The sequence below is a fragment of the Triticum urartu genome, chromosome 2A, assembly GCF_056163025.1.
Source record: "Triticum urartu cultivar PI428250 chromosome 2A, HENAU_Tu73, whole genome shotgun sequence".
NCBI classification, from domain to species: Eukaryota; Viridiplantae; Streptophyta; class Magnoliopsida; order Poales; family Poaceae; genus Triticum; species Triticum urartu.
Genome location: NC_141874.1, coordinates 672646435 through 672708106, shown reverse-complemented (window position 1 = coordinate 672708106; position 61672 = coordinate 672646435). Strand labels below are relative to the sequence as shown.

At 46.0% G+C, this 61672-nt stretch overlaps 2 protein-coding genes across 2 annotated transcripts; both read right to left on the bottom strand.

The window, feature by feature from the left end:
• Positions 1 to 1155: 1155 nt before the first annotated feature.
• Positions 1156 to 4936, bottom strand: LOC125529226 (uncharacterized). Its single transcript, XM_048693632.2, has 7 exons — positions 4501 to 4936; positions 3963 to 4037; positions 3301 to 3847; positions 2607 to 2992; positions 2138 to 2337; positions 1848 to 2010; positions 1156 to 1700 (listed from the first exon to the last, which is right to left on the bottom strand). Exons 1-7 carry the CDS (start codon positions 4801 to 4803, stop codon positions 1566 to 1568), a joined length of 1809 nt encoding a protein of 602 aa, XP_048549589.1. The 5' UTR covers positions 4804 to 4936; the 3' UTR covers positions 1156 to 1565.
• Positions 4937 to 5857: 921 nt separating this feature from the next.
• On the bottom strand, positions 5858 to 7835 carry LOC147986619 (myb-related protein Zm1-like). Its single transcript, XM_087544836.1, has 3 exons — positions 7600 to 7835; positions 7371 to 7500; positions 5858 to 7282 (listed from the first exon to the last, which is right to left on the bottom strand). Exons 1-3 carry the CDS (start codon positions 7736 to 7738, stop codon positions 6448 to 6450), a joined length of 1104 nt encoding a protein of 367 aa, XP_087400962.1. The 5' UTR covers positions 7739 to 7835; the 3' UTR covers positions 5858 to 6447.
• Positions 7836 to 61672: the final 53837 nt, after the last annotated feature.

The window sequence follows — 61672 nt, the reverse complement described above, 5'->3', positions numbered from 1 at the left end:
GAGTCGGACGAAGATGCGCCACGTGGGTCGGGTGAGCCGACGTTGCTCAATTCGAGTCAGGGCAGTCCGCGGCTTCTCACGCCGGGTTACCTAAGCCACAACCCATGAACTCGTAAATAGCCGCCGCCTGCACTATTGCACTCATCCCGGGTAGTTGCGACGGAGCATATCGGAATGACAAGAGCGGGTGACCATAAAGTTCACATTTTCCAAATTCGCTAACATTTTCTAACACAGGAATATTTTCCAGTTCAAGAACATTTTTAAAATTCAGGAATCTATTTTTCAAATTTGTAAGATTTTAAAATTTTGTGATTATTTTCTTGAATTCATGAGCATTTTGAAATTCTGTGAACACTTTTTTTAATTCATGAGCATTTTTTAAAATTTGTGAACTTTATTAAATTCATGGACATTCCTTCAAATTCGTGAACATGTTTAAAACCCATGAATATTTTCCGGTTTCATGAATATTTTTCTCAATTTGTGAACTTATTAAAATTCGGGATCATTTTAAATATTTGCAAACATTTTATCATTTTCGTGAAAATTCTCCTAATTCATGAACATTTTTTCAAATTTTTGAACATTTCCAAATTCACAAACATTCTTTCAAATTCAGGAACATTTTCCTAATTCTTGAACATTAGTAAAATTCAGGAATAGTCCCTCCATCCCATAATATAAGACGGTTTTGCAAGCTATCTTAGCTTCCAAAAATGTCTTACATTATGGGATGGAGGGAGTAGTTTTTATTTTTGCGAACATTTTATTAAGTCACAATTTTTTTACAAATTTGTGAAGTTTTTAAAATTCATGATTTGTTTATTAATTCATGAACATTTAAAAAATATCTCATGGAAAAAAATCAAGAACAAATTTCAAATTTGTGAACACTTTTTAAAATTCATGAGCATGCAAAATGGTCGTTAAAATGCGTGAGGTTTATCACAGTACGCTTTCTCACACGACCCAGGAGACTCCAATAGTGCCGGTTCTATTGAAAACAATGCCTCTTTGAGGCATTATTATTGAAAATATGTTTTTTTTTCATCAAACTGAATGGCAGAGCGCCTGCCTTTTCTTCAAAAGAATCATGTATTATGAAAGATTCCTTATGACGAAGTTTATTTAGAGAAGCATTAGTAATGTAGTACTTGGTTGTACTATATTATACTACTTGCTTGTGTTTATGTCCAACAAACTGAATTTACAAGTCGAGTTGAACGACAGAATCAGGACAGAACATAGCAATTCTGCATGCCGAGCCGTAACTTTACAGAATTATTGCATATATACTGTACGTTAACTGTGTGCACAAAAGGCCCTGGGCACGCTGAGATACACGAGCTTTTGTTGAGAAAAGTAGAAACACCGATCGGCAATTTCTCATTCTGGTTTCTCCAACCCAGTTACCCTAGCTTGTCAGGTATGGTCATTTATCCATACGCGTAACGTCGTATTCAGCTACACATAACGTCAGATCCAGCGTTTGACGCCAACGGCAAAATCCTGCGAAACTGTGACAACGGTAGCACAGGAACAACTCTACAAACTTTTCAGCTTCATGCATCCCCCTGATCATCCTTGATGGCCCCTTTGCCTCGCATCCTCGACCTGCTGCTGCCCTGCCCGTGCTGCTTGGACCGTGTGGAATAGCTAGCTCGGCACGTCCAGCAGTAAATGTATTTATCATCATCCTGGATGCATATGGTCATTGGTTAGATCATGCATAGAGAGATAAACTGACGATGTTTAAATTAGTCATCAGTAACCACCCTTGCGAAACTGACCAGAATGGATGCCACTTCTGTCATATTCCAGATTCGAAAGACAGGTTTAGTTACCTTGAGTACTTCTTGACGGCATTTTGGACACTTCACGGTATCGCTTCCAGCTACCTGGCGCCTCTGAGCTCGCATGACTCTTTCATTTTTCAGCACTTCCATTCGCCTCTGCCACACCGTCGTGTCATTGTCAACAGGCGCAAAGAGCTGACAGCCTTTACTCCTACAGTGGATGGATTTACGCTATAGTTTATCAAATCACACATGGATAAAGATACTTAAGCCCATGATCCTGACTGGATTCCCTTGCTTTTAAAGAACCTAGTAACTTTGAATTTTGAACAGTCTACCTGAAATGATCATATCCAGTTATGGCCTTGCCACAGCGGAAGCACAAGAACTGACCACAGTTGCCGCACTCTATTTTGTTGCACCCTTCAGTTCTGCTGATGGGCATCTTGCATTTTGGACATAATATAGCATCTCTGTACAGCTTTTTTATACTCAGCAGTTCTTTTACCATCTCCCACTCAGTCATCCTGCCTGACGCCTGCAAACATAAAATTGCAGACAACGGATAGAAAATGTTTAGTAACATGTCAACAGTTGATAAGTAACTCCGCAGCAAAGAGGTCCAAAGGTGTATGGTACTGTCCAAAGATCTTAATTGTATCATTGAAGGATTTAAACCACAAGACTTTTATTGAGCTACACTCTACCAAGATGCATATGAACTGCACAGTTAAATATGAATGCAAGTTTGAAACAAAATACCCTAGATTCTAACTTTCTAAGTTTCCACCAATGCTGATATTTTACCTGTTTGCGCTGGAGCTTTTGTTCTGCAGTTAGACACTGTTTCCCTGGATGGCGTGGGTCCTTGCAAAACGAGCAGAAGATAAAGGAACATTTTGGACATTGTGCATTGTTATCCTCATCTTCCAAGCAACCGATCGCACACTTGGGACAGTAAACCACATCTGACATCGAGTCCAATGCTTTCTCAAGAGCAAGCCTATCCCAACGTTCGAACTCTTCTTCCCTCAGAAGCCTCTTCAACAGATATGGTGGAATAGAAGCATTGCATTTCGTCTCAGGGCACACCAAATGAAACACGGTACCTTCCTTCACATGCATCCTGCATAAGGTCTCCATGCATTTCACACAAAATAAGTGCTGGCATGGAAGCCTGACGAAGTTTGAACCTGGTTGTTTCAGAATGGAAGTTAGTTTACTAAGGAAATGAATTTAATGAGCCTCATTCAGTTTCTTAAGAAACTCGACTAGAAATAAATAACAGGTTCATTGGTTCTTAATCACCACTATGAAGCATCAACATATCAGCCAGGTATTGGTTACCACAAGGGCACAGTTAAACAAGATTACAAAGTACAGTGTGGACTGATCGCCATAGAATAAGTGGTATTCTTCAAAAGAAAGCCCAGGCCAATCCATTAAAACGGAATAATCATTGGTATGGCTGCACGAACAAGCAAAAAGAGAAAAGGCCTACCTTTGCTCTGGTTAAGGCATATCCTGCATGTATGGAGATTCTCGAGAAAAGCTTCGTACTGCTTCTTACTGCTGTAATTAAGCATTGAAGGGATCACAGACTCCAGTGAGAGATTTCTTGAGATTGCACGGTTATCTCCTTTGTGGGTTGGACAATCTGAACCCAATGTGATTTTACCATCAAACAGGAGATATGACAAAGAAGAGTTACGTATCCACTCAACCCACTGGTATACCACTTCTTGCCCTGGTAGCTCTGCCCAAATGGTGTCAAGCATCTCACAGAGTTGAGAAACATTATGCCCATCCATCCATTTAGCAGTGACATTAAAATATGGGGGGTCTTTGCTTGGGTAGGACTTCGGAAGCAAGCATGTCAGTATCAAAGGAGGCAGGTGCTCAAAGTTGCACGTGTAAGAGAATTCATCTGGTTCATCATCATGTTCCTCTGTACAATCATTAGGACATCCATCTTTTCGATTTCCACTAGCTGAAGACAATTTAGCACACACTTCAGCGCCATCATGCAGATCATAATGTATGTAAATCTGTAATTAAATAAAAAGAAGAAAAACCATTAAACCCATATTTTCACTTCCTGGGAAGAAGAGGAAATATCACTGATGGCAATTTGAAAAACCACATATGGCCAGCACAGGAAACCTGGAAATAATGGAGCCCTTCTTTGCTCTCAAATTCAACCAGGTCATCCCCATATATCGCTTCCAATGCCATCAACTGCAGTAAATGATGAGATCAAGTGAGCAAACAAATGACCTGTTATACGATAGTGCAAAGTAACAATGCTGGATGAAGCGGAGACACTCATAAATTCAGAATCAACACAGCCTAAATTCAGTACACGCGTAAAACAAAGCTTCTTTCCCTTGTATGCAATTTACCAGGATCCAGAAGTAATTCAAAATCAATTTGCGGGACAGGAGTAACTCAAATTAAAATGCTACAAGCGCCAAATTGAAATAGTGCAAAGGACCAGCAACATATTTCTTAATAGAATTTCGTAGTTCTCATAGTTATTCTCTGGCAAAACCCTCGCCCAAATCCTGGTAATTCCAAATACTCCCAACGCTGCAGGTCAGCACCATAGTCGTACGAACAGAGAAATTGCATTGCAATTCTCACACCACAGACCAATGCTACGAGATTAGCGAAGTTTCCCCAATTTGATTAGTTACCAGACCTCGTCCTCCTGTCGCTGCCGGTTGTCTCGTATCTCATCCTCGTCCCCCTCCTCCTCGGCGCGGAGGTGAAGTCCCGCCGCCGCGGCCGCCTCCAACCTCGATTCCGCCTCGCCCTCCGCCACCCACGGGGAGTCCAGGTCGAGCACGTCATCCTCGCCGCCGCCGCCACACGACACCGGCCTCGCTTCGACGGGGCGCGACCAGGACGAGGAGAATGCCTCGGCCGAGAAGCTATGGGCGGGGACGTCGCGGTGAGATCCCAGCGCCCTCGAAGAGGAGGAGACGGCGGACGCAACCGCCATGGCCGGAGCTCGATCGGAGTTGTCGCCGGTGGCGGAATCGTGGAGCGGGGTGGAGCTCGCTTCGCTTTTGCTCCTCCGGGGGTTGGGGGTCGGGGGTTTGTTGCTGTTGTAGGGGGGAGAAGAGCTGCCAAATTTTATTTTATTTTAGTGACAAAATTGCGAAATATATTGCCTTGCAGGAAAAAAAACAATTGACCTTGGTGGACCTAAAGTCGGAATACAATTCTGTTGTTCATACTTGTCCGTTGGCCCAGTGGTTAGACGAGTTAAATCCTTCCAGCCCATCAAGGAAATAAGATTAGCCCAGTGTAGATGACTTTATTTTCTTGATAAATCCAGTGTAGATGAATTTTATTGTACTTGCCAGTCTCTTGTTCCGGGAAAAATAAGAAACCACGTCACATAAAATATATATTTTCGGAACACATAAAATATATATTATCATGGACCTAAATTAGACAGGCCTTCTACAATGCAAGGTGCTTAGAGAAATAAGTTAAACTTTCTCTAAGCATCGGTACTTATTTTTACAGGATAGTTGCTTAGTTAGGCGTCTTTTTTATATAAATAGTCACTGATGCTTCAAAAAAATCCGATTTATTTTTTAAAACATCTTTCTAAGCATCTAGCATTGTAAAAGGCCTAAGCCCATTTTCTTGCTCCGGTACCAGTGGATGACGAAACAAGGGTTGCTGTTGCGCTATGCTTGATGATGATGTACTTGAGCTTAGGTGAAGGACGCGGAATATTCAACGAGGCGTACCATTCATCTCCACCACGTGAGATTTGGAGCCATGGTCCATCGACAACGAAGCAGCTTACATAGGTTTTATCATATAGATAGACAAGTAGGCAGTGGTGGTACTCTAGTTTCTTCCCAGAGCACTTCGAGTCCAAGAGTCACCTTTTTTATCCTACACTACAAATAAAACTTTACTCGCCCAATACGACCCGGCCGTAGCTTGTCCGGATCCCGTGTTAGGTAACCTACCTCCATGTCATGATCCGCGACGACGCCCTACTGACAAATGAATCAATCATGCAGCCTGCTCACTCAAGGACACGACAGCAAATGTAAACTAGAGCCAAAGTGGTTACAGGAAGTAGAAAACATGAGCAGCGAATGGGAAAGGTGGAAGGAGACAGGCTTCACCAAGATCATTTTTTGTCAAAAAAGCACAAAGGTGTCGGAGCCGATTGGCCCGGCCAAAACCGTAGCAGGAATTTCTTGGATGATAAAGCGCTGGCGTCACCGTGACGGCACGCGCATCCGTACTTGGTCGCTGTTGTGTGCGGCATTTGACAGTTGAAGTTGAGTTACATCCCGGGTTCATTAGCACCGGAAACCTTGACCCGTTTCTGACTTGTTTGCGTCGCACCACTTTGCTGCTTCGGCGCAACGTGGTCGCATGTGTGGAAAAGTTATTTTAAGCATCTCCTCGAGCTTGTGTGTGCTTCCTAGCCTAACTATATCCCTTTTTTTCGTATAGTCTTCGTGCTGGGTACGTACGTACTCCTGTTGCAGGCGTACAGTTGTACAGTTTGTACATGTATATGTTGTGTACTAGCATCAGTCGTGGCCGTCCGATCGCGGTGCTTGTTTCTATACTAAGAGATCGGACGGTTTATATATACCGAGTGATCTCATAGACCCATGGGGATGTCTGTGAGAACCGCAGAGGCTTCGGGCCCATGGATGGTTGACGTGGCGCTGGCGGGGCCGGCTTGGAAGTAGGACGACACGGGGTCGTCCACGCTGGCGGAGAGCGGGTCCGCGCGACCCGACAGGCCTTGCGGGTCCGGTTGTTGGTACTGGTAGTCGTCGATGGGCCCCCACAGGCCCAGCTCCTTTTCCAAATCTTCCAACCACCACTCCTTTCCGTCCTCGTCGTCGGCCGTTGCGGCGCTCGCCTCTGGTCCCTTGCCGTCGCACGGCGCCGCATTGCTCCACGGGACCTGCGCCGTTTCGGCGCAGGCGCCGGCGCCGCCTTCGCCGTCCATGATGCTCCACAGCTCCGGCACGATGTCGATCTCCGGCAGGTCGAGCAGCGCGCCGTCGTCCACCACGCACGTCGGGGACGCGGACGAGCAGCGCGAGGTCGGCGCCGAAGAGATGGCCGGGCAGTGCGTGTTGGTGACGGTGTCCAGCAGCATGTCGAGGTCGAAGCCGAGGTCCAGCATGGGGATCTCGATCTTCTCCAGCTCCAATTCTAGTTCTAGTTCCTTGCTGGTGTTGCTCTGCTCGCCGGACTCGCCGCTGGAGCAGTTGGTCGTGGTGGTGGTCGTGGTGGTTGTGGAAGAGGATGGAGACGGAGACGGCGCCGGCACGTCGGCGCAGGTGGTTTTCTTCTTGCCCTTGGCCCCGCCCTTCTTCTGCTCCCCGGCGCTGGCCGCCACCCGCTTCTTGAGGTGCGTGTTCCAGACGTTCTTGATCTCGTTGTCGGTCCTCCCCGGCAGGCACGCCGCGATCTTGGACCACCTGGACAGCAATTGTTAGCCCACTGCAGTTGATTACACATGTATGGAGCTTTCTTCAGGGTGCTGCAAAAGGAAAGCGATGAACGCACTTGTTGCCGAGCATGTTGTGCAGCTTGATGAGGGTCTCCTCCTCCTCGACGGTGAAGTTGCCGCGCTTGAGGTCGGGCCGGAGGTAGTTGATCCACCGGAGGCGGCAGCTCTTGCCGCACCGGAGCAAACCTGTCGAACCAAAACACATCACATGCATCAGTCGAGTTCTCCCTTAAGCAAAAATTGGCATGAACTCATGCTACTGTTCGATCGACGGCGAGGCATTACCTGCTTGCTTGGGCAGGGCGCGCCAGTTGGCGTGGCCGAACTTCTGAATGTAGGCGATGAGGCGCATGTCCTCCTCCGGCGTCCAGGAGCCCCTGTTGAGCCCCACCTTGGCGCAGCACGGTGCCCGGCCTTTCCCCATCGGCCCCTCCTTCCCTCCCACCGCTTCAAACAGCTAGCTAGCCCGAATAATCCGCGCTAGCTGTTGCTGTTGCGCTCTCTTGTGCCGGAGGTGTGCGAGATGCAACCGGGACACTGGCCGGGCCGCCGGTATATATACACGCGCGGGGGGTGAAACTTTGGCTGCTGCGCGTCCCGTCCCCTGACCCTGCGACAGCTGACACCCAGCCAGCCACGGCCTGGTCCGTGTGCTCATGTGTCTGCCGCTGCCCCCGTCCCCACCGCTCACCAAACCCGGCCCCACCTGTCACCACTACACTTGGGCTGCGCTACACTATACACCTGAGCCCGTCCGTCCCGATCGATCCATCCGTCCCCGACGAGAAGGTGGCGGATCGCCTTGCGTGTGTCTGTGATTCTGTCGGGCTAGTTCATTTCCCGGTCGCCTGATTTCCTCGGCCGCGGGCGGGCCTGCCGACGTTGCGCCGCCGCGGTCTTGGTGGGGTTCTCTTCTCTCCTTTCGTGCCTCGTACGATGTCCGGCTGGGACCGGCGGGATCGCGTGGTCGCCCCCACGACCGGACGTGTGCCCCCGCCCCGGCGATCCGCGTCACGGCGACACGGCGGCACCCAGACAGTCCATGGCTCATGATCTGGCAATGGCGAAAACACACACACACACAAGAAAAAGTAGGTTAACCGGGACAGGGACGGGCCGCGGAACGGAACGGATCTCTCCTCCTTTGCATGATTCGTCCAGATCAGTTCTTAATGGCGGGGAACAGTTAGCAAATAAAGCGGCTTTGCTTGGAACCAAATTTATCGCAGTACGCGCAGCACTGTTGGGAGGCTCCGATAGGCGAATCAGCGCAGCGTTAGCCTGCACCCTACGATTCATTAGACTCGCTGCCTAATTCGTCCCGTTTTTATTTTTCTTCCCCAATTATAACCCGCGGGGGAACTGCAGCTGCAGGACGGTGGCGGATCGCAACCCCGCAACAAACAGTCGAGCTCGCGATCAAAAGCGAATGAATAATCATAATTGGACCGCATGTTTTTGCTGCTCCTTTTTAATAATTCGTTTCAAAGGGAAAAACGTCGTCCCCGATCGAGTACGGGTATGGTATGATTTGATTAAACGGCCTCAGCGCCGAAGTTTTCAATGTCCACAGTTAAGTACGGATATGGGATAATATATATGTGGTGGTAACTAGTAGCCGTTCAAATGGTAAATTTGTTATGTGTTCTCAAAGCATGCATATATAGAACTACTTGTAAAATTGCTGCGATTTGGGGAGTGCTGCTTGAGCTGATCCACGTAATTAAGCACACGTGATGTTTACTGTTGGCTGATTTAGGTTTCTACCAGGCCCAGGAATGGGATGTTTACTGGAGGCTGGAGCTGGAGGCCGGGTTGCATTTGAACTTCACTTTCCTGCATGCATTATCCATCCACCCAAATTTGACCGGAGACGTGGCCGTGTGTCCGGCAAATAACGCTTGTTGCATTGCATCCAGGAAGAAATTGTCACCTCAGGGCTCCGAGCCGCTACCTCAAATCGCAGACAGTTTCGTGATGGAAGCAATTTGGCTGTAGACTAATTGGGGCGCCCAATTTGGCAAGAGAGTGCCTTGACCATCTAACCGCATGCCTTCCATGCACATAGACGACCGGAGTGGGCGCACATGCATGATCGGTGCCGCGTCGCATTTCTTATTTGGTTCCATGAGGGAATCAGGGCAGCAGGAACGCTATCTCTCGCTAATCATTTCGACGCAATATACTACGAGTGCTCCTGTAAAATATCCATATAATAGTAGCCGGCGAGGCTCACATTCTGAATTGGAAATTATCTGCATGCTTCCTTGGTTTAAATAACAAAACAAATCGTGCATGCACGCTGCGCATCTAAAATAGTGTCTGCGAGAACAGGACGGATCATGTTTCGGTTGGAAGCTTTTGATCCTTGCAGCTAGTCCGACAATGGCGGCATTAGACAATTCGGTTTTGTAGGACTGTCAGCAGTTGAGCAGGATCTCTACAATAATAACTCCATTGTAAAGTAATCTTGGCAGCTGAGAGCTAGCTGCGACGTCAAACATAATTATTTCGAGCTCCGCAAGCTGCAGGCTGCTAGCACTACCTAGTAGTCCTGCTCCCATGCATGTACCAGCTACCTAGCTAGCTACCCTGGTCTGCTGATGATTGCAGAAGATTGTATACAGGAAATCAGGAGCCAAGGTGCGTTCTTGGCGATGACTAAGGGGCTGTTTGGTTGGCGGCCTTACCTTGCCACGCCAAAGGTGCGGCACGCCACGGCTCCGTAGGCAGCTGTTTGGTTGCTGATGAAGGTTTGGCATGCCACACATGCAAAGAGCTTTTTCCAGCAGAATTTCTCGCCACAAGTGTGGCGCTGATTTTGTCCGCCACAATCCTTGGCGTGCCACAAGTGTGGCCAAACAAGTGTGGCATTTTGAGTAACCAACCAAACAGCCCCTAAGCCGGTGCCTGCCCTTGAACAACCGGTCGCTTTCCTACCGGCGACCGCAGCAGATTCTTTGCTGCGTGCGTGTGTGTGTGCCCCAGCGGCTCGGGTCTTTGGGTTAGGGTAACCAACATCAACATGCGCTGCCGCTCTACCTTCCCCTGCACCTAACCCTTGACAAGGTGCCTCCCTTCTCTCCGGTGTTGAAAAAAGACGCATTGCGGACTCGTATTGTGTCGCCGCGTGGTTCCATTGGTCAGGCCCTGGAGAGAGAAGCATAGAAAAGAAAACAATGGACTCGCGCCCCGCCATAGTCTTTTTGTTAAAGCTTTCTTGACCTGCAGGCAGGCTGCAGCCACTGTGTGATCCCCTACCTAGATCTGAATGACATTTTAGCTAACCTCATCGGTGACATGTTGCACGGACAGACAGGATGGATAATAATAAGCCAATCGCATGAGGAGGACGAGGGGGGGGAGACATCACATCCGACTCCGAGCATGAGTGCTGTGTGGGCAAGGCTAGGATGCCTGCCTATCCTGGGGCTGCTACTCTCTTTTTCCCGCCTTTTGAGCTCCGATTTCACAGAAGTGAAACTAGATGTGCCAGAAAACTAAATAATTTTACTTCTGTCTATGCTGGCGGTGCCTTTGGTCCTAAGTTTGTAAACCAGCCAAACTCGACTTTCAGTTAGCCCCTTGTCTCACTCAAATCTTTTTTTAATCTGATTGAGCAATAGGCTCTGACAAATCATTATAAATAATATGCAGATTTTAAAAAAATATGCCGCTTAATAAGTGAAATAATTATTTAATTTGAAAACCTACTTTTGTGAAGAGATATAGAAATCTAATTAAAAATATCCTAAAACCCGAGAATCAACAAAATAAAACCAAAACCAATTTTTTTTTGGCGTGCTTTTGGTCCCTAAACTCCTAAATCAGCCAAACTTGACTTTTAGTTAGTCCCTTAGGCTGGTCACAATGGAAGTATCAGAGTATCATGCATTTTAACTAGACATTTTTGCTGAGGTGACACACAATTAAATGGGAAAATAGATGGTTGAGTGTCATGATATGATACCATATCATATTAAATGATGTACTAGTATGCAGTGGCGGACCAAGGAATGGACCAGGCCCCAGGCAGGCTATGTTTACTATAGCACTCTGGCTACAGTAAATGCTACAATCAACAAACGAATTGGGCCTCATGCCCCAGGCCACCACCCGGGCTGCCTGGGGCTGAATCCTCCACTGCTAGTATGTGTCATGCATAACAATAAATAATGTCACTATGATACCAAGTTATGATACTATGCACCGTGGAGATAGTATCATGCATGATTATGTACAACCACAAAACCGATAAACCCAATACAACATGAAAAGTCATAATAAATCAATGGAAGAATATGCATATTTTACAAAATTAATGATCACTTAATAAGTGAAATAATTGTTTATTATAAAATTCTATTTTCCCAAAAAAACTAATTAAAAATAACATAAAAGAAGAACATAAATTTGAACAATTATTCCAAATATTTTTTTAATATGGAGATGTTACAATTGGAAAATATTTAGAAAATTAGAAAAAAATAAGGGGAATATGTATTCTGGGAAAAACCAAAGAGTTAGAGAAAGTTCATAAATAATTCACGAACATTCAATAAAGTCTTAAACGTGCCCCTCTAAAGTTTGAGGCAAATGGACCATCTCCTTTAGAAAAGTAGTGGAATCCTGCAAGTTATTAGTTATTACTGGGTTTATGAGCATTCATGGAAGATTATTTTATACCCACTCTGCACGGATATATTGAACTTCTTTTGTTACCCTGCCCCATTGCCAAAATTCAATGATTCCTCATTTTTTTAATCCAGATTCAAATATTTGCATTTCTAAGTTTTTTTTTCATTCCTCCGAATGCTCCTTTTTTGGGGTTCATTCCTTTTGTGCCGAATTGACCGTCGGGTCATTTGCCGAACATAAAATCGGTTCGGGTGAGGAGCCAACTCAGTCATGTTTGCCTAGATTTAGATTTTTTTTAGGAACCAAGGTTAGATCAACTTAATTATTTGGGGGACCAAATTTTATTGTTGTCATGTTGCAGGTACTCACAGAGAAAGACTGCTTTGAGCCAAAAGGCTAGATGCACTAGCGCACGCGCTTTGCTTTTGCAAACACAAAAAAACATAATAAACAAAAAACAGATAAACCCAATACAACCCGAAAACTCAAAATAAACAAAAACCGATAAACCTAATACAACCTAGAAACTCATAATAAACAAAGAATATGAAGATTTATAAAAAATAATTATCAATTAATAAGTGAATTAAATTGTTTATTTTCAAAACCTAATTTCATTGAAAATATATTAAAATCTAACTAATAATCAAGTATAAAAGGGAATTATTTTTGGAAAACCCAGAGCACTAGAGAAAGTTTGCAAATATAATTTACGGATTATGAGCATTCATGGAAGATCATTGTATAGCCCTTTTGCATGAATGTATTGAACTTCTTTTGTTACCCTATGTTCCCCGTCACAAAATTAAGGTTTTTTCTATGAATGTTTCCGTATATTTCGATATAATTTTGAATATTCTCATATCTTAAAGTAATACTTTCCCCATTTCCCTTGAGTGTCCCTATTTTATTTTCGTCCATTCCTTTTATGCTGAATAGACTGTCGGGTCATTTGTTGAACATCATAGTGGTTCGGGTGAGAAGCCATATCAATCATGTGTGCCTAATTTTAGGCTTTTGGTACCAATATTAGATTCAACTAGTTTTGGGGAGACTAGCTATTTTCCTGTCATGAACAGAGGATTTGGTTTTTCATGTACCCTCGGAGGAAGGGTTAGAAAGAAAAGACTAGACACACTAGCACATGCACTTCGCTTTTGAAAATACGCACACGCAAAAGCCAAAACGTGACCAAAGAGACCAAATATGTGTTGTCATGTTGCACATATGCACGGAGAAAGACTTGGAAAGAAAAGGCTAGGAACACTAGCACACGATGTATGCCTTTGCGAACACGAAAACTCAAAATAAACAAAAACTAGTAAACCCAATACAATCCGAAAACTCATAATAACAAAAAGCTGATAAGCCCAATACAACCCCAAAACTCATTATAAACAAAGAATATGCAGATTTATAAAAAAAATGCCTTAATAATAAATTTTTATTTTCAAAACCTAATTTTATTGAAAATGTACTAAAATTTTATAAATAATCAAGTAAACTGGGGAATTAAGAAAATAAAAAAATTGAAATATTATTCCACATAAGTTTTCAAAATATGGGGATGTTGTAGATGGAAAATATTCAGAAAAATAAAAAAATATTGGGAATAGGTATTCTGGGAAAACCAGAGGATTAGAGAACGCTCCTAAAAATAATCTCCGGATTATGAGCATTCATGGAACATCATTGTATACCCCTTTTGCGTGAATGTATTGAACTTCTTCTGTTACCCTATGTTCCCCGTTTCTAAATTAAGGGTTTTGATATAGTTTCGAATGTTCTCACATCTTAAAGTAATAATTTTTCCCATTTCCCCTGAGTGTTCCTGTTTTATTTTTACCCATTCCTTTTATGCCGAATAGACTGTCGGGTCATTTGCCGAACACCATAGCGGTTCGGGTGAGGAGCCGTATCAGTCATGTGCGCCTAGTTTTAGGCTTTTAGGTGTACCAATATCGGATTCAACTATTTGTTGTGAGACCAACTATTTTGCTGTCATGAACAGGGGGTTTGGTATTGCACGTACGCCCGGAGAAAGGCTCGGGAGGAAAAGACTAGGCACACTAGCACACGCGCTTCGCTTTTGCAAAAAATACAAAAGGCCAAAAACGTGACCCCCTCATTTTCTAAAAGCAACACATTTTGCTTTATTAGTGGTGTGGTGTACTTGATGGACTGTTTGATATGCTGTGTAGACCGGAGAAGGACAAACAAGGACCAAAATTAGTAGTACCACCACCACACAACATGGTGACGCACGTTCGGTTTCCTTCCCTTGTACTATAACAAATGACCGGGTGGCAACTTGCGAATGCGGCCGTACAGCAGGACGCTGCTCCGTGCGGCTTTTTTGAAGGGAAAATTTGGAACGGGGCGGAAAGGAAACGAGATAGAGAATCTACAGAGATCAGCAGCGGCTGCGGCTCAGTGCCGGTAGGTGACGACTGCTCCGGACAAAGGGTTGGACGCGCGATCACACTGTTAATGAGTAACACGCGGACGCGGCGAGTGATCACACTGGTTTAAAGCGGTGCAACAAACCCACAAGGCTCGATCGGTAATAAACGAAACGAGACGTGCGTGCGCCGGGCCTTTTGGCTTGCAGCAAGCCGTGTCCGTGTGCATGCGCCGCACCACGACGGGTTTCGCCCCGCCCCGCATGGCACCAAAAGAGGCTTCAACCAGCGGCGCTCGCTCTCTTTTCCGCGAGACCTTTTGCGCGGCAGCAATGACGATGATGATACCGCCGCCCGTTTTCAACATGCGAGGACTTGGGATCGGCTGCGTGATGGCGACGACGGACGGAGCATCGATCTCTGATCTGACGCCGGTCGACCCAATTGATGAAGCACGCAGCGTCGCCGGCCCTTGGCCCGGGACCCCGCCACGCGCGCAAGAACCTCGACCCCCGGCGCGCTGTGTGTGAACCACGGGCGCGCGCGCCGCACTTGTTGCCCGGGGCCGGCCGGGCCGGGGTCTCCGCGTCCTTTGACCGGCGGGCGCGGGTGGCAGCAGCCTAGGACGGGAATGTGGTGCGTGCGAGCGAGCGGAGCGGATCAGGTGTGCCCTCAGACACGTGTGCCCAGACCTGTGGGTGGGTTGGAAGCGAGCGCGCGCTGGGCCGTGGGAGTTTAATGCTCCGGCAGGCTCTCCTCTCCCTAGGCCATGTGTCCTGGAGGGCACGGCAACGAGATAGCCGATGGATGCTTCCGATCACGGCAAGGTCTCGCAGGCGGCGCCGTCGCCCGTTGGCTCCCTGACGCGCACCCGTCGCGTCGCGGTCCCGTCTTCCTGCCGGCCTACGACCTGGCCTGGGTGCATTCCTTCACCACCGGAATACTAGGCTGGGGCACATGCTGGTCTACTCTACGAGCCTTGTTGCACCATACAGATGAGATCATTATCATCGGTGGTGTGTCGGGATGCCAAAGTTGACGCACGTACGGCCGCCCGGCCGGACGAGTGTCACCGTCGGCACCACACATTCGCTCGCTCTGTCTGTCTGACCCAGGTTTACCGGGCGACCCCACATGAACACGAGTCGCAACAGCGCCTCTCCTTTTGCGTCCTTGTGTTGTACTCTAGCCGTGAAACGAAAAGGGAAATCAATCAAAGAAAATGGTCCTTCTTTTGTTTCCTTTGGCGTTGCACACCGCCATGTTGGACTCATTTTTCGATCGCATTGTACGATGGCTTTTGTACGCTTGTGCGGTCAAGTATACAGATCGTCGGTCGACGCCGACGTCGTAATGCTAGGACACGAGTCCGTTTCGAAAAAGTAATGCTAGGACACGAGGTTGTTATATATGCCGTCCTTTCTTATAAAAAAGTTTTGCTGTATGTCAGTCGTAAAGAATAGTGTACTCTACTTAGTCGATGTTATAGGTCGGCAATTGATTGCTAAAAGATTGACGCGGATGGCCTGGGAGATTATCGAACAAGTGTTTGGCTGGGCTCCCAGAACATGGAGTTTGCATGTTGCTTGATGCTCATTTCTTAAAAAGTATTCCATGGCGACGTATCATGCCTTTCTTCAGCTCTCGTTAGCGGTTGTTAATTTTTGCAATCTCGATAACAATCACTTGACCTATGACCTAAGTTTCGTAATTGAGTAGTATGCAGTCGTTGTATCTTGCGATCTATCCCACGTGTTGTTCTGGAGTAGGTTGAAGTCCGGATGGTATCTATTTTTTTTTAAATAGAGTACAACACGTGGGGTACTCTATGAACGCACATATGCACAACCTACTCTTATAATCTCCCACAAGAGACGGAGTCAGCAATCTTTGAGATTGATGAAGTGACCACGAGTGCCCTGTAGTCGAGGGGAATGCGAGCGCCTCTAAAACTTAAACCTGAGTGGATTAGTTTCATCACAACAAACTTAACCATGTGAGCTACGCTCAATTTGCTATGCATGTTATCTATTGTGAAACTCTAATTACAGTAATAAAACAGAGGGCACAAGAGGACCCAAGCCAACAAAAGTTCAAACACCTATCCATGGTCAATAAGTCAAAGAGAAGAAGAGATTACAAAATCAACATGAAAGCCTAAATGAAAGAATCCCAAGATGGATGACTGATAGATGCGGTAGTCCACCATGGACTAGCACCACGCTCTCATACTTGGTTCATCATGGACTAGTGGACACAAAGATTACCAAACTTGCCCTTCCTACTACCGCATCAAGGTGGCATCGATCATATGTAAAAGGCTATAACAATGTCCTAACCACAAAAGTTGAGATACCCCTTAATCTCTTGTTGTCTTGACAGCGACAATAAAAACAACATGCTTTTTATAATTATTAGGTATGTCACGACGTAATGATGTGTCTTATAACATTGAAATCAAAATCGAGATGTATATCAAAGGTAATGAGATAAAAATGGCTATGTGCATCGCTTGATGCAGAGGCCGGGGGTTATCTTCCTTTTCAAAAGAAAACGTCATGAGATGACACAAATTCCAGCGAAAAAGGTCTTCCTTTTTCAGATTTCTTTTTAGCTTTAGTTGTCAATGTAGATCAATTATGGTTTGAAGTTTATGCCATGGTAATTCAATAATATGTTCTAGAAAACGCTTGACTTTCACGATAATTTATGTATACCACTTTTTTTAACGTCGATATCACTTATCACATGCTCAAACAGTGGCGGAGCTTGAAACAAAAAGCAGGGCGGGCTGGGCAGGCTAAGCTGAAGCAAGTTATCTCTCGGCTGGTGTTTCACATCCTGATATAGGTGAGCAGTAGAAGGAAATGCTCCTAAGTTGGGCGGGCCATGGCCTCGTTTTGCCCTAAGGTAGCTCCGCCAGTGTCCTCAAGGAGTGCTGTATTTTGTATCTAGCCAGAGAAATCATATATGGTGCTCCCAACTTTTCTGGTGTATACAAGCATATTAAAAAATCTAGTATATATGTTAGATGTGTATTTAATATAAAAACATTATATGCATATGGTGTTGATGATATCAATCTTTTACAGATTCCATAGTGACTTTCTGGTAGTACTTCAATCTGGCATTATTTATGGAAATGGTAGGTGCACAAAGAAATATCCTTTGCCTACAAATGAGATAGATAGGTGCACAAGGGGCTAGATAATACAGGTGGGTCCTGGGTAGTTACGGAAATGATTATATGTGCCAAAGCAAAGCTAGGGCCTAGCTTGTGAATCATTTAGCACGTCAGGGGTTACATAACTTGTTTGGAGCATTGGAGGTCAAATGTTCACGACAAAACTGCATCTACAAGTCTATGGCCAAGTCCACAAAATTCATGACAGCCAAGTCTGCTTTGAAAATCTTAGGTTTTGGGGCTCGACCATTTCCATGGGAACGCGACGTTCGAATGTCTACGGACGGAAGCGACGATATAGCTCATAGGTCACCCAGCCGGCCGTAAGCAAAGCATGGCGTCGCTACATTTTCTCGCCAACTAGAGCTTCAGTTTTTCTAATCATCTTCAGCAAGTGGGAGTTGGTACCGATGAACCAATGATGGTAAGTCGCACCCCAGTTTACTTTCCAAAATCTGGTCTCTGGCCAAGTCCACAAATTTCATGACAGCCAAGTCTGTACTTTGAATTCATAGATTTCGGAGACACCGTTTCCATGTGAACGAGACGTTTGAATGTCTACTACTTATGGAAGCTTGTAGGTCACCCCATATAAGGAAGCATGTCGTTGCTGAATGAATTTTCTGCACAACATGGAAACTTTCTTCAGTTTTCTAATCACGTGCTGTGCGCCATCTTCAAAACAAGTTGGAGTTGTCTTGTATTCTTGCAGTCAAGATGCACGTTATAGCGGACTTTATATTTCAGGGAATTCAACAAGTGCGTACAATTAAACATTGTCGGTGTTAAAGAAGGGGGGAAAGGTCAGTGTAGACCGAGCAAAGAAAAGGACGAGATTTCTTCAAAAACCAATTTTAATTCTCTATAAGTACCAGGAATCTTGTAAAATGGTACAAATAATAGTCTGCACGATTGGAATAATTAAAACTGTACAAATCTAAAATTTCCTAATTGACAAAATCGGGCAACTTGTTTTGACATCGCTAATCTATTATTGGAAGAAATACTAATCTATTACAGCAATCGGCATGCCACTCTCTAGCTGTTATAATTTTTTATTTTATTTTTGAAACAGAGGCACAATTTTGTCTACCCTGCTTCTCCAACCTATCGACGGTCCAAATCCGATCTTGCAAAACTAACAATGTGAAAATTTTGATATTTGAGGGTGCCCAAACCCTCCAAACCTTGAAATCCATGGCGGGAGAGTTAACCCAAAGAACTGAGCCTTGTAAGCAGTGGTTACTGAGTAGATCCCATCAATAGAGTACTTCCAAACAATGTCATCCTCGGTATGTGCCTTCAGACAGAAGTCATGAACGAGCATCTAGAGAGTGAATCGTAAACCATGAAGGAAGGTCACGTCGGGCATAGACAAAGTGGTTTACTTATGTAGCAGTGCCATTTCCCCACAAGCATCATCTTAGAAAACATTTTTCCTACAAGCATTTCCAAGGATTCATCTATCCATTCACGAGTCCCATGTAACCCGTTCGCGGCAAAGGTTGTAACTGATGCAACAAGGCACTCAAAATTCAATGAGATTTTGCATGATTAGAGCGTCTACAGTCGGATACATCACATCCGGCCCTTCGAGCGTTTGTGGACGTGATTGGACGCATCCGAGGACAGTGACCGGTTATACCTTAAATTTTTGTTCCCACATCTAGAAACCTCAATTAGCAAATCTCAAATCCATATTACACATCCTACGTAAATTTCTGACACATCCCGACGTACATACTAAGCGTACATTGATGCCGCCGTACATGGGCAAAGATCATCCACGGTTGCCCTTCCCGGCGCCCTTGGCTTCTTTGTTGCGGAAGTAGCTGTCGAAGACGTAATATGGATCAAGCCAGATCTCCTCCTTGTCGGAACTGTCCGCCCCATCACTGTCCTCGTCTTCCTGTTTGCATGGCACAGAGCGCCCAGCCTTACTCTCGGGCGAGGACACGTGTGTTCCTCCTGCCGTTTTTGCCTGTTACGGTTTGAAGTGGCTAGGGTTTGGTCCAGGGGAGCGGGTGGGGACAAATATGTGTGTGTTCGAGGTGGGCCAGCATGGGCCAAATCCAACGTGACAGACGCGCTCGGTCTTTTCTATATCCGCCCGGACTAGATATTGAGGTGCCGGTCAGTCCAGGCGTTGTTTTTAGAGGAGGGGAGTTTTTTTGCTGCTCAGTGACCAGGACGTCCGTCCTGGGTATATGGTGGGATGCCGGATGTAGATGTTCCAATGATCATTAATCCGGTGGAAGCGAGCGACGGGGCGATGGAATGTGAAAACACAGCGAGAGCTTCCCGGCGAGGACGCTGACGAGGTGTCGGAAAGATTCCCGGTGGCCATCTCCATCGGCGAGCGTACGTTGACGCGCGCCGCGGCGTGTCCATCGTCGCCCCTCCTACGTCACGCCGATCCGCAACTTTGCGACTTGGGAGCGTGTCTCTACCTAGCAAGCAAGCAGGCTCAGATTCTCCTCGTGTAGTAGTATCACGGGCGTATTTCGTTTCTTCACGTCGTTGCGCCTTATTCGCACCGTCGTCTACCGCGGCGACGTCAGCCGGCGTGACGAGTTTCGTCCATGCATGGGCAGCAACAGGACCAATGGAGAGAGGACAGCATTGCCGTGCAAGAAAGATACCGCACTCGCCGACTACCGGTGCTTGAATTGAACGGTGGTGGTTTCGTTGTACTAGCAAGGAGTAGTGGTATTAATCAGATAGATTATCAGATCGTTTAATCAAGTGACCCGTGCAGTAGGATCTTGTCCAAGTGACGGCTGAAAACCAACTCGTCATTTCACATTCCTTTCACAGGGGGAGAAAACGGGGCGGCATCTTCGTCTTCGGTACTGTACTTACGTAAACCCGAGCACGCAACGCCTAGCTGCCTGCTTAGCTAGCCAGGTTCGTGCCGACGCCCCGACCGACAGTCGCAGCCAACGATCATCCAGTAGAAAGTTTCACAACACGGACACTCCCGATCAATCAAGTTATCAAGATAGCGAATTGGTGATCAAGACAGCTAACAGCCCTGAGTTTTCACCGTTGGCAAAACAAAGCATCTGCAGCCGGTGACAACACGGAATACATGGTACAGGTGATTAGGTAAGCGACAGGGTTCTGCCTTCTGTAGATATCAACCTCGGCAGCGCTCAGCAAATGATTATTGTTCAACCGCGAAGCTAGCGTTTTGACAAATACGGCCGTGTCGCTCTATCCGAGTTTCAGTTTCAGCTAGGTAGATAGTAGGGCTAGTGCCACAGTGCTTTCAGCTGGGATTAGGTAAAAGTGGGAGCCTTGGACTTGGCTCGCCGGGTTCGCTGATTAAACTAGTCCAGATGTGTCGTTGGATGTGAGGGAATTTGGTGGGATTTTCCGTCCTTCGCCTCGACGATGGATGGATCGATTGATTGACGGGTCGGTCGAGTTTGTTGGGGGTGGGGTTGCGTGAAATGACATACTGCTGCTGTAAGCCCCGCGTAACCTGGTGTGTCATGGTTTCAGCACGGCTGAGACAGGCTCAGGCCACTGGGCACTGATTGCCGCCTTAATATGTTTCTTTCGACGACATTATCTATAAGGCTACAAAACTTAGCAAGACTTTTAGAAGCGAAAGGGAGGGTTAATATTTTCTTTTTATTTTTTTTTTATTTGAAGTGGGGAGGGTCAATATTTTTCGCTAAAGAAGATGAGTGCTTTTTTGTTGCTGTTGAAGGAAATCGATGCGTGGAAATGGAAGACTCAACTGTTCCTCTGTTTGAGTTTGAGGCAAGGATGTTAGACATAGAGTCCATGTAATCTCGAACTCACCTCTATCTCTTTATTCCTTCCCGTAACTATCTCTCTCTCTATCGTGTAACAAACTGAATCCTAGCGATCGGTTTGGAATACTTGTAAACCACGGCAAGTGTTGTTCTGCCATCGATCAATATATTCATGCGGCTCCCTTACGAGGGAGTAGGAACGCTTCCACCCATCGAATCTTACATGCTATAGAGCCAAGTTCTTCCCAAATATCTAGCGACACAAAAAAAACCATCTATCACCATGGCCTCCACCTCGAGTGCCGCAACCCTCAACCTAGGCGCACCACCAACCGAGAAGCTAACGGGGGGAACTACCTCCTCTAGAAGGCCCAAGTGATGCCGGCCTTGCGAGGTGCGCAGGTGACTGACCTCCTAAATGGCAGCGACTCCACACCACCGAAGACGGTGGAGATCGCGCAAGCAGACAAGACCACGACAACATGACCAAATCCCTCGTATGGTCTGTGGCTAGTGAAGGATCAGCAGGTTCCAAGCTACCTGCTGAACTCGCTCTCGCAAGAAATTCTTGCACAGGTCATTGGTAAGGAAAACACCTTTGACCTTTGGACTGCTCTTACGACTCTGTTCTTCTCTCAGTCACAGTCCAGAATCACCAATCTAAGGATCGCCATCGCCAATACAAAGAAGGGTAACATGTAGAGCAACACCTTCATAGCCAAGATGAAGAGCCTTGCCGATGAACTCGCTGCGGCCGGCCGCCGGTGAGCGATCCGGAGATGGTGGACTATATCCTTGCCGGGCTCGATCGGGACTACGATCCCATCGTCACATCAGTTGGCGTTGCTACTTGTGAGCAGCGTTGAGATTTCCCCGAAGAGGAGAGGATAATGCAGTATAGTAGAGATAAGTATTTTTCTCAGTTGTGAAGCCAAGATTATCACTAGTAGGAGAACCAAGCAACACTATGTAAACATCACCTGCACAGAAACAACAAATACTTGCAACCCAACGCTAACAAGAGGTTGTCAGTCCCTTGATGGTTACAAGCAAGATTAAACGGTGTAGTTTAGACCAAACAAAAATATAAAATAAATAAAATAAAATTGCAGCAAGGTATTTTTGGTTTCAATAGATGATAGAAAACAGACCCAGGGGCCATAGTTTTCACGAGAGGCTTCTCTCATAAAAATAGCATAAGGTGCATAGACAAATTACTGTTGAGCAATTGACAGAAAAACAAATAATTATGATGATATCCAAGGCAATGATCATGTATATAAGCATCACGTCCGAGACAAGTAGACCGAAATGGTTCTGCATCTACTACTATTACTTCACACAACCACCTTTATCCAGCATGCATCTAGTGTATTAAGTTAATGGAAGAACGGAGAACGCCTTAAGCAAGATGACATGATGTAGACAAGATAAACTCACGTATGAAATAAATTCCATATTTTTACCCTTAATAGCAATGATAGATGCATGTTATGTCCCTTTCTGTCACTGGGATTGAGCACGGCAAGATCGAACCCATCACAAAGCACCTTTTCCCATGGCAAGATAAATCAATCTAGTTGGTCAAACCAAACAAATAAATCAGAGAAGAAATATGAGGCTATAACAATCATGCATAAAAGAGTTCAGAGAAAACTCAAAATAATATTCATGGATGGATCTGATAACAAACTCGCAATTCATCGGATCCCAACAAACACACCGCAAAAAGTCATTACATCAAATAGATCTCCAAGAACACAGATGAGAACATTGTATTGAAGACCAAAAAGAGAGAAGAAGCCATCTGGCTACTAACTATGGAGCCATAGGTCCGTGGTAAACTACCCACGCATCATCGGAGGGCAGTAAGGATGATGAAGATCCCCCCTCAGTGATCAAATCCCCCTCCGACAGAGTGCCGGAAAAGGCCTCCAGATGGGATCTCGTGGCTCTCGAACTTGCAACGGCGGAAAAATTATTTTGTGGACTCCCATGTTGGTTTCACGATTTTAGAGAATTTATACAGGTGGAGCTAGGTCAAAAGGATCCATGTGGGCCCCACCACCCACCAGGGCAAGCCTACCCCCCTGGGCGCACCCTGGTGCCTTGTGGGCCCATGGTGCATCATCTGGTCTTCTCCCAAAACTTCTAGTGTCTCTTTTGTCTAGAGAAAAATCTCCAAAAAGTTTCGTGGCATTTGGACTTCATTTGGTACTGATATTTTGGGAAACCAAAAACAAGCAAAAAAAACAGCAAGTGGCACAGGGCACTAAGTTAATAGGTTAGTACCAAAAAATTATATATATATATATATATAATATTTCTTGAAAGTGTACATAAAACATCCAAGATCGATAACATAGTAGCATGGAACAATAAAAAATTATAGATACGTTGGAGACGTATCAAGCATCCCAAGCTTAATTCCTACTTGTCCTCGAGTAGTTAAACGATAAAAACAGAATTTTTGATGTGGAATGCTACCTAACATATTCATCATATATTCTTTTCTTTTCAGCATGGATATTTGGACTTGCACGATTCAAAGAAATAGTCTATAATTTGACATGAAAACGTCAATACTCAAGCATATCAACAAGCAATCATGTTTTTCAAAATATCAACGCTAAAGAAAGTTATCTCAAGCCCATTATGCTCAATCATTCATCCATTCATGGAACACACTGAACATTAGCTACATCTAATGCAAAAGTATGACAATAGTGCTCCCTAGATGGTGCTTTATAAAAGAAGATGGAGACTCAACATAAAAAATAATAATTACATAAAAGTAAATAGATAGGCCCTTCGCACAGGGAAGCAGAGATTTGCAGAGGTGCTAGAGCTCAAGGCTTAAATTTAGAGGTAAAAATATTTTGAGAGGCATGCTTTTCCTGTCAACGCTGTTAGGACCCCGATTCCAAGTCACATCGATCTAGCCGGTAACACCTCATATCACATTGCGGCCTCACGCACGGTATCCCCACGGGTGTCGCCTTACCATGGCCCGGGACCGTTTGCGCCTTTTGGCTCACGTATATGATAGTGTCGCTAGCATCCATATGACAGAGAACCCGGTCCGACATGGCTAGTCGTGAACCCAAAGCGGCACAGACCTATGGAGACAGGCATACATGAATCACATCGAGCATGTCGGTCAACAGCGTGTGAATCCGGGCTGTAGCACTGGGCTAACAGGACTCCGGGGAACCCGGGCTGTAGCAGGCTAGGCAGGACTCCGGATGTCACCGTGTGACATTTCCCCGAAGGGACATACATAGGAACGAAGTGAAACACATGCCGGCCAGTCAAGTGTCCTGAGCAGTAGTGCTGGGCTAGCAGGACTCCGGTGAACCGGGCTGTAGCGGACTACTATGGCTCGAGGAGCACTAGACTACATTTCCCCATAAGAGAGGCTGCCAAGGATAAACAACTAGATTGTCGGATCCCACACATACCAAGCATTTCAATCATACACACAATATGCTCGATATGTGCAAATACAACATGGCATCACAACAAAACTCTACAACTCAAGTACTTTATTTAAAGGCTCCAAAGAGCCGTACATAACATGTTCATACAGGTAGGGGTCACATGACCCGACACTCAAGTCATACAAGCATACAAGCACATGCGGAAGCAAAATAGTCTGAGTACAGACACTAGAAAGAAAGAAGGCTTCTCGAAGCCTGTCTATCTACATAGGGCCCTTCATGGACAAGATCACCACCTGGGTGGCAAGTTACTCATCGACGTCGAGGTCTACATAAAACCCATCGGAGGGGGCGGTGTTGTCGTCTGAAAATAGTAATTAAAGCAAACATGAGTACAAAGGTACTCAGCAAGTCTTACAACAGAACCTACTATACATGCTCATTCTCAAGAAGGTGGTGGAGTTATTGCAGCAAGCCAGCTTTGACACTTGGCTAAGCTATCCTACGAGACACCACTAGTAAAATAGTTTCGCACACGAGTCCACTAATCACCAACACAATACTCCACCGGTGATCCTCCCTCGTCATCCTACGAGAGGGCCATCCTCGATACTCACACTTATCTTGAGTCTTTTAGTAGTAACCATTAACTTGTCTATGAACTGTATAGGCAACCAAGTAGTCCTTTACCGCGGACGCGGCTATTCGAATAGATGATGTTAACCCTGCAGGGGTGTACTTCTTCATACACGCTCTCACCACTTACCGTCGTTTACACGACATGTACTCGGCAACCTTCAAGCGGAAGCCGAACGAGGGTGTCGGCCACGGCCTACCTAAACACTCAAGTCTCTAGTCCAGTTTATCGCCTATCCAGGTTCCATCTGCAGGGAGTCCGGCCGAGGTTTCCACATACGGCCCCGAACGATGTGAACAGGGTCCTGAGACGCCTAACGGGCGCCCGGCATAACTGGCCACGGTGTATCTACCACAACATAGCCCACCCCTAGGATCAGCGCTACGCACGGCCGCCAACACATAACCTACAAACACCAGAAACTAATTGCAACTCCTGGACAGAGTACTAGGGTGATTAAGAAGCCGAGAGGGTCAATTAAGGATCCCAATGCATGGTAGTAGCTGATTCTTAAATCACACATATAGATCTCAGTTCTTACGGGAGGCCTCAATGAAACAACCCACCATGTACTCCTACATGTCCTCTCATCGATACCTTTACCAAATCATGTTCAACACATCTCTCACATTACCGACATAATCATTTCACTCTAGCCCATCGCCCAGATGAACCAGACCTAACACAACTCTAAGCATAGCAGGCATAGCAAGGTAGGAAACACATACATGGCTCAAACAACTCCTACACATGCTAGTGGGTTTCATCTAGTTACTGTGGCAATGACAGGTCATGCAGAGGATAAGGGTTCAACTACCGCAGCACACAGCAGTTTGAAATGTTGTCGTCTTAATGCAGTAAACGAGAGCAAAAGCGAGAACATGGGATTGTATCGATATGATCAATGGGGCTGCTTGCCTGATGGAGTAGTAGTAGGGTACTGCCCTTCAGTTGGATACTCGGAGATATCCTCGGAGGCAGAACCTACCACAAAAGACACCACAGAGTATAATTAACACATGGCAATATGCAACAATATGATGCATGCTATGACATGGCAAAATGAGGTGTCCTGCCTAATGCAATGTGAAACAAGTTGAAATGGGTCCATTTGAATCAAAGATTCAAATGGAAGCTTAAGTTCTTATGCATTATAAGTGTATTAGCTTGTTTCACCTAAACAGCAAGGTTAAAGTGTTTTGTCATGCATGAAACCATTACAGATGGAAAGATTGAATTTTTTTGATCATTTTTCATATATAATTTGTTTGATTTGGAGCTATGGTTGATTTTCTATGATTTTTAGAAGTTTTGGCTATTTTCTAGAATTTCCTATATAAGAATAAATCCAGAAAATAAATAGCTGCGTTAGCACTGCGTCACCGTGACGTCAGCGAGTCAAAGGTGCCAGCCCAGGTCAAACCTGACGGCTGGGACCCACACGTCAGTGAGACATCTAATTAACAGGGTTAAGTTAACACTACTAAACTGTCAGTGGGGCCTGGGCCCGCATGTCAGTGACCTATTGTGTTAACTAAAAGTTAATTAGTGCTAAACTAAAATTAGCAGGGCTCTGGGCCCACCTGTCATTGACCCGGGGGAGTTAAACCCTAGGTCAAACAAGGTCAACTCGCCGGCGGTTTGATGCCGGCGACGACAGACGCGGCGGAGGGGCTCGGGTTTGCGTCTCCGGCGACCAAACGGGCGACCGAGACCATCTACGGGGAGCTGGAAGCGAGCCGCGTCGTTTGGTGGTGGAAGTGGAGCTCGGGGAGGCCGGGAACGACGCCGGCGACGACCTTGGCAGTCGCCGGAGCTCGGGTGAGCTCGGGCTGGTTGCTGCAGTGGCCTAGGCGGGGCGGCGCTAGCATCTACGGCTCCTACGCGATGCGGGGAGTGCGTTGGACACAAGCCCGGGACCATATGGTCACCGGAGCATGACCGGCGACGACGCGGGCGGCGGCGCGTGCTGGTGAGCTTCGTGCAGTCGATGCAGGGGACGACAGCGAGAACGGAGAGGATGGAAATGTAGCTGAGCTCACAGCGGTTGCGACGATCTAAACGGCGAGGTCGGGGACGAGCTGGAGCAGTGGTGACGGCGAAAGGGATCTCCGGCGGTGATTAGCGAAGACGAGGACGAGGCGGTAACTCCAGGGCGAGCGAGCGCTCGGGGCTCGGTCTGCTCGACGGAGAGGAGGGCCGCGGAGCTCCTGGACACGGTGGCGTGGCACAGAGACGACGGAGAGCACGGCTATGGCGACGGTGCGGCTACGGCAGCGTCGGCCATCGTGGGAGGAAGCGAGGGAGAGAGGCAGGGGCGCGTGTGAGGTGTCCACGGGGTCGGGGCGGTGCCGCAGAGGCGCTTCGAGGCGTCGTGCTGGCGCGGGCGACGGCAAGCAGGCAGGGAGGGAGGTGGCGTGGCGAGCGCGGCGGCGTCGCGGTGTCCCTCCTCTGCCTACTGGCAGAGGTAGGTGATGACTGGCACAGGCGAGATGGGCCGGGCCGGCCAGGTAAGTGGCCTCTGGCCTTTCTCTCTCTCTTTTCTGATTTGTTTTTGTTTTCTAATTTTCTGCAACTGTTGGGCTTTATTAAAAATACTAAAACGTTTCCAGAAATCCTGAAAATAATTGTGGGCTCTGTTGGGATTATTCCTAACAGCCCACACTTTTTCCAGAATTATTTGAGCATTTAAAATATTTTATAGCATTTAAATGCCCAAATGCAAATACTATATGGATTAAGCCAATGACCTTAAGATGTCCTAGAAAAGTGTGCACCAATTTTGTCAAAGGTTTTAACCCAAAACAAAAAGGGTGGACTTTTTAGAAGGGCATTTCAGGTTCATTGAAAAAGTTTTTAGTAAACCCTAGCTGTTCCAGGGGGTGCTGGGGGTTCTATCATCCCCATTTCATGTTTCTGGGAAATTTAAACATGATGCAAGCACTCTAATGCATGAACTAGCTAGGGTGTGACAACTCACCCCCACTCAAAAGAATCTTGTCCCGAGATTTAGGATCTGTTGGGAAGAAGGTGGGGTACTCGAGTCGAAGACGATCCTCCCTTTCCCAAGTGGCTTCCTTTTCGGAATGGTGTGACCATTGAACCTTGAGAAACTTGATGTTATGGCGTCGAGTGGTACGCTCGGCTTGATCAAGGATACGAACGGGATATTCCCGATATGAGAGGTTATCTTGTAGATCAAGCGTTTCGTGGTCCACTCCACGGATAGGATCCGTGAAGCAACGCTTGAGTTGAGAAATGTGGAAGACATCGTGGACTCTGGAAAGATGCAGAGGTAGTTCCAATTGGTAGGAAACTTCTCCTCATTTGGCAAGAATGCGAAAGGGTCCAATGTAACGAGGAGCCAATTTGCCTTTGATACCGAAACGATGGGTTCCCTTTAACGGAGTAACCCGAAGGTAAGCCTTCTCGCCGACTTCATAAGTCATGAGCTTATGTTTATGATCATATTGGCTCTTTTGATGAGTTTGGGCTGTTTTCAATTTCTCACGAATAACGCGAACCTGCTCTTCTGCTTCCTGAATCATATCCAGGCCAAAGAGTTGTCTTTCCCCGGTTTCTGACCAGTTAAGAGGCGTTCGACATTTTCGTCCATACAGAACTTCGAAAGGAGTTTTGCCCAAGCTAGCTTGATAACTATTGTTATAAGCAAACTCCGCGAATGGAAGGCATTTCTCCCAATCCATTCCGAAGGAGATGACAGAAGCTCGAAGCATATCTTCCAGAATTTGATTTACTCGCTCTACTTGACCACTGGATTGAGGGTGGAAGGCGGTGCTAAAAGAGAGACGAGTTCCCATAGCATTTTGGAACTTTACCAAAATCGAGAGGTGAAGAGACTCCCACAGTCTGAGTTAATTTCCAATGGGACACCATGAAGAGACACTATTCGGGAGATGTATAAATCAGCTAGCTGGCTAGCGGTGATACTCTCACGAACAAGTAGGAAATGGGCTACTTTGGAAAGACGATCGATCACGACGAAGATAGCATTATTCCCTCTCTTGCTCCTGGGAAACCCAGTAATGAAATCCATACTGATTTTATCCCATTTCCACTCAGGAATAGCCAAAGGTTGAAGGGTGCCAGCAGGCCGTTGATGCTCTGCTTTAACACGACGACAGACGTCGCAACTAGCAATGTATTGAGCAATTTCTCTCTTCATCCTAGTCCACCAAAACCTCTGGCGTAGGTCTTGATATATTTTAGTACTACCGGGATGAATGGTGAGAGGGGATTCATGAGCTTCCTTAAGAATCAACTAGCATAGATGTTGTTTCTTGGGAACCACCAAGCGGTTCTCGAAGAAGACAACACCTTGCTCATCCATGGAAAAACATTTAGCAACTCCGCTAGCGATGTTTTCCTTAATCCGGGATATGCCCTTATCATACCGCTGGGCGGTTATGATCTGATCCATAAGGTTAGGCTTCGCCACCGGGGTGGATAGGAATCCTCGAGGAACTATGTGAAGGTTAATATTACGAAATTCCTCGTGGAGAAGTGGTTGACTTTGTTGTAACATCAGGTTGTTACAATAAGATTTACGACTTAGCGCATCAGCCATGACATTGGCTTTGCCCAGGGTGTAAGTTATTCCTAAGTCGTAATCGGAGATCAACTCGACCCAATGTCTTTGCCTGAGATTCAAATCCGGTTGGGTGAAGATATATTTCAAACTTTGGTGATCGGTGAAGATCTCGCAACGATTACCGAGAAGGTAATGTCGCCAAGTTTTGAGTGCATGGACTACAGCTGCAAGCTCTAGATCATGTGTGGGATAATTTTGCTCATGTGGGTGTAATTGCCGTGAGGCATAGGCAATTACCTGACGATCTTGCATGAGTATGCAACCTAGTCCTTGTCGCGAGGCGTCGCAATAGATAATAAAGTCCTTGGAGAAATCTGGTGGTACCAGTACGGGAGCAGATGTCAGGCGTCTTTTCAATTCCTGAAAGATGAACTCGCACTGTGGGGTTCACTCGAACTTTTTATCTTTCTTGGGGAGTTCAGTTAGAGGTTTAGCAACCTTGGAAAAATTCTCGACGAAGCGGCGGTAATAACTCGCTAAGCTAAGGAAGCTCCAAACTTGCTTGACCATCTCAGGTGGAGTCCAATCAAGGACGGCTTGAACTCGCTCGGGATTGACAGCAATACCCTTACCAGAGATTACATGGCCTAGATAGGTCACTTCTGGCAACCAAAATTCACACTTGGAGAATTTGGCATAAAGGCGATGCTCTCGAAGTTTCGTCAATACCAGCCTTAGATGTTCGGCATGTTCCTCCTCACTCTTGGAGTAGATGAGTATATCATCGAGGTATACTACGACGAATTTATCCAAATACTCCATGAAGACCGAGTTCATTAACCAAGAGAAAGTGGCTGGGGCATTGGTTAAACCGAATGACATGACGGTGTACTCGTATTGGCCATAACGAGTAACAAAGGCCGTTTTGGGAATGTCCCTGTTTCTGATTTTGATTTGATGGTAGCCCAACCTCAAATCCATCTTGGAAAAGACTGAGGACCCAGCGAGCTGGTCATACAGATCGTTGATCCTGGGAAGCGGATACTTGTTCTTGATAGTGACCAAGTTGACAGGTCGGTAATCTACAACCATCCGATCCGTTCCATCCTTCTTCTTGACGAAGAGGACGGGGCAAGCCCAAGGAGAGGAGCTAGGATGGATGAAACCATTTTGCAAGGACTCATCGAGTTGGTTCTTAAGCTCAGCTAGTTCTAAGGGTGCCATCTTATGGGGTCTTCTAGAAATTGGAACGGTTCCTGGAACAAGGTCTATCACAAACTCGACATCCCTGTAAGGTGGAACACCTGGCAGTTCTTCTGGAAAGACATCCGGAAAGTCTCGGACTACCGGAATATCTTCAAGGTCTGGAAGGGGGTTGGCATTTAGGGAGTAAAGCTGGCGCTTGGCCACTCGAGTTAAGACATTGACCCTTGCCCGATGGGTGAGTAAGTTGAACGGTTCTAGTGGCACAATCAATCTTAGCATAATGAGCTGACATCCAGTCCATACCCAAGATGATGTTTATGTCCGAGGACTTGAGAGCTATTAAGGATGCAAGGAAGACAAGTCTATCGACAAGAATTTCATTCCCATGGCTTACTCTAGAAGTTTGCCATCTAGAGCCAGGGGTTTGAATTTCCATGGTAGTGGGCATGTCACAGAATGTCGTGTTATGCAATCGAGCATAGCTCTCAGATATGAATGAATGAGATGCTCCAGTATCGAAAAGAACAGATGCCGGATGGCAATTAACAAGGAGCGTACCAAGGACGACGTTGTTGGAAATATGCCCTAGAGGCAATAATAAATTAGTTATTATCATATTTCCTTGTTCATGATAATCGTTTATTATCCATGCTAGAATTGTATTGTTAGGAAACTCAGATACATGTGTGGATACATAGACAACACCATGTCCCTAGTAAGCCTCTAGTTGACTAGCTCGTTGATCAATAGATGGTTACGGTTTCCTGACCATGGACATTGGATGTCGTTGATAATGGGATCACATCACTAGGAGAATGATGTGATGGACAAGACCCAATCCTAAGCCTAGCACAAAGATCGTGTAGTTCGTATGCTAAAGCTTTTCTAATGTCAAGTATCATTTCCTTAGACCATGAGATTGTGCAACTCCCGGATACCGTAGGAGTGCTTTGGGTGTGCCAAACGTCACAACGTAACTGGGTGGCTATAAAGGTACACTACAGGTATCTCCGAAAGTGTCTATTGGGTTGGCACGAATTGAGACTGGGATTTGTCACTCCGTGTAAACGGAGAGGTATCTCTGGGCCCACTCGGTAGGACATCATCATAATGTGCACAATGTGATCAAGGAGTTAATCACGGGATGATGTGTTACGGAACGAGTAAAAGAGACTTGCCGGTAACGAGATTGAACCAGGTATCAGGATACCGACGATCGAATCTCGGGCAAGTATCGTACCGCTAGGCAAAGGGAATTGTATACGGGATTGATTAAGTCCTTGACATCATGGTTCATCCGATGAGATCATCGTGGAGCATGTGGGAGCCAACATGGGTATCTAGATCCCGCTGTTGGTTATTGACCGAAGAGTTGTCTCGGCCATGTCTGCATGACTCCCGAACCCGTAGGGTCTACACACTTAAGGTTCGATGACGCTAGGGTTATAGGGAAAGTATGTACGCGGTTACCGAATGTTGTTCGGAGTCCCGGATGAGATCCTGGACGTCACGAGGAGTTCTGGAATGGTCCGGAGGTAAATATTGATATATAGGAAGTATGGTTTTGGCCACCGGAAGTGTTCCGGGCATCACCGGTAGTGTACCGGGACCACCGGAGGGGTCCGGGGGTCCACCAGGTGGGGCCACCAGCCCCGGAGGCCTACATGGGCCATAAGTGGGAAGGGACCAGCCCCTATGTGGGCTAGGGCGCCTCCCACCAAGGCCCAAGGCGTCCTTAAGAGGAGAGGGGGCAAACCCTAGGCGCAGATGGGCCCTAAGGCCCACCCTAGGTGCGCCCCCTCTCTCTCCCCCTTGGCCGCCTCCCAAATGGGATCTGGGGGCTGCCGCCACCCCTAGGGAGGGAACCCTAGGTGGGGGCGCAGCCCCTCCCCTCCCCCTATATATACTTGAGGTTTGGGGCTGCCCAACACATGTGATTTGCTCTCCCTGTTGGCGCAGCCCTACCCCTCTCCCTCCTCGTCTCTCGCAGTGCTTGGCCAAGCCCTGCTGGAGTCCCGCGCTCCTCCACCACCACCACGCCGTCGTGCTGCTGCTGGATGGAGTCTTCCCCAACCTCTCCTTCTCCCCTTGCTGGATCAAGGCGTAGGAGACGTCACCGGGCTCTACGTGTGTTGAACACGGAGGTGCCGTCCGTTCGGCACTAGGATCATCGGTGATTTGGATCACGACGAGTACGACTCCATCAATCCCGTTCACTTGAACGCTTCCGCTTAGCGATCTACAAGGGTATGTAGATGCACTCTCCTTCCCATCGTTGCTAGATTACTCCATAGGTTGATCTTGGTGATGCGTAGAAAATTTTGAATTTCTGCTACGTTCCCCAACAGTGGCATCATGAGCTAGGTCTATGCGTAGTTACTATGCACGAGTAGAACACAAAGTAGTTGTGGGCGTTGATATTGTCAATTATCTTGCCGTTACTAGTCTTATCTTGATTCGGCGGCATCGTGGGATGAAGCGGCCCGGACCGACCTTACACGTATGCTTACGTGAGACTGGTTCCACCGACTGACATGCACTAGTTGCATAAGGTGGCTAGCGGGTGTCTGTCTCTCCCACTTTAGTCGGATCGGATTCGATGAAAAGGGTCCTTATGAAGGGTAAATAGAAATTGGCATATCATGTTGTGGTTTTGGCGTAGGTAAGAAACGTTCTTGCTAGAAACCTATAGCGCCACGTAAAAAGTTGCAACAACAATTAGAGGACGTCTAACTTGTTTTTGCAGCATAAGCCTTGTGATGTGATATGGCCAAAAGGATGTGATGAATGATATATGTGATGTATGAGATTGATCATGTTCTTGTAATAGGAATCACGACTTGCATGTCGATGAGTATGAAAACCGGCAGGAGCCATAGGAGTTGTCTTAATTTATTTATGACCTGCGTGTCAACATAAATGTCATGTAATTACTTTACTTTATTGCTAAAGCGTTAGCCATAGTAGTAGAAGTAATAGATGACGAGACAACTTCAAGAAGACACGATGATGGAGATCATGATGATGGAGATCATGGTGTCATGCCGGTGACAACGATGATCATGGAGCCTCGAAGATGGAGATCAAAAGGAGCAAATGATATTGGCCATATCAAGTCACTATTTGATTGCATGTGATGTTTATCATGTTTTTGCATCTTATTTGCTTAGAACGACGGTAGTAAATAAGATGATCCCTCATTAAAATTTCAAGAAAGTGTTCCCCCTAACTGTGCACTGTTGCGAAAGTTCGTCGTTTCGAAGCACCACATGATGATCGGGTGTGATAGATTCTAACGTTCACATACAACGGGTGTAAGACAGATTTACACGCGCGAAACACTTAGGTTGACTTGACGAGCCTAGCATGTACAGACATGGCCTCGGAACACAAGAGACCTAAAGGTCGAGCATGAGTCGTATGGTAGATACGATCAACATGAAGATGTTCACCGATGATGACTAGTCCGTCTCACGTGATGATTGGACACGGCCTAGTTGACTCGGATCATGTAATCACTTAGATGACTAGAGGGATGTCTATCTGAGTGGGAGTTCATAAGATGAACTTAATTATCCTGAACATAGTCAAAAGGTCTTCGCAAATTATGTCGTGGCTCGCGCATTAGTTCTACTGTTTATATATGTTCCTAGAGAAAATTTAGTTGAAAGTTGATAGTAGCAATTATGCGGACTAGGTCCATAAACTGAGGATTGTCCTCATTGCTTCATAGAAGGCTTATGTCCTTAATGCACCGCTCAGTGTGCCGAACCTCGAACGTCATCTGTGGATGTTGCGAACATCTGACATACACATTTTGATAACTACGTGATAGTTCAGTTAAACGTTTTAGAGTTGAGGCACCGAAGACGTTTTGAAACGTCGCGAAACATATGAGATGTTTCGAGGGCTGAAATTGGGATTTCAGGCTCATGCCCACGTCAAGAGGTATAAGACCTCTGATGATTTTCTTAGCCTGCAAACTAAGGGAGAAAAGCTCAATTGTTGAGCTTGTGCTCAGATTGTCTGAGTACAACAATCATTTGAATCGAGTGGGAGTTGATCTTCCAGATGAGATAGTGATGTTTCTCCGAAGTCATTACCACCAAGCTGCTAGAGCTTCGTGATGAACTATAATATATCAGGGACATATATGATGATCCTTGAGATATTCGCGATGTTTAACACCACAAAAGTAGAAATCAAGAAGGAGCATCAATTGTTGATGGTTGGTGAAACCACTAGTTTCAAGAAGGGCGAGGGCAAGAAGAGATACTTCATGAAACGGCAAATCAGCTGCTGCTCTAGTGAAGAAACCCAAGGTTGAACCCAAACCCGAGACTAAGTGCTTCTGTAATAAGGGGAACAGCCACTGGAGCAGAATTACCCTAGATACTTGGTAGATGAGAAGGCTGGCAAGGTCGATAGAAGTATATTGGATATACATTGTGTTAATGTGTACTTTACTAGTACTCCTAGTAGCACCATGGTTTTAGATACCGGTTCGGTTGCTAAGTGTTAGTAAACTCGAAATAAAAGGCTGCGGAGTAAACGGAGAGTAGCTAAAGGTGAGCTGGCGATATGTGTTGGAAGTTTTTCCCAAGCTTGATGTGATCAAGCATCGCACGCTCCCTCTGCCATCGAGATTGGTGTTTGCATTGAGCATAGACATGATTGGATTATGTCTATCAGAATATGGTTATTCATTTAAGGAGAATAATGGTTACTCTGTTTATTTGAATAATACCTTCAATGGTCTTGCACCTAAAATAAATGGTTTATTGAATCTCGATCGTAGTGATACACATGTTCATGCCAAAAGATATAAGATAGTAATGATAGTACCACCTACTTGTGGCACTGCCACGTAAGTCATATCGGTATAAAACGCATGAAGAAGCTCCATGTTGATGGATCTTTGGGCTCACTCGTTTTGAAAAGTTTGAGACATGCGAACCATGTCTATTGGTGTATATGCATGAAGAAACTCCATGCAAATGGACCGTTTGGACTCACTTGATTTTGAATCACTTGAGACATGCAAATCATACCACATGGGCAAGATGACTGAAAGCCTCGTTTTCAGTAAAATGGAACTAGAAAGCAACTTGTTGGAAGTAATACATTTTTGATGTGTGCAGTCCAATGAGTGCTGAGGCGTGTAGTGGATATCGTTATGTTCTTACTTCATAGATGATTTGAGTAGATGTTGAGTATATTTACTTGATGAATCACGAGTCTGAATTATTGAAAGGTTCAAGTAATTTCAGGGTGAAGTTGAAAGATCGTCGTGACAAGAGGATAAAATATCTATGATATGATCATAGAGATGAATATCTGAATTACGAGTTTGGCACAGAATTAAGACATTGTGGAAATTGTTTCACAACTAATACAACCTGAAACACCATAGTATGATGGTGTGTCTGAACATCATAACTGCACCCTATTGGATATGATGCATACCATGATGTCTCTTATCGAATTACCACGATAGTTTATGGGTTAGGCATTAGAGACAACCACATTCACTTTAAAAGGGCACCACGTAATTCCGATGAGATGACACCGTATGAACTATGGTTTAGAGAAACCTAAGCTGTCATTTGTTAAAAGGTTTGGGGCTGCGACGCTTATGTGAAAAGTTTCAGGCTGATAAGCTCGAACCCAAAGCGGATACATGCATCTTCATAGGACACCCAAAACAGTTGGGTATACCTCCTGTCTCAGATCCGAAAACAATAAGGGATTGTTTCTAGAATCGGGTCCTTTCTCGAGAAAAAGTTTCTCTCGAAAGAATTGAGTGGGAGGATGGTGGAGACTTGATGAGGTTATTGAAGCGTCTCTTCAACTAGTGTGTGGCAGGGCACAGGGAGTTGTTCCTGTGGCACCTACACCAATTGAAGTGGAAGCTTATGATAGTGATCATGAAACTTCAGATCAAGTCACTATCAAACCTCGTGGGATGACAAGGATGCGTACTACTTCAGAGTGGTATGTAATCATGTCTTGGAAGTCATGTTGCTAGACAACAATGAACCTACGAGCTATGGAGAAGCGATGGTGGGCCTGGATTCCAAAATGGCTCGAGGCCATATAATCCGAGAGAGGATCCATATATGAAAACAAAGTGTAGACTTTGGAAGAACTACTTGATGGTCGTAAGGCTATTAGGTACATATGGATTTTAAAAGGAAGACGGACAATGATGGTAAGTATCACCATTAAGAAAGCTCGACTTGTCGTTAAGATGTTTTCCGACAAGTTCAAGGAGTTGACTATGATGAGACTTTCTCACTCGTAACGATGCTAAGAGTCTGTTGGAATTATATTAGCGATTACTGCATTATTTATGAAATCTTGCAGATAGGATATCAAAACATTGTTTCCTCGATGTTTTTCTTGAGGAAAGGTTGTATGTGATACAACCGGAAGGTTTTGTCAATCCTGAAAGATGCTAACAAGTATGCAAAGCTCCAGCAATCCTTCTAAGGACTGGAGTAAGCATCTCGGAGTTGGAATGTATGCTTTGATGAGATAATCAAAGATTTTGGGTGTATACAAAGTTTATGAGAAACTTGTATTTCCAAAGAAGTGAGTGGGAGCACTATAGAATTTGTGATGAATATATGTTGTTGACATATTGTTGATCAGAAATGACGTAGAATTTCTGGAAAGCATATAGGGTTATCTGGAAAGTGTTTTTCAATGGAAAGCCTGGATTAAGCTACTTGAACATTGAGCATCAAGATCTATAAGGATAGATCAAAACGCTTAATGGTACTTTCAATTGAGCACATACCTTAACATGATCTTGAAGGTGTTCAAGATGGATCAGTCAAAGAAGGAGTTCTTGCCTGAGTTGTAAGGTATGAAGTTAAGACTTAAAGCTCGACCACGGCAGAAGAAAGAGGAAGGACGAAGGTCGTCCCCTATGCTTAAAACGTAGGCTCTACAGTATGCTATGCTGTGTACTGCACCTGATGTGTGCCTTGCCATGAGTCAGTCAAGGGGTACACCAGTCCCGGAGGCCTACATGGGCCATAAGTGGGAAGGGACCAGCCCCTATGTGGGCTAGGGCGCCTCCCACCAAGGCCCAAGGCGTCCTCAAGAGGAGAGGGGGCAAACCCTAGGCGCAGATGGGCCCTAAGGCCCACCCTAGGTGCGCCCCCTCTCTCTCCCCCTTGGCCGCCTCCCAGATGGGATCTGGGGGCTGCCGCCACCCCTAGGGAGGGAACCCTAGGTGGGGGCGCAGCCCCTCCCCTCCCCCTATATATACTTGAGGTTTGGGGCTGCCCAACACATGTGATTTGCTCTCCCTGTTGGCGCAGCCCTACCCCTCTCCCTCCTCGTCTCTCGTAGTGCTTGGCGAAGCCCTGCTGGAGTCCCGCGCTCCTCCACCACCACCACGCCATCGTGCTGCTGCTGGATGGAGTCTTCCCCAACCTCTCCTTCTCCCCTTGCTGGATCAAGGCGTAGGAGACATCACCGGGCTCTACGTGTGTTGAACACGTAGGTGCCGTCCGTTCGGCACTAGGATCATTGGTGATTTGGATCACGACGAGTACGACTCCATCAACCCCGTTCACTTGAACGCTTCCGCTTAGCAATCTACAAGGGTATGTAGATGCACTCTCCTTCCCCTCGTTGCTAGATTACTCCATAGATTGATCTTGGTGATGCGTAGAAAATTTTGAATTTCTGCTACATTCCCCAACAGACGTTAGGATCATCATGAGCCTCCACAGCTGAGACATAGTTGACATGGCCACGTGCAGTGGTGGCTGGCTTGGCGTAGAATGTCTTTCCCGCTGGCTTACCACGGCCAACGGACTTTCTAGACTGATTGGGGTTGTTGTTCTGGGGACACTCTCGACTGTAGTGACCCGGCTCTCCACACTTGAAACATGACACAACATTGGGGCATGGAGCAGCATTAGCAGCGGGGCCACCATAGGTCTTAGACGGTGCAAACTGCTGGTTGGGGCGAGGCGCCTCAAAGGATGGCCTCGGAATGAACCTGGGTGGCAGTGCCGTGCTTGGGATCCAAACCCGACGCTTCTGAGATCCAGAGCCGGATGAAGAACCAAAATCACAAGAGTGCTTGCATGAAGCGTCATAGTCAGACTGGCCTGTCTCAGCAATGATGGCTTTATTGACCAACTTCTGAAAGGAGGTGCACTCGTGCAGACGAAGATCGCGGCGAAGCTCAGGGCTAAGTCCCTTGCGGAACCTTGCCTGCTTCTTAGCATCGGTGGATACCTCTTCAGGAGCATATCGTGCCAGATTCCCAAATTCACGACTATATGCATCCACGGTTAGTCTTCCTTGGGTGAATTTGCAGAACTATTCCCTCTTGCGATCTATGAGACCTTCCGGGATGTGATGCTCACGGAAAGCCTCACTGAATTCAGCCCAAGTAGTGATTTGGCCGACCGGGCGCATAGCCTCAAAGTTTTCCCACCAAAGGCTAGCAGGGCCTTCGAGGTGATAGGCAGCATAGGTAACCTTATCAGCTTCGGCTACGTTGGCAGAACGTAGCTTGTGTGTGATGCTGCGGAGCCAGTCATCCGCGTCGAGGGGCTCGACGGAATGATTAAACTTTGGTGGGTACAACTTGATGAAGTCATTGATTGACACCAAGTCGTTTCGCTGATGGCGTGCAGTGTTCTGCTCAATCCGCTCCAGCAAGCGGTTAGTCTCACACTTGTTTCTTTCCGCCTCCAGCATAACTTCGGCCAGAGAAGGCGGGTGAGGCAGATTTTCACCCCTAGCTGCACTGGCTTCCCCCTGCTCTGGGGCAGCAGGGTTGTTGCGGGTGTTGACCATCGTAGGAAAAAAACAAGACAACGGTTTAGATAAGGATGGCACAAACTTGGCAAGGAAGTGTAGAATGTAATGGATAACATGGAATGCTAAGATGTTCATTGCACGACATGGTAATATAGAAACTGCCATATATATACCATTGGTCATACACACCGTACATAGTTTAGTACAAGCCCAGGCTAGAGTACAACTACGGTGAAAGACATTACATCTCATCGGAGGCAATCCAAGCTCCTATACATTATTTTTCTACACCTCCGGAGCGTGATACACACCAATCGTATCCCACGGTCACGTAGGACTATGGAGAATACAACTATTACAATACTAGTGAAACTACTACTAGCTCAGACGGCTCCGTAGTAATCCTCATAAAAGTCGCCACCAAAGCCTGGAAGTGGAACATGATCATCTGGGAACAGACGGTCCTGCGGAGCCTGCGGACCATAGGGACTCGGATGTGGCCTCGGTCCCACATGCGGTGGCAGACGGGGACCACGAGGAGGGGTGATGCCTCCTACATCGCGCCACTCTATACAATCTGGCCATCCAGACCGTACAAGGTACAAGTCCCTCATGTCCATGTAACCGAGTCAAAGTGGCCCAATGATCAGAACGAGTGTGGAAAAGCTCCATACGCAAGGCCCGATTTTCACGGTCCTTATCCTCGAGCATCTTGGCAGTGGTGCGGAGTAGTGACTCCTCATGTGTAGAGTCATAGTACAAAGCCTGATAGTACCCCTGTGCTCCAGGAAGTGAGGCTGGCATGTAACGGAAGTCGGTGTTCTGAAGCAAGGCAGTCCTGGCTCGAATGATAGTCATCATTGAATAGGATGCATCCTGCACATACATCTCAATAGTGTTGGGGAACGTTGCAGAAAACAAAAATTTTCCTACTCGTTTCACCAAGATCCATCTAGGAGTTCATCTAGCAACGAGTCATCAGATGCATCTACATACCTTTGTAGATCGCGTGCGGAAGCGTTCAAAGAACGGTGATGATGTAGTCGAACACGACGTGATCCAAATCACCGATGACCAAGCGCCGAACGGACGGCACCTCCGCGTTCAACACACGTACGGGACGGGAGACGTCTCCTCCTTCTTGATCCAGCAAGGGGGGAGGAGAGGTTGATGAAGATCCAGCAGCACGACGGCGTGGTGGTGGATGCAGGGCGTCACAGTAGCAGGGCTTCGCCTATACTACGAGAGAGAGACGTAACGGGGAGAGAGGGAGGCGCCAAGGCTGAGGTATGAAGTCCTCCCGTCTCCTCAACTATATATAGGGGTGCCAAGGGGGGGTGGCCGGCCCTAGGAGATGGGATCTCCTAGGGGGGCGGCGGCCAAGGGGTGGGGGGCTTGCCCCCCAAGAAAGGGGGCGCCCCCCTTAGGGTTCCCCCCCCCAACCCTAGGCGCATGGGCCCTTGGGGGGTGGCGCCCCAGCCCACTTTGGGCTGGGTTCCCTCCTACTTCAGCCCATGGGCCCCCCCCGGGATAGGTGGCCCCACCCGATGGACCCCCGGGACCCTTCCGGTGGTCCCGGTACAATACCGGTGACCCCGAAACTTGTCCCGATGGCCGAAACAGCACTTCCTATATATAATTCTTTACCTCCGGACCATTCCAGAACTCCTCGTGACGTCCGGGATCTCATCCGGGACTCCGAACAATATTCGGGTTACTGCATATACATATCTTCACAACCCTAGCATCACCGAACCTTAAGTGTGTAGACCCTACGGGTTCGGGAGACAAGCAGACATGACCGAGACGACTCTCCGGTCAATAACCAACAGCGGGATCTAGATACCCATGTTGGCTCCCACATGCTCCACGATGATCTCATCGGATGAACCACGATGTCGAGGATTCAATCAACCCCGTATACAATTCCCTTGTCAATCGATATGTTACTTGCCCGAGATTCGATCGTCGATATCCCAATACCTCGTTCAATCTCGTTACCGGCAAGTCACTTTACTCGTACCGTAATGCATGATCCCGTGACCAGACACTTGGTCACTTTGAGCTCATTATGATGATGCATTACCGAGTGGGCCCAGTGATACCTCTCCGTCATACGGAGTGACAAATCCCAGTCTTGATCCATGTCAACCCAACAGACACTTTCGGAGATACCCGCAGTCTACCTTTATAGTCACCCAGTTACGTTGTGACGTTTGGTATACCCAAAGCACTCCTACGGTATCCGGGAGTCACACAATCTCATGGTCTAAGGAAAGGATACTTGACATTGGAAAAACTCTAGCAAACGAACTATACGATCTTGTGCTATGTTTAGGATTGGGTCTTGTCCATCACATCATTCTCCTAATGATGTGATCTCGTTATCAATGACATCCAATGTCCATAGTCAGGAAACCATGACTATCTGTTGATCAACGAGCTAGTCAACTAGAGGCTTACTAGGGACATGTTGGTGTCTGTTATTCACACATGTATTACGATTTCCGGATAACACAATTATAGCATGAATAAAGACAATTATCATGAATAAGGAAATATAATAATAATGCTTTTATTATTGCCTCTAGGGCATATTTCCAACAAATAGTGACCCCAAGTCCATAGGAACAGTGAAGGGGCTCAGTGGCTCCAGGATAAGAGGGATATATCCTGACGGTACAAAGGTACTGGCCCTGGTTGAAGTCTCTGAACTGCTCCTCGACGGTATATTCTGGATACCACCGATAGCCTGACTCGACCATCACTTGAACCAACATGGCCGTGTGGCCGGGCACATCGAGGCACCGGGTCAGACGAACCACTTGGTTCTGCGAACGGGTGGCCATCTGAAAGCACATAATAATGCAAAGGCATTAGAATTTTCTAGGGGAAATCGGATAGCATAACGGCTGTAAATGCTCAGAAAAAGATTTGAGACATCCACAACAGTTTGCAATACCACTCAACAACATCATATCAAGGTTCTAATTCAACTGGCAACATACTAAAAGTAGCAGAAACTGTACTGAGGCTTGTAACAACAATCCTATAAGCTACTACGGATTAGTAACACGTGAACCTGATAGAAGGAGAGAGCCTAGTCCTTAACCCACGTAGAATGAGAAGAGAATGACTCAGATCAGAGGGCATAAAGTAAAGGAGTAAAAAGAGCCTTACGTTCCCTCCCACAATCAATTCCCCTACATATAACTAAAGCATTTCTAGACTCGACATCGACCAGTTTGGCTCAATGAACCTATAGGCAGTCCGGCTCTGATACCAACGCTGTCAGGACCCCGATTCCAAGTCACATCGATCTACCCGGTAACACCTCATATCACATTGCGGCCTCACGCACGGTATCCCCACGGGTGTCGCCTTACCATGGCCCAGGACCATTTGCGCCTTTTGGCTCACGTATATGATAGTGTCGCTAGCATCCATATGACAGAGAACCCGGGCCGACATGGCTAGTCGTGAACCCAAAGTGGCACAGACCTATGGAGACAGGCATACATGAATCACATCGAGCATGTCGGTCAACAGCCTGTGAATCCGGGCTGTAGCACTGGGCTAACAGGACTCTGGGGAACCCGGGCTGTAGCAGGCTAGGCATGACTCCGGATGTCACCGCGTGACATTTCCCCGAAGGGACAGACATATGAACGAAGTGAAACACATGCCGGCCAGTCAAGTGTCCCGAGCAGTAGTGCTGGGCTAGCAGGACTCCGGTGAACCGGGCTGTAGCGGACTACTATGGCTTGTGGAGCACTAGACTACATTTCCCCATAAGAGAGGCTGCCAAGGATAAACAACTAGATTGTCGGATCCCACACATACCAAGCATTTCAATCATACACACAATATGCTCGATATGTGCAAATACAACATGGCATCACAACAAAAGTCCACAACTCAAGTACTCTATTTAAAGGCTCCAGAGAGCCATACATAACATGTTCATACAGGTAGGGGTCACATGACCCGACACTCAAGTCATACAAGCATACAAGCACATGCGGAAGCAAATAATCTGAGTACAGACACTAGAAAGAAAGAAGGCTTCTCGAAGCCTGTCTATCTACATAGGGCCCTCCATGGCCAGGATCACCACCTGGGTGGCAAGTTACTCATCGACGTCGAGGTCTACATAAAACCCATCGGAGGGGGCGGTGTTGTCGTCTGAAAATAGTAATTAAAGCAAACATGAGTACAAAGGTACTCAGCAAGTCTTACAACAGAACCTACTATACATGCTCATTCTCAAGAAGGTGGTGGAGTTATTGCAGCAAACCAGCTTTGACTCTTGGCTAAGCTATCCTACGAGACACCACTAGTAAAATAGTTTCGCACTCGAGTCCACTAATCACCAACACAATACTCCACCGGGGATCCTCCCTCGTCATCCTACGAGAGGGCCATCCTCGGTACTCACACTTATCTTGAGTCTTTTAGTAGTAACCATTAACTTGTCTATGAACTGTATAGGCAACCAAGTAGTCCTTTACCGCGGACGCGGCTATTCGAATAGATGATGTTAACCCTGCAGGGGTGTACTTCTTCATACACGCTCTAACCACTTACCGTCGTTTACACGACATGTACTCGACAACCTTCAAGCGGAAGCCCAACGAGGGTGTCGGCCACGGCCTACCTAAACACTCAAGTCTCTAGTCCAGGTTTATCGCCTATCCAGGTTCCATCCGCAGGGAGTCTGGCCGAGGTTTCCACATATGGCCCCGAACGATGTGAACATGGTCCCGAGATGCCTAACGGGCGCCCGGCATACCCGACCACGGTGTATCTACCGCAACATAGCGCACCCCTAGGATCAGCGCTACGCACGGCTGCCAACACATAACCTACAAACACCAGAAACTAATTGCAACTCCTGTACAGAGTACTAGGGTGATTAAGAAGCCGAGAGGGTCAATTAAGGATCCCAATGCATGGTAGTAGCTGATTCTTAAATCACACATACAGATCTCAGTTCTTAGGGACGGCCTCAATGAAACAACCCACCATGTACTCCTACATGGCCTCTCATCGATACCTTTACCAAATCATGTTCAACACATCTCTCACATTACCGACATAATCATTTCACTCTAGCCCATCGCCCAGATGAACCAGACCTGACACAACTCTAAGCATAGTAGGCATAGCAAGGTAGGAAACACATACATGGCTCAAACAACTCCTACACATGCTAGTGGGTTTCATCTAGTTACTGTGGCAATGACAGGTCATGCAGAGGATAAGGGTTCAACTACCGCAGCACACAGCAGTTTGAAATGTTGTTGTCTTAATGCAGTAAACGAGAGCAAAAGCGAGAACATGGGATTGTATCGATATGATCAATGGGGCTGCTTGCCTGATGGAGTAGTAGTAGGGTACTGCCCTTCAGTTGGATACTCGGAGATATCCTCGGAGGCAGAACCTACCACGAAAGACACCACAGAGTATAATTAACACATGGCAATATGCAACAATATGATGCATGCTATGACATGGCAAAATGAGGTGTCCTGCCTAATGCAATGTGAAACAAGTTGAAATGGGTCCATTTGAATCAAAGATTCAAATGGAAGCTTAAGTTCTTATGCATTATAAGTGTATTAGCTTGTTTCACCTAAACAGCAATGTTAAAGTGTTTTGTCATGCATGAAACCATTACAGATGGAAAGATTGAATTTTTTTGATCATTTTCATATATAATTTGTTTGATTTGGAGCTATGGTTGATTTTCTATGATTTTTAGAAGTTTTGGCTATTTTCTGGAATTTCCTATATAAGAATAAATCCAGAAAATAAATAACTGCGTCAGCACTGCGTCACTGTGACGTCAGCGAGTCAATGTTGGGGAACGTTGCAGAAAACAAAAAAATTTCCTACGTTTTCACCAAGATCCATCTATGAGTTCATCTAGCAACGAGTGATCGGATGCATCTACATACCTTTGTAGATCGCGAGCGAAAGCGTTCAAGAGAACGGGGATGAGGGATTCGTACTCGACGTGATCCAAATCACCGGAGATCCTAGCGCCGAACAGACGGCACCTCCGCGTTCAACACACGTACGGTCAGCGTGACGTCTCCTCCTTCTTGATCCAGCAAGGGGGAAGGAGAGGTTGATGAAGATCCAGCAGCACGACGACGTGGTGGTGGATGCAGCAGTCACCGCAGTAGGGCTTCGCCGTTCTACTGCAAGAGGGAGAGGTGTAGCAGGGGAGAGGGAGGCGCCAAGACTTTAGGGTGCGGCTGCCCTCCCCCCCTTTATATAGGCTCCCCAAGGGGGGCGCCGGCCCTAGGAGCTGGGATCTCCTAGGGGGGCGGCGGCCAAGGGTGGAGTGGCCCCCAAGGCAAGTGGGGCGCCCCCCACCCTAGGGTTTCCGACCCTAGGCGCAGGGGGTGGGCCAAGGGGGGCGCACCAGCCCACTATGGGCTGGTTCCCCTCCCCACTTCAGCCCATGGGGCCCTCCGGGATGGGTGGTCCCACCCGGTGGACCCCCAGGACCCATCCGGTGGTCCCGGTACAATACCGGTGACCCCCGAAACTCTCCCGATGGCCGAAACTGCACTTCCTATATATAATTCTTCACCTCCGGACCATTCCGGAACTCCTCGTGACGTCCGGGATCTCATCCGGGACTCCGAACAATTTTCGGGTTACTGCATATTCATATCTCTACAACCCTAGCATCAACGAACCTTAAGTGTGTAGACCCTACGGGTTCGGGAGACATGTAGACATGACCGAGACGGCTCTCCGGTCAATAACCAACAGCGGGATCTGGATACCCATGTTGGCTCCCACATGCTCCTCGATGATCTCATCGGATGAACCACGATGTCAAGGATTCAAGCAACCCCGTATACAATTCCCTTTGTCAATTGGTACGTTACTTGCCCGAGACTCGATCGTCGGTATCCCAATACCTCGTTCAATCTCGTTACCGGCAAGTCACTTTACTCGTACCGTAATGCATGATCCCGTGACCAGACACTTGGTCACTTTGAGCTCATTATGATGATGCATTACCGAGTGGGCCCAGAGATACCTCTCCGTCATACGGAGTGACAAATCCCAGTCTTGATCCGTGTCAACCCAACAGACACTTTCGGAGATACCCGTAGTATACCTTTATAGTCACCCAGTTATGTTGTGACGATTGGTACACCCAAAGCACTCCTACGGTATCCGGGAGTTACACGATCTCATGGTCTAAGGAAAAGATACTTGACATTGGAAAAACTCTAGCAAACGAACTATACGATCTTGTGCTATGTTTAGGATTGGGTCTTGTCCATCACATCATTCTCCTAATGATGTGATCTCGTTATCAATGACATCCAATGTCCATAGTTAGGAAACCATGACTATCTGTTGATCAACGAGCTAGTCAACTAGAGGCTTACTAGGGACATGTTGGTGTCAATGTATTCACACATGTATTACGATTTCCGGATAACACAATTATAGCATGAATAAAAGACAATTATCATGAACAAGGAAATATAATAATAATCCTTTTATTATTGCCTCTAGGGCATATTTCCAACAGTCTCCCACTTGCACTAGAGTCAATAATCTAGTTACATTGTGATGAATCGAACCCCCATGGAATTCTGGTGTTGATCATGTTTTGCCCTAGGGAGAGGTTTAGTCAACGGATCTGCGACATTCAGATCCTTATGTACTTTACAAATTTCTATGTCTGCATCTTGAAAATTTTCACGGATGGAGTTGAAGCGACGCTTGATGTGCCTGGTCTTCTTGTGAAACCTAGGCTCATTGGCAAGTGCAATAGCTCCAGTGTTGTCACAGAAGAGCTTGATCGGCCCCGACGCATTGGGTATGACTCCTAGGTCGATGATGAACTCCTTCACCCAGATTGCTTCATGTGCTGCCTCCGAGGCAGCCATGTACTCCGCTTCACATGTAGATCCCGCCATGACGCTCTGCTTGCAGCTGCACCAGCTTACTGCTCCACCATTCAACATATACACGTATCCGGTTTGTGACTTAGAGTCATCCAGATCTGTGTCGAAGCTAGCATCGACGTAACCCTTTACGACGAGCTCTTCGTCACCTCCATAAATGAGAAACATGTCCTTAGTCCTTTTCAGGTACTTCAGGATATTCTTGACCGCTGTCTAGTGTTCCTTGCCGGGATTACTTTGGTACCTACCTACCAAACTTACGGCAAGGTTTACATCAGGTCTTGTACACAGCATGTCATACATAATAGACCCTATGGCTGAGGCATAGGGGATGACACTCATCTCTTCTATATCTTCTGCCGTGGTCGGACATTGAGCTGAGCTCAATTTCACACCTTGCAACACAGGCAAGAACCCCTTCTTAGACTGATCCATATTGAACTTCTTCAATATCTTATCAAGGTATGTGCTTTGTGAAAGACCTATGAGGCGTCTTGATCTATCTCTATAGATCTTGATGCCTAATATATAAGCAGCTTCTCCAAGGTCCTTCATTGAAAAACTCTTATTCAAGTAGGCCTTAATGCTGTCCAAAAGTTCTATATCATTTCCCATCAAAAGTATGTCATCTACATATAATATGAGAAATGCTACAGAGCTCCCACTCACTTTCTTATAAACACAGGCTTCTCCATAAGTCTGCATAAACCCAAACGCTTTGATCATCTCATCAAAGCGAATATTCGAACTCCGAGATGCTTGCACCAGCCCATAAATGGATCGCTGGAGCTTGCATACCTTGTTAGCATTCTTAGGGTCGACAAAACCTTCCGGCTGCATCATATTCAATTCTTCCTTAAGGAAACCATTAAGGAATGCCGTTTTTGACGTCCATTTGCCATATCTCATAATCATAGTATGCGGCAACTGCTAACATAATTCAGACGGACTTCAGCTTCGTTACGGGAGAGAAAGTCTCATCATAGTCAACCCCTTGAACTTGCCGATAACCCTTAGCGACAAGTCGAGCTTTATAGATGGTAACATTACCATCCGCGTCCGTCTTCTTGTTAAAGATCCATTTGTTTTCTATCGCTCGCCGATCATCGGGCAAGTCTGTCAAAGTCCATACTTTGTTTTCATACATGGATCCTATCTCGGATTGCATGGCTTCAAGCCATTTGTTGGAATCTGGGCCCGCCATCGCTTCTTCATAGTTCGAAGGTTCACCGTTGTCTAACAACATGATTTCCAAGACAGGGTTGCCGTACCACTCTGGTGCGGAATGTGTCCTTGTGGACCTACAAAGTTCAGTAGCAACTTGATCTGAAGTTTCATGATCATCATCATTAACTTCCTCTCTAGTCGGTGCAGGCACCTCAGGAACATTTTCTTGAGTTGCACCACTTTCCGTTTCAAGAGGTAATACTTCATCAAGTTCTACTTTCCTCCCACTTACTTCTTTCGAGAGAAACTCTTTCTCTAGAAAGGATCCATTCTTGGCAACAAAGATCTTGCCTTCGGATCTGAGGTAGAAGGTATACCCAATAGTTTCTTTAGCGTATCCTATGAAGACGCATTTTTCCGACTTGGGTTCGAGCTTTTCAGGTTGAAGTTTCTTGACATAAGCATCGCATCCCCAAACTTTTAGAAACGACAGCTTAGGTTTCTTCCCAAACCATAATTCATACGGTGTCGTCTCAACAGATTTTGACGGAGCCCTATTTAAAGTGAATGCGGCAGTCTCTAAAGCATAGCCCCAAAATGATAGCGGTAAATCGGTAAGAGACATCATAGATCGCACCATATCTAACAGAGTGCGATTATGACGTTCGGACACACCATTACGCTGAGGTGTTCCAGGCGGCGTGAGTTGTGAAACTATTCCACATTTTCTTAAGTGTGTGCCAAATTCGTGACTCAAGTATTCTCCTCCACGATCTGATCGCAGGAACTTGATTTTCCTGTCACGTTGATTCTCAACCTCACTCTGAAATTCCTTGAACCTTTCAAAGGTCTCAGACTTGTGTTTCATTAAGTAGACATACCCATATCTACTCAAGTCATCAGTGAGGGTGAGAACATAACGATAACCACCGCGAGCCTCAACACTCATTGGACCGCACATATCAGTATGTATGATTTCCAATAAGTTGGTTGCTCGCTCCATTGTTCCTGAGAATGGAGTCTTGGTCATTTTACCCATGAGGCATGGTTCACATGTGTCAAATGATTCGTAATCAAGAGACTCTAAAAGTCCATCTGCATGTAGCTTCTTCATGCGTTTGACACCTATGTGACCAAGGCGGCAGTGCCACACGTATGTGGGACTATCATTATCAACCTTACATCTTTTGGTATTCACACTATGAATATGTGTAGCATTACGCTCGAGATTCATTAAGAATAAACCATTCACCATCGGAGCATGACCACAAAACATATCTCTCATATAAATAGAACAACCATTATTCTCGGATTTAAATGAGTAGCCATCTCGAATTAAACGAGATCCTGATACAATGTTCATGCTCAAAGCTGGCACTAAATAACAATTATTGAGGTTTCAAACTAATACCGTAGGTAAATGCAGAGGTAGCGTGCCGACGGCGATCACATCGACCTTGGAACCATTCCCGACGCACATCGTCACCTCGTCCTTCGCCAGTCTCCGCTTATTCCGCAGCTCCTGCTTTGAGTTAGAAATGTGAGCAACTACACCGGTATCAAATACCCATGAGCTACTACGAGTACTGGTAAGGTACACATCAATTACATGTATATCACATATACCTTTCGTTTTGCCGGCCTTCTTGTCCGCTAAGTATTTGGGGCAGTTCCGCTTCCAGTGACCACTTTCCTTGCAATAAAAGCACTCAGTCTCGGGCTTGGGTCCATTCTTTGGCTTCTTCCCGGCAGCTTGCTTACCGGGTGCGGCAACTCCCTTGCCGTCCTTCTTGAAGTTCTTCTTACCCTTGCCCTTTTTGAACTTAGTGGTTTTATTCACCATCAACACTTGATGTTCCTTTTTGACTTCTACCTCTGCTGATTTCAGTATTGCAAATACTTCAGGAATGGTCTTTTCCATCCCCTGCATATTGAAGTTCATCACAAAGCTCTTGTAGCTCGGTGGAAGCGACTGAAGGATTCTGTCAATGACCGCGTCATCTGGGAGATTAACTCCCAGCTGAGTCAAGCGGTTATGTAACCTAGACATAGTGAGTATGTGCTCACTAACAGAACTGTTTTCCTCCATCTTACAGCTGAAGAACTTGTTGGAGACTTCATATCTCTCGATCCAGGCATGAGCTTGAAAAACCATTTTCAGCTCTTTGAACATCTCATATGCTCCGTGTCTCTCAAAACGCTTTTGGAGCCCCGGCTCTAAGCTGTAAAGCATGCCACACTGAACGAGGGAGTAATCATCAGTACGTGTCTGCCAAGCATTCATAACGTCTTGTTCTGCAGGGAGAACGGGTGCTTCACCTAGCGGTGCTTGTAGGACATAATCTTTCTTGGCTGCTATGAGGATGATCCTCAGGTTCTGGACCCAGTCCGTATAGTTGCTGCCATCGTCTTTCAGCTTGGTTTTCTCTAGGAACGCATTGAAGTTGAGGACAACATTGGCCATTTGATCTACAAGACATATTGTAAATATTTTAGACTAAGTTCATAATAATTAAGTTCATCTATTTAATGAACTCCCACTCAGATAGACATCCCTCCAGTCATCTAAGTATAACATGATCCGAGTTAACTAGGCCGTGTCCGATCATCACGTGAGACGGACTAGTCAACATCGGTGAACATCTTCATGTTGATCGTATCTTCTATACGACTCATGCTCGACCTTTCGGTCTTCTGTGTTCTGAGGCCATGTCTGTACATGCTAGGCTCGTCAAGTCAACATAAGTGTTTGCATGTGTAAATCTGTCTTACACCCGTTGTATGTGAACGTTGGAATCTATCACACCCGATCATCACGTGGTGCTTCGAAACAACAAACTGTCACAACGGCGCACAGTCAGGGGGAACACTTTCTTGAAATTATTATGAGGGATCATCTTATTTACTACCGTCATTCTAAGTAAACAAGAAGCAAAAACATGATAAACATCACATGCAATCAAATAATAATAGTGACATGATATGGCCAATATCACATAGCTCCTTTGATCTCCATCTTGGGGCTCCATGATCATCTTGTCACCGGCATGACACCATGATCTCCATCATCATGATCTCCATCATCGTGTCTCCATGAAGTTGCTCGCCAACTATTACTTCTACTACTAGGGCTAACACGTTTAGCAATAAAGTAAAGTAATTTACATGGCGTTTCTCAATGACACGCATGTCATACAAAAAATAAAGACAACTCCTATGGCTCCTGCCGGTTGTCATACTCATTGCATGCAAGTCGTGATTCCTATTACAATAGCATGAACATCTCATACATCACATATATATCATTCATCATTCATCACAACTTTGGCCAAATCACATCACAAAACACTTGCTGCAAAAACAAGTTAGACGCCCTCTAATTGTTGTTGCAAGTTTTACGTGGCTGCAATAGGGTTCTAGCAAGAACGTTTTCTTACCTACGTGAAAGCCACAACGTGATTTGTCAACTTCTATTTACCCTTCATAAGGACCCTTTTCATCGAATCTGCTCCAACTAAAGTGGGAGAGACAGACACCCGCCAGCCACCTTATGCAACTAGTGCATGTCAGTCGGTGGAACCGGTCTCACGTAAGCGTACGTGTAAGGTTGGTCCGGGCCGCTTCATCCCACAATACTGCTGAAGCAAAATAAGACTAGTAGCGGCAAGAAAGTTGACAACATCTACGCCCACAACAAATTGTGTTCTACTCGTGCAAAGAGAACTACGCATAAACCTAGCTCATGATGCCACTGTTGGGGAACGTTGCAGAAAACAAAAAAATTTCCTATGTTTTCACCAAGATCCATCTATGAGTTCATCTAGCAACGAGTGATCGGATGCATCTACATAACTTTGTAGATCGCAAGCGGAAGCGTTCAAGAGAACGGGGATGAGGGAGTCGTACTCGACGTGATCCAAATCACCGGAGATCCTAGCGCCGAACGGATGACACCTCCGCATTCAACACACGTATGGTCAGCGTGACGTCTCCTCCTTCTTGATCCAGCAAGGGGGAAGGAGAGGTTGATGAAGATCCAGCAGCACGACGGCGTGGTGGTGGATGCAGCAGTTACCGCAGCAGGGCTTCGCCGTTCTACTGCAAGAGGGAGAGGTGTAGCAGGGGAGAGGGAGGCGCCAAGACTTCAGGGTGCGGCTGCCCTCCCTCCCCCCCTTTATATAGGCTCCCCAAGGGGGGCGCCGGCCCTAGGAGATGGGATCTCCTAGGGGGGGGGGGCGGCCAAGGGTGGAGTGGCCCCCAAGGCAAGTGGGGCGCCCCCACCCTAGGGTTTCCGACCCTAGGCGCAGGGGGTGGGCCAAGGGGGGCGCACCAGCCCACTATGGGCTGGTTCCCCTTCCCACTTCAGCCCATGGGGCCCTCCAGGATGGGTGGTCCCACCCGGTGGACCCCCGGGACCCATCCGATGGTCCCGGTACAATACCGGTGACCCCCGAAACTCTTCTGATGGCCGAAACTGCACTTCCTATATATAATTCTTCACCTCCGGACCATTCCGGAACTCCTCGTGACGTCCGGGATCTCATCCGGGACTCCGAACAATTTTCGGGTTACTGCATATTCATATCTCTACAACCCTAGCGTCACCGAACCTTAAGTGTGTAGACCCTACGGGTTCGGGAGACATGTAGACATGACCGAGACGGCTCTCCGGTCAATAACCAACAGCGGGACCTGGATACCCATGTTGGATCCCACATGCTCCTCGATGATCTCATCGGATGAACCACGATGTCGAGGATTCAAGCAACCCTATATACAATTCCCTTTGTCAATCAGTACGTTACTTGCCCGAGACTCGATCGTCGGTATCCCAATACATCGTTCAATCTCGTTACCAGAAAGTCACTTTACTCGTACCGTAATGCATGGTCCCGTGACCAGACACTTGGTCACTTTGAGCTAATTATGATGATGCATTACCGAGTGGGCCCAGAGATACCTCTCCGTCATACGGAGTGACAAATCCCAGTCTTGATCCGTGTCAACCCAACAGACACTTTCGGAGATACCTGTAGTATACCTTTATAGTCACCCAGTTACGTTGTGAAGTTTGGTACACCCAAAGCACTCCTACGGTATCCGGGAGTTACACGATCTCATGGTCTAAGGAAAAGATACTTGACATTGGAAAAACTCTAGCAAACGAACTATACGATCTTGTGCTATGTTTAGGATTGGGTCTTGTCCATCACATCATTCTCCTAATGATGTGATCTCGTTATCAATGACATCCAATGTCCATAGTTAGGAAACCATGACTATCTGTTGATCAACGAGCTAGTCAACTAGAGGCTTACCAGGGACATGTTGGTGTCTATGTATTCACACATGTATTACGATTTCCGGATAACACAATTATAGCATGAATAAAAGACAATTATCATGAACAAGGAAATATAATAATAATCCTTTTATTATTGCCTCTAGGGCATATTTCCAACAGTCAAAGGCGCCAGCCCAGGTCAAACCTGACGGCTGGAACCCACACGTCAGTGAGACATCTAATTAACAGGGTTAAGTTAACACTAACTAAACTGTCAGTGGGGCCTGTGCCCGCATGTCAGTGACCTATTGTGTTAACTAAAAGTTAATTAGTGCTAAACTAAAATTAGCAGGGCTCTGGGCCCACCTGTCATTGACCCAGGGGAGTTAAACCCCATGTCAAACAAGGTCAACTCACCGGCGGTTTGACGCCGGCGACGACAGACACGGCGGAGGGGCTTGGGTTTGCGTCTCCAACGACCAAACGGGCGACCGAGACCATCTACGGGGAGCTGGAAGCGAGCCACGTCGTTTGGTGGTGGAAGTGGAGCTCGGGGAGGCCGGGAACGATGCCGGCGACGACCTTGGCGGTCGCCGGAGCTCGGGTGAGCTCGGGGCCGTTGCTGCAGTGGCCTAGGCAGGGCGGCGCTAGCATCTATGGCTCCTACGCGTTGCGGGGAGTGCGTTGGACACAAGCCCGGGACCATATGGTCACCGGAGCATGACCGGCGACGACGCGGGCGGCGGCGCGTGCGGGTGAGCTTCGTGCAGTCGATGCAGGGGACGACAGCGAAACGGAGAGGATGGAAATGTAGCTGAGCTCACAGCGGTTGCGACGATCTAAATGGCGAGGTCGGGGACGAGCTGGAGCAGTGGTGACGGCGAAAGGGATCTCCGGCGGCGATCAGCGAAGACGAGGACGAGGCGGTAACTCCAGGGCGAGCGAGCGCTCGGGGCTCGGTCTGCTCGACGGAGAGGAGGGCGGCGGAGGTCCTGGACACGGTGGCGTGGCACGGAGATGACGAAGAGCACGGCTATGGCGATGGTGCGGCTACGGCAGCATCAACCATCGTGGGAGGGAGCGAGGGAGAGAGGCAGGGGCGCGTGTGAGGTGTCCACGGGGTCGGGGCGGTGCCGCAGAGGCGCTTCGAGGCGTCGCGCTGGCACGGGCGACGGTAGGCAGGCAGGGAGGTGGCGTGGCGAGCGCGGCGGCGTCGCGGTGTCCCTCCTCTGCCTACTGGCAGAGGTAGGTGATGACTGGCACAGGCCAGATGGGCCGGGCCAGCCAGGTAAGTGGCCTCTGGCCTTTCTCTCTTTCTCTTTTCTGATTTGTTTCTGTTTTCTAATTTTCTGCAACTGTTGGGCTTTATTAAAAATACTAAAACGTTTCGAGAAATCCTGAAAATAATTGTGGGCTCTATTGGGATTATTCCTAATAGCCCACACTTATTTCCAGAATTATTTGAGCATTTAAAAATATTTTATAGCATTTAAATGCCCAAATGCAAATACTATATGGATTAAGCCAATGACCTTAAGATGTCCTAGAAAAGTGTGCACCAATTTTGTCAAAGGTTTTAACCCAAAACAAAAAGGGTGGACTTTTTAGAAGGTCATTTCAGGTTCATTGAAAAAGTTTTTAGTAAACCCTAGCTGTTCTAGGGGGGTGCTGGGGGTTCTATCGTCCCCATTTCATCTTTCTGGGAAATTTAAACATGATGGAAGCACTCTAATGCATGAACTAGCTAGGGTGTGACAAACGTAAACAAAAATTCCCAATATCTTCCAAGCTAGAGAAATTATAGGCAGTTCCCAAACAGAAAGTAAAGTTTATTTCCTTTCCACCATTCTTTCACAATCCATGGCCGTATCCATGGGTGCCTTCCATACCAACACTTTCCAAGGAATTTATTATCACCGTATTTTTTTTCATTTCAGGACTGAGCATCCCTATTACCTGCCACACCGTCGTGCAACGACAAGTGAATAAACACTCATCATGAGAATAAAATACCTAGCATGGAAAATATTTGCCACCCCCTGTCGCTTCATGAGTGGTACGGGCACACAAAAAAAATTCATTTTGAAAATTAGAGTTAGCACATGCAAATTTACTTGGAACAACATCGAAATACCGCATATAGGTTGGTATGGTGGACTCATATGACACAACTTTTAGGTTTTGAGATTTGGATGCACAAGCAGCAATCTGATATGTCTCCAACGTATTTATAATTTTTTATTGTTCCATGCTGTTATATTATCATTCTTGGATGTTTTACAATCATTTTATAGTCATTTTATATCATTTTTTGGTACTAACCTATTGACATAGTGCCAAGTGCTAGTTGCTGTTTCTGCTTGTTTTTTTCATCGCAGGAAATCAATATCAAACGGAGTCCAAATACAACGAAACTTTTTGTGGAATTTTTATGGACCAGAAGACACCCAATGGGTCGGAGAAACGCCTGGGGGTGCCCCGAGGGGGCAAAACCCACCAGGGCGCGCCTTGGCCCCCAGGCGCACCCAGGTGGGTTGTGCCCACCTCGGTGGCCACCCGCACCGCCTCTTTGCTCTATAAATACCCTAATATTCCAGAAACCCTAGGGGAGTCGACGAAATCAATTCTAGCCACCACAAGTTCTAGAACCACCAGATCCAATCTAGACACCATCACGGAGGGGTTCATCATGTTCATTGGTGCCTCTCCGATGATGCGTGAGTAGTTCATTGTAGACCTATGAGTCCGTAGTTACTAGCTAGATGGCTTCCTCTCTCTCTCTTTTGATTCTCATACATTGGTCTCTTGGAGATCGATATGATGTAACTCTTTTTGCGGTGTGTTTGTTGGGATCCGACGAACTTTGAGTTTATGATCAGATCTATCCTTTTATCCATGAAAGTTATTTGAGTCTTCTTTGATCTCTTATATGCATGATTGCTTATAGCCTCGTATTTCTTCTCCGATATTTGGGTTTTGTTTGGCCAACTTGATCTATTTATCTTGCAATGGGAAGATGTGCTTTGTGATGGGTTCAATCTTACGGTGCTTGATCCCAGTGACAGAAGGGGAACCGACACGCATGTATCGTTACTATTAAGGATAACAAGATGGGGCCTATTTCTACATAAATAGATATTGTCTACATCATGTCAACGTTCTTATTGCATCACTCCGTTTCTCCATGAACATAATACACTAGATGCATGTTGGATAGCGGTCGATGTGTGGAGTAATAATAGTAGATGCAGGCAGGAGTCGTTCTACTAGTCTCGGACGTGATGCCTATACAATGATCATTGCCTGGATATGGTCATGATTATTTGAAGTTCTATCAATTTCCCAACAGTAATTCATTTATCCATCGTTTGCTATTTTTCTTGAGAGAAGCCACTAGTGAAATCTACGACCCCGGGGTCTCTTCCTTATTATATTTGCCTTTACGATCTATTTTTATTTGCTTTTATTTTCAGATCTATTAAAGCAAAAATACAAAAATCCCTTGCTGCAATTTATTCTTATTTATTTTATCTCGCGTTCCCGCGAGATCTTTTATCCAATCTACTACAATTTTATCTATCTTTTTACTGGTGAGGGATTAACAACCCCTCTCTTACGTTGGGTTGGAAGTATCTGTTCTTTGTGTGCAGGAGCTGTTTACGTGGTGTTGCATGGTTCTCCTACTAGTTCGATAACCTTAGTCTCATCACTGAGGGAAATACCTACCGTTGTTGTCCTGCATCATCCCTTCCTCTTTGGGGAAATACCGACGTAGCTCAAGCAAACATCAAAAGGAATTTCTGGCGTCATTTCCGGGGATACATCATCAACATGTAGTAGGTTCCTAATCACAAATCTCATCTCCTTGCAATTGATGCTAAGGAATTGCCCAACTCATGGGTTAAACCTTTGGATGATCATACAAAATTTTTATGCGGGGTTGAATTTTGTTTCTCATAATATTTTAGATTCCGCTGCGAGTGGTACTTTTATGGAAATTACTTTGGGTGAAGCCACCAAATTTCTTGATAATATTATGGCAAATTATTCGAAGTGGCATACCGAAAGAGCTCCTATGAGTAAAAAAGTTAATTCGGTTGAGGAAATTTCTTCTTTGAGTGAAAAAGTTGATGCTCTTATGAAATTGGTTGCTAATAAAAGTGCTCCTATTGATTTTAATGATGTGCCTTTGTCTACTTTGATTGAGCAAAATAGTGATGCCATAGATGTGAATTTTATCTTGCGAAACAATTTCAATAACAAAGCTTATAGAGGTAATTTTAATGCTAGGCCTTTTCCTAGTAATTCCTCTAATAATTATGGCAATTCCTATGGTAATCCTTCTTATGATAATAATAGGAACACCTCTGATCTTGAGAATAATATTAAAGAATTTATCAATACTCAAAAGGTTTTCAATGCTACAATTGAAGAAAAGTTGAATAAGATTGATGATTTGTCTAGAAGTGTTGATAGAATTTCTCATGACGTAGAAAATCTCAAGATGAAAATTTTTGTGCCTAAAGTTGAGGAATCAATTAAATTTCTTTATGTTTCTATGGATCAAAGTAAGAAAAGAAACGCTATGCTTAGAGCTAGAAGAGAATTTTTGGAAAAAGCGTTTTCTAGTGATTGCTTTCATAAAAGTGATGAAGATCTTAAAATGATTGGTGGTTCTTCTATTGATTCTTTGTTTAGTAAAATTAAGGTTGATGAAAAAGGGGCTGAAGAAGAGTCAACTTTAGCTAGAAGGCGTCCTGATAATTCGGAGGGTGAAAATCTTGTTGAGAAAATTGATAAAAGTGGGTTTGAAGAGGTCAAAACTTTAACTAGTGATGTGCCCACTCTTTTGGATTACAAAGACTTTAATTATGATAGTGATAAGTATCCAACGTATCTATAATTTATGAAGTATTTATGTTGTTATATTATCATTCTTGGATGTTTTACAATCATTTTATAGCAACTTTATATCATTTTTTGGGACTAACCTATTGACCCAGTGCCCAGTGCCAGTTGCTAATTTTTGCTTGTTTTTTACATCGCATGAAATCAATATCAAACAGAGTCCAAACACCGTGAAACTTTATGTCGATTATTTATGGACCAGAAGACTCCACATGGGTCAGAGCAGCACCTGGGGGGGGGTGCCCCGAGGGGGGCATAGCCCACCAGAGCACGCCTGGAGGCCCAGGCGCGCCCAGGTGGGTTGCGCCCACCTCAGTGGCCTCCCGCACCCCCTCTTTGCCCTATAAATTTCCAAATATTCCAAAAACCCTCGGGGTTAACCTAGATCAGAAGTTCTGCCGCTGCAAGGCTCTATAGCCACCTCAAACCAATCTAGACCCCATTCCGACACTCTGCCGAAGGGGGAAATCATCATCGGTGGCCATCTTCATCATCCTGGTGGCCACCATGATGAGGAGGGAGTAGTCCACCGTCGGGGCTGAGGTTTTGTACCAGTAGCCATGTGTTTAATCTCTCTCTCTCTCTCTCTCGTGTTCTTGAGATGTCACAATCTTAATGTATCACGTGCTTCATTTATATGGTCAGATCATATGGTGTTTTCCCCTCTCTATCTTGTTGTGATGAATTGAGTCTTTCCCTTTGAGATTTCATTGTTATCGCATTGAATACTTTTATGGATTTGAGAGCATTTGATATATGTCTTGCATATGAATACTTGTGGTGACAATGGGGTATCATATTGATTCACTTGATATGTGTTTTGGCACTCAACTTGCGGATTCTCGCGGTGACATTGGGGTAATCTATGCATAGGTTTTGATGCATGTTCTCGTCTTTTGTTTCTCCAATAGAAGTCTTGGGGCACTCTTTGAGGTTCTTTGTGTTGGATTGAGTATTATGAATCTTAAATTATTTAGTGTTATTTTAGCACAAACTCTTGGATAGATCGATCGGAAAAAATAGCTTCGAGGTGGTTTCGTACCCTACAAACGATTTCTTCGTATGTTCTCCGCTAGATAGGAACTTTGGAGTGATTCTTCGTTGCATGTTGAGGGATGGTTATATGATCCAATTATATTAGCATTGTTGAGAGATTGCACTAGTGAAAGTACGGACCCTAGGCCTCATTTTCAAGCATTGCAATACCGTTTTTGTGCCTGTTTACTATTTGCTACCTTGCCGTTTTTATTTATTCAAATTATAAAAATATATATCTACAATCCATATTACACTTTTATCACCTTCCCTTCGCCGAACTAGTGCACCTGTACAATTTGCCATTGTATTAGGTGTGTTGGGGACACAAGAGATTTCTTGTATTTGGTTGCAGGGTTGTTTGAGAGCGACCATCTTCATCCTACACCTCCCACTGATTGATAAACCTTAGGTCATCCACTTGAGGGAAAATTGCTACTGTCCTAAAAAACTATGCGCTTGGAGGCCCAGCACGAGTCTACAAGAATAAAGTTGCGTAGTAGACATCAGATAGTTGCTCTTTGATTGTTTGTATTTCTTTGTTGCAATCCATGATGAATTCACCCCATGCTTGTGAATAAAATAAAGCTTTTACTAAACATATTGTTGATGCTATGATCAAAGCTTTAGAAGAAAAATTGGAATTGGAAGTTTCAATTCCTAGAAAGTTGCATGATGAATGGGGACCTACTATCAATGTCCAGATGAAAAATTATGAGTGTTTTGCCTTGTGTGACTTGGGTGCCAGTGTTTCTACAATTCTGAAATCTCTATGTGATGTGCTTGGTCTTACCGATATTGAAGAGTGTTTTTTAAATTTGCACTTGGCGGATTCTACTATTAAAAAGCCTATGCGAAGAATTAATGATGTTCTTATTCTTGAAAATAGGAATTATGTGCCCATAGATTTTATTGTTCTTGATATTGATTGCAATCTGTCTTGTCCAATTATTCTTGGTAGACCGTTTTTACATACTATTGGTGCCGTGATTGATACGAAACAAGACAATATTAAATTTCAATTTCCACTAAGGAAGGGTATGGAACACTTCCCTAGAACAATAATTAGGCCACCATATGAATCAATCATGAGGGCACCATATGGATCTAGAAACAAAGATGACAACACTTAGATCCTTGCTTTATGCCTAGCTAGGGGCGTAAAACGATAGCGCTTGTTGGGAGGCAACCTAATGAATAAATTTATTTTGGTCTTTTGCTTTTTGTTCTTGAGTGTTTGCACAATTATGCTACTGTTATGATCGTGTTTTCTATGTTTTAATTAGTGTTTGTGCCAAGCAAAGCCTTTAGGATCATGTTGGGTGATAGTCGAAAACAGAAACTTTTATGCTCACGTAAATAATTATCATTTTTACAGAAGCGTGATAAAATACCAATT

Excerpts from the sequence above, each read along its gene's own strand:
- LOC125529226 (XM_048693632.2), bottom strand. The coding sequence starts at position 4,803 with ATGGCGGTTGCGTCCGCCGTCTCCTCCTCTTCGAGGGCGCTGGGATCT. Across the intron at positions 2,993-3,300 it reads ATGCCTTAACCAGAGCAAAG|GTTCAAACTTCGTCAGGCTT; the intron begins GTAGGCCTTTTC and ends TGAAACAACCAG. Across the intron at positions 2,011-2,137 it reads ACTGGATATGATCATTTCAG|GAGTAAAGGCTGTCAGCTCT; the intron begins GTAGACTGTTCA and ends CATCCACTGTAG.
- LOC147986619 (XM_087544836.1), bottom strand. The coding sequence starts at position 7,738 with ATGGGGAAAGGCCGGGCACCGTGCTGCGCCAAGGTGGGGCTCAACAGG. Across the intron at positions 7,501-7,599 it reads CGCCCTGCCCAAGCAAGCAG|GTTTGCTCCGGTGCGGCAAG; the intron begins GTAATGCCTCGC and ends TTGGTTCGACAG. Across the intron at positions 7,283-7,370 it reads CACAACATGCTCGGCAACAA|GTGGTCCAAGATCGCGGCGT; the intron begins GTGCGTTCATCG and ends ATTGCTGTCCAG.